Source organism: Cnephaeus nilssonii, assembly GCF_951640355.1.
Source record: "Cnephaeus nilssonii genome assembly, chromosome: Y".
Lineage (NCBI taxonomy): Eukaryota > Metazoa > Chordata > Mammalia > Chiroptera > Vespertilionidae > Cnephaeus > Cnephaeus nilssonii.
Genome location: NC_137096.1, coordinates 10,710,757 through 10,782,845, shown reverse-complemented (window position 1 = coordinate 10,782,845; position 72,089 = coordinate 10,710,757).

The window sequence follows — 72,089 nt, the reverse complement described above, 5'->3', positions numbered from 1 at the left end:
TCTGATTTTGTTTATTTGGGTCCCCTCTCTCTGCTTCTTGGTGAGCCTGGCCAAAGGTTCATCAATCTTGTTCAGTCCTCTCAAAGAACCAGCTCTTGGTTTCATTGATCTTTTGTATTGTTTGTGTTTGTTTGTTTGTTTGGCTCTCTGTAGTTTATTTCTGCTCTGATCTTTATTATATTCTTCCTTCTGGGTACTGTGAGCTTTTCTTGTTACTCTCTTTCTAATTTTTATGTTGCAAGGTTAGATAACTTATTACCACTTAGGATTGCTATTTCTTTGATGATTTTTTCTTTAGAGGATTTATCCAGTGGTGTCATGGGGTATTAAAAGCCCCTACTATGAATGTATTGCTAGCGATTTTTCCCTTGATATCTTCCAGAAATTGTTTTATGTATTTGGGTGCTCCTGTATTGGCTTCATATATGTTTACCAGAGTTATATCTTCTTGTTGAAATGCTCCCTTTAGTATTATAAACTGTCATTCCTTATTTCTTGTTATGGCCTTTACTTTGAGGTGTATTTTGTCAGATATAAGTATTACAACCCCAGTTTTTCTCTATTTCTGTTGCAGGAATTTTTTTCCATCCCTTCACTATCATTCTGTGTGAATCCTTTGTTCTGAGGTGGGTATCTTGCAGACAGCAACTATATGGTTCATGTTTTTTTTTTTTTTTTTCCATTCAGCTACCTTATGTCTTTTGAATGGAGCATTTAATGCATTTACATTTAATTTAAAATATAAATATATATATATATATATATATATATATATATATATATATATATATATGTAAATATATATTATATATATATATTTTTTTTTACAGAGGAAGGGAGAAGGATAGAGAGTTAGAAACATCGATGAGAGAGAAACATCGATCAGCTGCCTCCTTCACACGCCCCACTGGGGATGTGCCCACAACCAAGGTACATGCCCTGGAGTGGAATCAAACTTTCAGTCCGCAGGCCAACGCTCATCCACTGAGCCAAACTGGTTAGGGCAATGCATTTACATTTAATGTTATTATTGATAAGTACTTGTTTGCCATCATTTTTATTCTTAATGTTTGTGTTTCTTCTTGGATTTCTGTTTCTTTTTTTTTTACAGCACCCCTTTAGCATTTCTTGCACTGCTGACTTGGTGGTAATAAACTCTCTTAGCCATTTTTTGTCTGTGAATCTCCTGATTCCACCTTCAATTTTGAATGATAGCCTTGCTGGGTATAGAATTCTTGGATTCAGTCCCTTGCTTTGCATCACTTTGTATATTTCATTCCATTCCTTTCTGGCCTGGTGGGTTTCTGTTGAGAAATAAGTTGATATTATAATGTGATATCTCCTGTAGGTAACTTTCTGTCTCTTTCTGTGCCCTTGTTTGGATAAGAGCTTGCCCAGCGGAGGCTCACTTTAAGATTCATACTTTGTCGTTGATATTTGCCAATTTAATTATGATGTGTCTTGATGTTGGTGTTTTTGTGTTCATGGTGTTTGGCATTCTGTGTGCTTCTTGGAATTGCATAGTTGTTGTGGGTTTTTTAGTTTGTTTGTTTTGTTTTTCTTTTTATCTGGCCAATATCAAGTAAGTTTTCTATCATTATTTCTTCAAACAGGTTTTCTACTCTGTGCTTGGCTTCTTCTACTTCTAGTACCCCTATAATGCGAATGTTGTTTTGTTTTGTGTTGTCCTAAAGCTCCCTTAGGCTGTCCTCTTGCTTTTTAAGTTTTCTTTCCAGTTGCCACTGTGTTTGTGTGTTTTTTCCTACCTTGTCTTCTAATTTGCTGATGTGGTCCTCAGCCTCTTCTAGTCTACTATATAAACTTTTCAATGTGGTCATTTTTGCAGATATGTCATTCTTCATTTCATTTTGGTTCCTTTTCATGTAGATCACATTTTCATTCAGCTCCTTGTAATTCTCATCAGTTGTGTATTTAGCATCCAGCCATTTGAGCATCCTTATAACAATTAATCTGGATTCTTTATCTGACATTTTACTTGCCTCCATTGCATGTACCTCCTTTTCTGTTGATTTCTGTTTTTCTTTTCTTTGGAGATTGCTTTTTTGTCTCCCCATATTTTGTTGCAATATTTTAATTGTTTCTGTGCCCTAGATCCAACTGCTTTGCTCCCAGATTGTTTTGGGGTGTTCCTATGATGTGATCTCTCATGTCGCCTGGACTTGTTAATCTAGTGGAGCTCCCTACTTGAGCTATTTGTGTTCTCTTGAGGTAGTTGTGTCTTGGGTATTAGTTTCTTATTCATGGATGAAGTCTCGTCAGGGGTCAGCAATATGACTCTCCCCCATCTTCATTATGCAAACTATGTTGGCTGTGATTGTGGTTCCCGCTCTTGTGGAAAAGGTTGTCAGAGGTTTCACTGGTATATGCTCACTGTTGGTTCCCAGAGTCCACAGCCTGGGAGGAAGGAGTCTTAGGGCCTGAGGCTCAGGACTGTGAATTTGTCGTTGTGGTGTGACACTTGCTGGATTAGCATCACTCTGCAACTCACTACAAGGGGCCCAGAGCCCATGACAGTGGGGGTAGGGTGGGCGGGTGTCTCTTAGTCTGTGGTTGAGGCAGTGGGACTCTGGTCACATTGATTTCCCTCTCTGAATCATGCAGGGGTTCAGGATCCAGCAGCAGGCTGTCCAGATGTACTTGGCCAGGAGCGGGATGTTGTGGATCCTACCGAGGGAGCCATGCACCATTGGTTGGAGAGGTACATGCCCCGCGGCAGACACAGAGGTGCCGGGGCTCTCTGCAAGGGGTGTGTGCATGCGGGGCCCATACTCTTTATTGGAGTGATTGTGGTGTTCCACTGGGCCCATGGAGGGAGAATTCTCAGTTTTTGCTTTGAGGAATGTGTGCCCTTTGTTAGATATGGATGTCCAATGGCTGCTTACAGAGTTGTATAGGAGCTATCTGCTGGGGCAGTGGGCTCCAGGGGCCCTTGTGCTGGAGTGTCACTACCAGAGGTACTGGATGCCAGTGGCCATGGTTGTGCCTTGTGGCAGCTCAAAGAATCACCCAGGGCTTGCCGGCCGAGGTCGCAGGCTAATGGGGCTTGTGTGCTCGATCAGTGCAATGCAGTGACTGGAGGTCAGCAGCTGAGGAGGAGGAAGTCCAAGTTTCTGCTGCTGAGGCCTTGAGCCCTTGGTTGGGTACAAGTGTGCCTCAGGGCATCTCATAGTGGCACCAGGGAGTTGTGTGCTGGGGTGATGACCTCAGGGGTCTGTGTGCTGAAACCACACAACTGCAGTGTCTGTGGGTAGACAGCCAGGAAGGGGGAAATCCAAATTTCTACTCCTGGTGCCGTATGCCCTTGTTTGGATAGGAGCACACCCAACCAGGGCTCAGGAGGCACCCAGGAGCCGCTTATAGGGGCAGCGGGCTCCGTAGTCCTGCTTGCTGTAAAGGTGCAACTGCGGTGGTGAAGTCAGCAGCCGGGAGGGTGTGTGTCCCAATTGTTGCTGCCTTGTGCCCATGGTTGAAATAGCGTGTGCCCAGCTGGCGCTCACAGAGGTACCCAGGAGCTGTTTGTTGAGTGGTGGGACTCAAAGGGACTGCACACAGGAAAGGCACAATGGTGGTGTCCAGAGTTCTGCAGCTGTGGGGTGGGCAGACTCAGTGTTTGCTGATGCATCCATGGTTGGATACGCACATGCCCAGTGGTGGCTCACAGGGGACCCGCGGTGCGTGTGCCAGCGAGGCTCACTGATGCACTCTGAAGGGCCCCTGGTGCTGAAACCATGTGACAGAGGTGTCTGTGGGCACGTGTCCAGGAAGAGGGGATTCAAAATTTCTACAGCCAGGGCCCTGTGCCCTTGTTTGGATAAGAGCTTGTCCACCGGGGGCTCACAGCGGAACCCAAGAGCGGCCTGTGCAGCGGTGGGCTCAGGAGGCCTGCGATCTGGAAAAGTGTGACTGTGGTGTCTGGGTTTCTGCTGCTGGGGAGGGGGGAAGTCACAATTATTGCTGCAGGAGCCTTGTACCTCTGGAGGAGGAGGTCTTAGGGTCTGCAGGTCCGAGCTTGGGGTAGCAGGATTTTGGCTGGAGTGGCTGCTGGGTCGCAGGCAGTGTCCAAACCCTGTCTGTGCGGTGGTGTTGATGAGTTCCTAGAAGAGGCCGCTCTCCCCTTCAAGATGGCATGGGCTCCGTGCCTAAGACCTGCAGCCCAGGGAGTGTCCCCAGTGCGGGTAGGTGCTCCCTGTCCAGGAGAGCCTGTTCTGCCAGCTCCTGCTACTCCTGCCAGATTTAACTGTCCCTCACTCACTCACACAGACACACCACACACATCCACGTACTCTCCTTTCCCCCCTCACTCACGTCCTCTCCCTCACCTCTATCCTGCCAGCGGCCATCTTCTCAAGTAATCTTGGTATCTTTTCTTTCCATTGATTTGAAAGAGAGAGAGGAGTTGTGGGGCAAGAGAGAGAGGAGAGAAATACTGCTGACTCCTGTATGTGCCCTGACCATGTGACTTTCCATGGTCAGGAAGATGCCCAACCAGCCAGGGCGTGTCTCCAGTTTTCAGTTTCCTCCTCAGTGTTTTCAAAGATTTTCACAGGAGCCCAGGGCTTCCCGTATGCGTGCATTGACATTCTCTTTCCTTGTTTGGGGAGCATTTGGTTCTTACTCTCAGACCTGGGTGGACGCAGTTGACTTGAGACCATAGGACACCAGGGAAACCAAGTACTGGAGGGACTGAGGCCATTCTGAGCTGAACCAGTGTGAAAGGAAGACATCCTCAGGTGAGCTGGTTATGGGAGCCGCCTTGGGTCCTGGAGGAGCCCTGCACCTCTCCCATTCTCATCATCGGGAAATAGGTGGGATCTGCATCCTCAGGCCCCTCCTGGGGAGCAGAAACAGGAGCAGCCCTTGTATTCTCAGGTCATTCCCCCAGGAAATCATTTATTCTATTGCCTTTTCATGAGGTAATGGAGAGCGAGTGAGAGACAAGAAGCTGTAGTGTGTTAGGGACGCCATGTTCAGCAACTCTGCTCGGAGCAGGGCTGGCATGAGAGCCCACAGACTTACTTGACTGGTGTTTAGTGTCAAGTAGGTTTTGGTCTCTCTTCCCCTGAGCTTGCACCACTGTGGGTAAGGGATGCTTCTTGAAACAAAGTACCAATAGAGCACATCTTGTCCTCTGGCTACAGCCCAAGGAGGTCAGGGAGGCCTTGGAGCTGGGGTAGGGGGCTGGATAGACCAGGCCCTCATGCATTGGGAGTATCAGGCTGCACACAGATGCTGCTGGTACTAAGTCTACCTAGTCATAACCCCTCATGTTACCTGTGTCTCAGCCACACTGAGAGTGGCTATGAAACGACATATTGGGCCCAGGACCCTGAGAGGTGAGGTCAAGGCTATGACTCCAGAGTAGGTTAGGGCAGAGAGCAGGGTCAGCCCTGGGCTGCCAGAAGGTGCCATCCTTAGTATGACCCATCTGTGCAGAGGGTGAGGAGGAGGGGCAGAGCAGAGCCCAGGCCAAGGGGGAGACGACCTGGAGCTATGCCTCCTGTAGCCCGGTGCTGGGCTGGGCTCCCCACCTCTTTCATACCCTGTCCCTCAGATGTGGGAGGGGCCTCCAAGCTCATCTGCTGCCCAGGTCTTGAGGGTGACACCCAATTTGTGAGCTTGCGCATCGTTCCTGGTTCTCACTGTGAATATCCCACCATCCAGCCCCATTCTCCTGGAAGACCAGTCTGGGTCCATACACCAGGGCTGAGCACAGACCTGCCGAGCACCTGAATTGTGGTGGGTGATTGTCACCTAAATGGAGACTCCTGCTCTCTGCCCATGACCCTGATCTTGCCCACCGCTGCCACCCATAGAGTGGCATGTTCCCATTCTCTGGTGACTTCTCTAGGCACACCCCCATCAGGCTGGCACAGGTGATGGCCATGGGAGCCTTAGACCAGGAACCAGGGCCTTGTTCTGTGTCACCATCCCATGACCCACTCCGAGATATGAGTGCAGGTGACTCACTTGTTCAAGCCTCAGTTACTGCACATGGAAAATGAAGTCAATTTAAGGCCCCTGCCAAGGTCTCATGTCTTGAGAGATAAGAAATGGGACTAGGAAAGTGAAATGCGTCGGTAATTTCTTAAATTCTGCCAAACATGAGGCATTTATTTTACTCACCATAGTGACTCAGAATCCAGCTTCAAGTTTACAATGCCAGCTCTCAGAGAAGTGTAAATGAGGAACATGGTTGTGACCAAAAAAAGGATGGAGAGGTTCCCGAGGAAGCCATGAGGGCAGAAAGCTTCACACTAAAGGAACTCATCCAGAGACAGGTCCCCATGTAGGCAGCAGGAAGGATGGGACCTTGGAAGGTAATCCAAACATAGAAAGCAGTGTGACAGTTCACCAGTGCATGGAAAAGATTCTCACTCTGTATGTGAAGCATGGTGGTCCCTCCTTTGGAAAACTGCTGTTTAAAACTGCTGTTTGAACTACTCTGTTCTTTTTAGATAATCTCTTATTCTATAAAAAAATAACTTTGTTTTTAGCTTGAATAATAGCAAAGATAAACGTAACTGTCTGACCTTGCCAGCTAGCCATCTAAAAGGGCTGATACAGTGATACAGATATTAATTCTCATATTCTGCCAAGTGTTTGTTCATCCAAGGTTACAGATGTCTATATGGATATGATATGTACTCAAAGTTAGAAGTTGCCTGTATAGATATGACAGGTGTTTGATTAGACATGATACGTACTCAAGGTTATAAGCTGTCTTACACAAAGAACTCAATGGATACAAAAAGGAAATACCACCCCCCTGTGTTATTTCAGAATTTGACAGAGGTAATCAGCTCTGAAACTGCGCGTAAGATGACTCCTAACTAATTGGCTCATTAGGCGTCTTGTCCAGCTCGCTGATTTGTGATTCAACATATGGAAAACTGTATGACCAGAAGAACCGCAAGCCACCTTAAACTACTCTTGAAAATCTTTTACAAAGGCTCATTTCAGTTTTTAATTTTCAAACATTTCAAATCGCAAGCTACTTAGTAGTGAGTTTACTACTTTATTTACTTACATGTATGGTATATTTATCACAGAGTTTTTAATGTTGTGACAAAAATTTATAATGGCCATTGAAAAGTAACTTTTCCGATGGTTATTAAGATTGCTGGCACTGTATTAGCTGGAGGTACCATTCTTTGTGCCCTGCTCTACTGTGCAAAGCAACACCAGTCTGTGATTTACTCATTTTTCAGCTCACTTGTGTTTTTATTTCGTTTGTCTACCCAATAGAGTGAGGGTCCATGCCTCAGAGATGCTCTGAAGGAGACCATGACATTCTCATGAGGTGTCCCTGCCGATGACCCAGAGTAGCAGTGGATGTACCTTAGGCACTCAGTGAATCTTTGTGAGTAAATCAAGGATTGAAGGAGAAGAGAGGGGTCTGGCTATGGCCGGTGAGGATCCGCTGACCCGGGATGTCCCTGAGAACATGTCCACTCTGTGCCAGTGCCTCCTGCCAGCCCTCAACACAGGGCATAGCGGGTTTTCCTGTCCAGCATGGAGCCTGTCCTTCTGTGACCCTGAGGCTTATGGCACCCCTCCAGGGGAATGCACTGCAGTGGAACGGGCTGTACAACCTAGAGCATCTGGTTTTGCTCTCAGCCACAATGGGCTTCCTATGGCTTGGAGTTGGAGACTTAGGTCAGTGGATTCCAGGGATGCAGTAGCAGACGCCGTTCTCTCCTTCTCTGGTCAGAAGCAGAGACTAATGAGGCAGAAGTGCAAACATCACCAGGAGCATCCCTCTGCAGGCCTAAATGCCATGATTGGGCCATCCACCTCCCTCCAGACCTCTCCTCATCTTTGTGTCCAGGATCTGTGCTTGACACTCTCCCCGCCTGACTCTGCACTCTCCATTGGCATGACTCTGTGCCTTTGGGGTTGGGCGTCTGGGAGAGTCACTGGCACCTCATCTAGGCCAGGGCAAATAAACCCAGACACTCAGGACACTCCCAGCTTCTACGTCCTGACCCAAAATGCCACCCCTGCACCCCAAACCCATTCCCCAACTGCACAATCCAGTAGACAGGTCTCCAATATTTAAGGGATACGGCTCTGTCAGAGACAGGAAGACTGGCCCCTGCTCTGCAGCCATTTCCCTCCTGTCCCTCATTCTAAGGTTCCTCATGGGAGTCTCTGGGCCATTCTCTTCCCATTCCCTCCAGCCTGGAGGGAGTGATCGTCCCCACCCACCTCTCCTGTGCCTCTAGAAGCACCTCCCTTGGCATTAAATGGCTAGAGCCAGGCGTGCCCTGGACGTCAGGCATGCCCTCCTTGGGGAGGAAGAAAGACGGGCAGTCCATTGTTTAGTCTAGATGTCACTGGGTCTGAGGTGAAACCAGGCCTTTTGGGGCACAGGCAGAGCAGGTAGTGTGAGCAGAGACTTTTGAGTTTCTAAAAGGCACAGAGGACAATATACGTCAGGGTAAGAAGAGGTCTGACTTCAGAGGGAAAGACGCAAGGTGGAAGCTTGTCTGGTCAAAGGCTGGGTTAAGAGAGCTGAATGTGGGAAAGCCCATGCATGTGGACTGATCCCCAGGGCCTGTGAAGGTTCACAGAGGCAGGGCTTCCTCTGGAACCCAGGAAGGGCATCCTCCTGCATCCTCGGTGCCATTCTGAATCCAGGAAAGTAGCTGGGATGTTGTTTTTCCTTCTGCACATTGTAGCCTGTCATGTTCTCCAAAACAGCTCAGATGAATTGGGGGGAACTGCGGATTTCTGTCATCAGTGGGGGTGCCCAGCATCAGGATCATGAGAGGTTGCCTGACATCCCAGGGATGCATAAAGAGGGCTCCCAGCCTTGGGAGCACATTCTAAGGACCACCCTCCCACTCAAAAAAAAAAAAAAAAGTTCAGAAGGGCATATGCCTTGGTATCCCAGTAGGAATCATGTGCTCAAAGGCTGCTGTGGGCTGGACATAAGTGAGGGCCATGATGAGGGCAGGTGGTAGGTGACCAGAATGTGGTAGAAACATCCCCCAGATTCATGTATGGGTGCTGGGAGTTGGCGGGGCCTGTCAAATACTGGGCAGGAAGGACAGCCCTTGATGCAGATGTGCTCCTGCCTCCAGTGCCACAGCTCATGCCCTGGGAAAGCATGCTCTGCATGGGGGTGGGAAGAGGAGTGGTTCTTGCTCAGGAAGAAGGCATGTTCGGCTCAGACTTTGTTTCTAGGTCATTCTAAGTGGTCCCTCCGGTCTCCTTGTATCTCCTGGACACTGGGATCTCATAGAAGCTGCCTGAGCTTGGACTCCTACAATTTTCCATATTCTGCCTGGTGCATGCAATGTCAGTGTTAAAGAGAAATACAGCCCCCAGGTGGCACCACTTGTCCTGAAAGCGCAGGATACAAGTCTAGATTAACTTCTTAAACTCATTACAGTTTGAATCTCTTCCAGAAATCTAATCAACCAGTATGAAATTTTCTGGTGAACACCACTGTGGTATTCTGTCACATGGTCCCTCTCCGTGGAATATGAGAGTTGTTTGGGCATCACATTGGAGTGGGTAGAGAGGAGCCTGCAGAAAAGTTGTGCCTCTCTCTCTCTCTCTCTCTCTCTCTCTCTCTCTCTCTCTCTCTCTGTCTCTGTCTCTATTACAAAAGACAATTTGTGATTCAGTGCAGCATGGGATATCGCATAATATGGCAGATCCTTACATGCAAAATACTAGTACAGCTTCAGATCTTTGAAGGGGGAGGTGTATGTGGGCACTGTGCTTAATCCCGAGAGAGGACACGCTTCCCTCACAATCTGAGTGAGAGTTTTAGGCCCAGAAGGAGCTTTTTGAAGTCAATTTGCATGGTTTGTTCCCTGGTGTTGAGCAAACATTAGTTATCCATACAGACTTTGGCAGTCATGTTTAGGGCCAGGCCCCTGGAACTTGCCTGGGCCAAATCTGCTGCCTGTGGAAGGTCGGGATGTGAAAGAGGAAGCCTGAGCTAAAGAGAATGCCCTCTTGGAGCAGCTCCTTGATAAGGACACATAGGTCTTTTGGCCCACGTGTATTTTTCTCTGTGCCTCCAAGATCCCAAAGAGCCCTGCTTTCAGAATTTGATAAGTCACTTCCCAGGTTCCGCTGCCACACCTCTCCTCTGGCCTCTGCACAGCCCACATTTTTACATTTAATTTTCTCAAGCCAGATTGCTGAGCTCATCTGGTTCTTCTGGAGGAAATGCCCTTTACCTCCACAGAGGGAGGGTGATTCAAACTCCTGCCTATACTCCCCACCAGCTAGGGCTTAAGGGATCCACCATATTTTCTTCTTAACCACCAGCCTTTTAAGTTCTCAAGTTTATCCAGTCAGAGCCTTTGAGTTTCCCAAGTGTGCACCTTGTCTTGGGTGATTCCCTTGGTCCCATTACAAACTTGCAGCCCAACCCTTCTCCTGATCAATTCCTAGATGTGATTTTGGCCCTGCCTCCTTTGGGGAAGGCTTGATCCTCAAAATCTGGAATACCAACTGTCCCTCTGTTCCTCTTTGAATGGGCACGGATTTGCAATTGAGGTAACATCAAGTGTCAGGGACTATTTGGTACTCAATACTGTTGCATTGTATACCTTTTTCTCTTGAGAGGATACCCTGTCTGCCTAATGGTGTGTTAACATGAACATTAGGGAATTTAGATGTGGTACCAACAACCCATCAAGTTTACTTCCATGTTGGTTTCATTTTCTTTTCCTTTCATGAATGGACCTAGGATTCAGTTGGAGGTGTGCAGAGTGCAAAACCCAATCAGGTTAACTGCCTTGAGATCAAGCACTAAGGTTCAGCTTTCAGTTGGAAGTTGCCATTTCAGCTGGGACCTCAAAAGAAGGTGTGGCCAGATGGGGTATATAATGGTTTCTGAGGAGGCTCAGGAGGGATCAGAAGCTAGATGAGAGTCACTGCCCAGGTCTGAGCAGAGGGCTTCCTGCACCATGTCCACTCTGGTGAGTCAGGAGCCTGAGGTGGTCCTCAGGGACGTGCAGGCCAAGGTCCCACAGATAATTGGCATTTCTTTCCTTACAAATGAGCAGATTTTGCCTTTTCCTCCAGATGCAGGTTAGCCGTAATCCAAAACATTTTGATTTCTGTTTTGATATGTGCCATTAATAGAGGTTTACAGGCCAAGTTTCCCCTGCTTTCTACAAGTAGAATATTCCTATTGTAGGCCAAATTGGCAAAACCCATTTTGGATTTTTTAGTGGCCAGGCTGTGTGTCTGACAGTATATCTTAAGGGAGTTCTTTAATAAAAGCCAAGTGATGTTTAGAAAGAGAAGAAGGGAGAAAGAGACAGAGAAACATTGATGGGAGAAACATCCATCAGCGGGCTCCTCCCACCCCCCACTGGGGGTTGGGAATGGAGCCTGCAAGAGACCTTTGGGTGCAAGGGGGGATGCTCAACCAACTGAGCATCACTGACCAGGGCTTGCAGTCCCTTTTGAGAGGAGGCTTAGTTGTGATATGTGAGCCCTCTGTTGTCATGGATTAAGTTGTTATTCTAATATTCATAGAAGGGACACACAATAAAATGTACATCTCAGAATTAATGGTTATTTTTCTCACCTCTAGTTTCCCCATGCTTTAGAAATCTTTTGTGCTGCTTTTACTTTCTCATTTAAAATATCTCAAAGGCCAGAAGGTACGCATTGTGTGGGTGTTCCTTAATCTTCCCCATCTGTTTTATTTGTTGGAGCTTAGCAAGAGGCGTTGTTGGCCAGGCACTGCTGCCTACTCCAGGTGCTTTCAGTCCTTCAGTGATAATCAGAAATGTTTCCCTAAAAGGGTGGGACCATCTCTTTGGTTTCCCAGTACTCATTGCACAGCAGAATTACAGGTAGGCAGTGGGTAGATGTGGGAGGAGTCCAGTGGTCATCTCTTCACTCCTTGGTCCCTGGCAAGGTGCTTGTCCTGCCACAGTCAAGGAGAGGCAGGGCTGAGTGGCTTTTTGGCCCCTAAGCAGAAAAAGGGATTGGGGTAAATGGGGATGCTCCAGTTGTTGCCAGAGCAGTGCCTTTGGCCTTCAGCTGATTCCTCTGAAGGGAGAGGGAACGGGGTTGCTCATCCTCAGCCTGACATGATGCCTTCGTCCCTACCATCTCCCAGGATCTCTTTCAGAGCAACTTTATTTGGCTGAACCGCCAGGCTCCACGCAGATTCCTGGACCCGGCATGCCAGAGCCTGCTGAGGGATGAAGCCTCGGCTATCGCTGCGGTGGAGTGGCTGCCTATGGAGCTCTTCCCACCTCTGTTGACAGCAGCCTTGGCCAGGATGCACAGCAAAGTCCTGAAGGCCATGGTGCAGGCTTGGCCCTTCCCCTGCCTACCTCTGGGGGCCTTGATGAGTCATTGGGAGCCTTACCATGATATCTTCAGACTGTGCTTGATGGGCTCCATGCCCTGCTTGCCCAGGAGACTTGACCCAGGTGAGGGGGATTCAGTAGCCTGGTTGGGCCCTGGGGATCTGAGCAGTTACATCTGGGATATGGGAGCATACAGGGCCAAAGGGAGAGCTCAGGGAGGACTTGGAGCCACTGCTGGGGTCATTCTGGGAAAAGGCTGCAGATATATAGGGCTGATGAAGATGTAGAGGGTGACCAAAGCGACATGAGCCCACCCTTCCTGGTGGCACCCAAAGGTCCCAGAAATGGGGACAACGAGGGATCCCAGTAGTGCAAGGAACAACTAATTCCTGGGGTCTGGAGTAACAGGCACATCGGGTGTCTGGCCCAGGTGCCCAGATTCCCAGACTCATGGTCAGGGTCTCATTCCCTGTTATCTTAATGCACCCCAGTCTATTTCCTGTTTTCTCCACAGGAGGTGGAAAATGCAGATGCTGAATTTACAGAAGGGAGCTCATCAGGAGTTCTGGATCATGTGGGCTGGAACAAGAGCTCATGTTTGCTCACTGCTGGAGCCTGAGGTCCCACATCAATGAGGAAGAGGGGGAAAGTGGACAGCTTAAGGGCAGGGCCAAATCCATCCTTGGCCCCCATGGAGGTGTAAGTAGACCTTTGCCTTAAGAAAGTTGTTCTTGATGAGTCCCTCAGCTACCTTATTAAGAAAGTCAGCGAGACGAGAGGTTTGCTGCACCTTTGCTGTAAGAAGCTGACAGTTTATGCCGTGTTGAAGCAAAACATTAACATCCTGGATATGGTGCAGCTAGACTGTCCAGGATTTGGAGGTAAATTGTACCTGGAGTCTGTCCACTCTGAGGAAGTTCGCTCCTTACCTGGGCCTGAAGGTCAATCTGCGTCGGTTCCTCCTCTCCCATGTCTTTATGTCTTCTCACACCACCTTGGATCAAGAGGAGCAGTGTGTTAGCCTGGTCACTTCTCAGTTCCTCAGCCTGTCCCACCTCTAGGAGTTCTATTTGGATGATGTCTCCTTCTTCAAAGGCCGCCTGGACCAGATGCTCAGGTGAGGGGTGGCGAAGTTTCCCTGCAAACCAGAGGGAGCACCTTCTCATTTCATTCCACAGTGACGGGACCTCCTATGTGCTGTCCATCAGCAGTGCTAGAAAGCTTGAGGAGTCACTAGCGGGTCCACACAGTCAGCGTCTTGTTCACTGCTCTGTCCCCTTACATGTTGTCAAGAAACACCTCCCCCCCCACCAGACTAAGGTAGGATGTATGAAATAAGAAAGATGCTATTAAAGAGACTCCTTGCTAGGAATGGAAGCCATGGGGGCTTCGGGCCAGTGATGGTAGCTTGGGAATCTTCTAAGTGGTGTCTGAGGGAAGATTATGCAAAGGAACCAAGTGAGGATGGCAGTGAGGAGAGGAAAGCCCGTCAGAGGTAAGGTTTCAGGGGTTAAGGTCCACACTTAGCTATTTGGTGATGGCAGCCTTTCAATCCAAACCTGCCTGGAATCACCTGTCTGCCAAGGATTTCCAAAGTCTCCCGCTAAGGGAATGCGTGGTGAATGCAGGATTTTGGAGGGAGAAATCATGAAAAGGGATAGGTGGTTTATGGATAATACAGTGATCTAAGTTCCTGCAGGGTGGCAGCCACTGATGGATGCTACCTGACCTTGCCCAGGTTAGCCCTTTCTGCAGGTCTGCCAGTAGCCTCATTGGGCTAAGAGAGGAGGGTGACAGGGGTCCAGGCTGTGGCTGGAAGGAAGCCCGAGTTGAAGGCATTTTGGGTCATGTCTCCAATACTAAAATTTACTGGTTGCCTCCTGCTTGAGATATTGGGTCAGGCTCCCTTCTGAGTGTGGGTGGTAGATGCATGGATTACCTTTGCTTGAACGGTTGTGAATAAATGTCAGTAATGAAGGGAACTGAATGTGAACCCTCTGGTGTCCTCTATGACATGTTAACCCAATTCTCCCATCTGCCATTACTGGTTAAATAAGAGGGCATGAGCATCCATGATGCACAGACACTAGGTTGCTGAGGATGGTTCCAGGAGATCACATCACCATTTATCCTGTCCGGTTTGCTGGTACTTTCTGGGGCACTGGTACCTCCTCCCTTACCTCTGTGACTGTTCAGTGGGTCAGTCCACAGTAGGTGCATCCGCAGGGACTGGAACAAGTGGCCTCCCATGAGCACCACTGAAGTACAACTTCTCCGGGGCCATCACAGGTAACTAGTCCAGTCCCTGGACTCAAACACTCCTCCCCGCTTGGAGCCAGAGGCTGCTGCCCTGGCAGGCCTGAGTGGACAGGGTCCCACCATCTTTTGTCTGTGGGCACTGACATCTTTGAGGGTGGGGCAGTAATTTAGCATATTCCCTCCCATGGGCGCCATCGTTTTTGCAAAAGAAACAGGGTAAATTAGCATAATCCCTCTTTATTAGATTGGATAATAAGACAGGTGGGCAGTAGTGTTTTTGGATTTTTTTAATGAAAGTTCATTAACCATTGAGCCCAATTTGGACCTAAAGCAAATGTCCACTTTCTGTTCAAAATGGCCTTTGCTATGGTCCTGAGTCCTTGAAACTATTTCCTAGAGCATCCTGATAATACTTCACCCCATCAACTGCTGATTGTGGATTTGCAAAGCTATGCAACTGAGAATTTCACACTTCTGAGACCTCAGGGTACACTTGGATTTTGCGGGGAAGCTGGTAAGAGAGGGTAAACAGCCCACTCAACAGCATCAGGATGGCAGCCAGAACCGCCACGGGGATGGTGCTGCTGATGTCCTGTTGGTCGGGCCTGAAGGGGATGTGGAAGGATGGTGGGAAGCGTATGCCCTCTTCATTCATCACAGAGTGGTAGTTCCATATCACAGCAATGAAGATCAATGTGCCAGCTATGATGCTCAGGACTCCGGAAGCCAAGAAGAGATTGCAGGCGTTTTCCTTCTGAAGATGAGCCACGCACACTCTCTGCAGGCCCATGACCTTGAGCACTTTCCCCAAGAGAGCCAGGAGGTTGGCGGCCAGCAGCAGGTGCTGAGCGATGTGGATATTGAGCAGTAGGTAGTTGTCACTGTAAGTGTAGCGGTGACACGCTATGGCTTTGCTCTGGAGGCTGTTGGACTGGTAAGTGCAGACTTTCCACATCTCTATGCAGGCCAGCCCCGGGCAGGGGGCGGAGCTGATCTCCATGTACCAAACCTGCCACTCGGCCAGTCCCATGCAAGTCATGGAGAAGATCCATCCTATGGTGGTGACAATGAAACCGGCTACTGGGCAGTTGGCACTGAGTACCAGCAAGGTCATGGCCATGTGTCCCAGGGAACTGCAAACCAATGGAGAGGCTCATGAGGGTGGGACCCACCTGCCTAGAACTGCCCCCTTTTGATGAGCAGGACTATATTGGAGAGGGAAATTCCATATTCCAGAATGGAGATACTTGACCCCCATGCTCTGCTGGGGAAGGGTCCTTGGGAAATTTTTACTGAAAGCCTTAAAATATGCAGACTTTCACCGTGCAGGGTATGTAAGTGGTTAGAGCGTCTTCCCAACAGGCTAAAATTGCTAGTTCGATCCCTGGTCAGTGCACATACAATAAGCAACCAATGAATGCATCGGTAAGTGGAACACCAAGTAAATGTCCCTTCCTCCCTCACTTCCTCCCTCCCTTCCTCTCTCCATCCCTCTCTCCCTTCCTCTCTCCCTCTCTCCTTCCCTCCATGTCTTGAAATCAACAAAAATATAGCCAAGCTTTCAAACAGGCAGTTCCATTTTGGGCATTTGTTGAAAGACCCAATTAACATTGGCTACAAATATTTTACAATAGAGATGGGCATCACAGGAGACCAGGAGCTGTGGCGGGAGGGGCCAGGCGGGGGCACAGAAGACGGGCCCAGACCTGCCCCCGTGCCCACGAATCCCACACTTCCTTTCATGCACTGGGCACCTAGTGTTTATATATAAAACCCTAATATGCAAATCGACCAAACAGCAGTACATCTGGTCTCTATGATGCACACTGACCATCCTGGGAAAGAACCTCAATACAGAACCTGCTCCCTGGTGGTCAGTGCACTCCCAGAAGCCAGGCTCACAGCTGGCAAGTGCCGTGGAGGTGGCGGAAGCCTCCATGTCAGCGCGAAGGATCCCTCAGGGGATGTCTGACTGCTGCCTTAGGCCTGCTCCCAGAAGGTGAGAGGGCACAGGTTGGGTAAGGTACCCCTCAGTTGGTACCCTCCCCCCTCAGTGCATAAATGGCATGCCTCTAGTGTTTTCGTATATCTCTTGGCCTTCTATAGGTCCTGTTTGGAAAAGTGTCTATTTAAGCCCTTTGCCCTTTTTTTATTTGATTGTTTATCTTTGTTAAGTTTTATGAGTTCCCTGTAAATTTTGGAGATTCAACCCTTACTTTAGATAACATTGGCAAATATATTCCCCCATGCAGTGGGCATACTTGTTTTGTTGATGGATTCTTTTGCTAAGCAGAAGCTTTTTATTTTGATGTAACCTCTCCCCCGCCCCCTTTTTTTTATTTTCTCCTTATTTTCCTTTGCCTTAGCTGAATCAGTAAAAATATTGCTAAGACATATGTCTGATATTTTGCAGCCAATGGATTCTTCTAAGATTTTTATAGTTTCCCATCTTCCATTTACGTCCTTTATCCACTTTGAGTTTATATGTGTATATGACATAATTTGGGGTCTACTTTCATTATTTGCAAGTATCTGTCCAATTTTCCCAACACCATTTATTGAAGAGAGTATCTTGCTCCATTGTATGCTGTTTTATCCTTTTGCAAATATTAATTGAGCATAACACCTTGGGTGGATTTCTGGATTTTCTGTTCTTTTCCATTGACCTATATGTCTGTTCCAGTGCCAGTAACAGGCAGTTATGAGAATCAGTGGCTTTGTAATATAGCTCAGTATCTAATATTGTGATACATCCAACATTGTACTTCTTTCTCAGGCTATTCAAGGCCTTTTTTAATTCTATGCCAGAGGCCCAGTGCATGAAATTCATGCTGGGTAGGGACCCTAGGCCTGGCCGTCAATCAGGGCTGATCTGTGGGGTGACCAGCGGGGTGATCGGAGGCTCCCGCTGGCACTTGCCTTAGCTGGCCTGGGGCTTGTGGACTGGGGGCTGCTCCTGTGTTGAGCATCTGACCACTGGTGGTCAGTGCGCGTCATAGCGGCTAGTCATTCTACAGGTTGTTCTGCTATTTGGTCATTTTGTATATTAGGCTTTTATTATATAGGATGCATTTTTGGAGACTGTTCTAGGTGTGTGAAATATTCTGCTGGTATCTTAATGGGGAGTGCATTGAATCTACAAATTGTTTTGGACAATATGGCCATTTTAATGACATTTATTCTGCCAATCCATCAACACAGCATATTCGTTCATTTGTTTATGTCTTCCTCTACCTCTTTTTTCAATGTCCTCTCATTTTACAAGTACAGTTCTTTTACTTCCTAAAGTTTATTCTTAGGTATCTTAATTTTTTTGTTATAATGATATATTGGATTTTTTTTCTCTTTCTGTAACTTCATTATTGGTATATAAAAAAGCCATAGATATCTGGAAGTTAATTTTGTATCCTGCCACATTGCCGAATTTATTTTTTAATTCTATTAGTTGTTTTTTTTTTGTTTTTTTTTAATGGAGTTTTTGGGATTTTCTATGTACCATAAGTCATTTGCGAATAGTGACACTTTCACTTCTTCTTTTCCAGTTGGGATGCCTTTTATTTCTTCTTTTCTGATCGCTGTGGCTAGCATTCCCATACTATATCAAACAGTAATCATGAAAGTTGTCATCCCTGTCTTGTTCCTGTTCGTAGGGAAAATGGTTTTAGTTTTTGCCCATTGACTATGATGTTGCCTGTAGGTTTGTCAGATAGGGCATTTATCATGATGAGATATGCTCCCTCTATTACCACTTTGCTGAGAGTTTTTGTCAAAATTGGGTGTTGGATTTTGTACAGTGCCTTTTTTGTATGTATCAGTATGATAATGTGTTTTTTATCTTTCAATTTGTTTATATGACGTATCACATTTATTGATTTACAAATTTTGTACGAGCCGTGCATCCCTAAAATAAATCTCATTTGATTAAGGCATATGATCCTTTAAATATATTTCTGGATGAGATTTGCTAATACTTTGTTGAGTATTTTAGCATCTATGTTCATCAGGGATATTGGACTATAATTATCTTTCTTTGTTGTGTCCCCATCTGGTTTCAGAATTAGGATAATGTTGTTCTTATAAAAAGAGTTTGGAAGTGTTTCTTCCTTTGGATTTTCTGAAATAGTTTGAGGAGTATCGGTGTTAGTTCTTTTAATATTTGGTAGAACTCCCCCGTGAAACCATCTATACCTGGGCTTTTGTTTGGTGGGAGTTTTTTTATTACTACTTCTATTTCATTAGCCCATTTCATTAGTTGTTCTTAGCCTATTCATTTTTTTTTTTTATTCTTCCTGATTCAGTTTTGGAACTTTGCAATTTTCAAGGAACTTGTCTATTTCATCTCTACTCTCTAGCTTGTTGGCATATAGTTATTCATAATATTTTATTACATCCTTTGTATTCCTGTGCTGCCAGTGGTTAGTCTTCCACTTTTATTTCTGTTTTTATTTCTTTGGGTCTCTCTCTTTGTTCCTTGAAGATTCTGGCTAATTAATGGTTTATTGATTTTGTTAATCCATTCAAAGAACAAGCTTTCCTTTTCATTGTTTATTTGTGTTTTGTTTTGTTTTTTTGTATTTTTCAGTTATTTATTTCTACCCTAATATTTATTATGTTGTTCCTGATACTTAAACTGGGATTTTCTTGTTTTTCTCTTTCTAGTTATTTAAGTTGTAGTGTTAAATTGTTTATTGCTGATCTTTCTTACTTTCTTCTTTCTCTCTCTCTCTCTCTCTCTCTCTCTCTCTCTCTTTCTTTCTTCCTTCCTTCCTTCATTTCCTTCCTTCCTTCCTTCCTTCCTTCCTTCCTTCCTTCCTTCCTTCCTTCCTTCCTTCCTTCCTTCCTTTCTTTTTCTTTCTATATGCCTGTAGCCATGATTGTTTTGGTTCAGTGCATAGAGCGTGGGCCTGTGGACTGAAGTGTCCCAGGTTTGATTCCCGTCAAGGTATCTACCTTGGTTGTGGGCACATCTCCAATAGGGCATGTGCAGGAGACAGCTGATCAATGTTTCTCTCTCATCAATGTTCCTAACTCTCTATCTCTCTCCCTTCCTCTCTGTAAAAAATAAATAAAATAAAATAAAATAAAATAAAATAAAATAAAATAAAATAAAATAAAATAAAATAAAATAAAATAAAATAAAATAAATAAAATAAAATAAAATAAAATAAAATAAAATAAAATAAATAAAATAAAATAAAATAAAATAAAATAAAATAAAATAAAATAAAATAAAGGAGATATGCCTGTAGTGCTATGAACTTCCTTCGCAGGACTCCTTTTGCTGTGTCTCAGAAATTTGGAGTTGTTGTGCGCTCATTTTCATTTGTTTCCAGGAAGTTTTGTTTTATTTCTTTATCTCATTGGTAACTCAATCATTGTTTATTAACATGCTATTTATCCTCCATGCATTTGTATGTTTTCGGTTGTTTTTATTCTAGTTGATTTTTCCTTTAATTCCACTGTGATCTGAGAGATGCTTGATATGATTTCAGTTCTTGAACTAGTAGAGACTGCTTGTGTATCCTAACGTGTGGTTTCTCTTTGTGAATGATTTTGGGCGCTTGAGAAGAATGTATATTCTGCGTTGGCATGAATTGTTCTATAAATGTCAATTAAATCCATCATATCCTGTTTGTCCTTTAGAGTCTGTTTCCTTGTTATGTTTTTGTTCCTAGGCTCTATCCAGGGAAGGCAGATGGATGTTAAAGTCTCCTACTATGACTGTGTTGTTATCAATCACTGTTAAATTCCTCTAGAAAATTTTTATTATATATGAACTAGAGGCCTGGTGCACGAAATTCATGCACGGGGGGGGGGGGGGATATTCCTCAGCCCGGCCTGCAACCTCTCCAATCTGGGACCCCTCAAAGGGGGTTTACATGGATGGGGCCTAAACTGGTAGTCGGACATCCCTCTCACAATCTGGGACTGCTGGCTCCAACCGCTCACATGCCTGCCTGCCTGATTGCCCCTAACCACTCTGCCTGCCGGCCTGCTCACCCCCAACTGCCCCCCACTGATGGTGTGCTCACCTCCAAATTCCCCTCGCCAGCCTGATCACCCCAAACTGCCCCTCTGCTGTCCTGCTTGCCCCCAAATGCCCTCCTGCTGGACTTCTCGCCACCTTCTTCCCTCCCCACTGGCCTGCTCACCCCCAACTGCCCCCCTGCAGGCCTGCTCACTCCTAACTCCTCCCCGCTGTCCTGATCACCTCCAACCTACCCCCACTGATGACCTGCTCAACCCCAACTGGCCTCCCTGCTAGTCTGCTTACCCCCAACAACCCCTGCCATCCATCCTGGCCTGATCACCCCCCTGAAGACCCAAGGTCCTAGGCCCTCATTTTTTTCTTTTTCTTTTCAGCACCTCCTCGAGTGGAGGCCAGGGCCAGCTGGGTGCAAGTATCTAGGATTTCTTTATGTTCTGTAATTGAAACTTTGTAGCCTTCAGCAGATGACAGGGCCAGCCAGGGCAGGTGGGAAGCTTGGCTTACTCCATCGCCGAGGGCAACCCAAGCCTCCTGCTTCCTCCAGCTCCATGGCCGCCACCAACTTGTTTGGGTTAATTTGCACACTTGCTCCTGATTGGCTGGTGAGTGTGGGTTGGCATAGCGGAGTGATGGCTAATTTGCAGGTTCTCTTTTATTAGCGTAGATACTAGAGGCCCAATGCATGAAACAAATTAAGTATTCTCCTTGGAAAACCTAAATGAAAAAAAGTGTCGAGGAACCTCCAACAAGTCTGCAAAACAATTATTCACCTCCTTCCTATGGCATTATGTATGTCCTCAACCTTTAAAGGAATAGTATAAGTAGGAAGAAAAATTACATATGGAATGATATCAATGTTTGGAGAAATCTAAATGTAAGCATCCTTTTGCTTATTGAAATGGCATCAGCACCTGTCTGATATGGGGATAATAAGATTGAAACAGAGATTGCACTTAAACTGAACCAGTTATCTTTCCTGACTATACCTCTGAATGAAATGAACAAAAGTGCCCCTTGATAGTGATATGTATTTTACTGTGGAACTACTCATGCACTTTCTCTTCAACTATTTGGCATTTAATGTACCATAAAGGGTATGCTTGCCCAAACATCGAGTTATCATGAGGCCTCAGTGTTTTTATCATTGAATGTAAACAAAAACCATGAACAGGAAAGGTTTTCAAAAACTCATCTCTTGGCTCGATGAGTGTATAGTTATCAAGAAAATGTCCAACGTGAATTTTAAAAATTACCACAAAAATGTGTGGTTTCTTAAAATTAATTTTATTAGAATAGCGTATGTGAAGTTCATTGAAAAATTTGGAAGCTGGAACCTCATTTTTTAAAGGACTTTAAAGTCTAGCATGTCACATTGGGGGGGCAGTGAGGGAATAAGCCCTGTTCAGATTGGCTCAGTGAGACCCTTTTTCATTGCCACCTGGTATGCTGCTGGATTGGTGAAACACTTAATAAAGCCACTTGCACATCAAATTTTCTCAGCTAAATTTTACCAATGTAGGTTTGAATTGATAACATATTTTAGTGCAGAGAAAAACAAGAAGGCAAACAATACAAAACTTCTCAGTATAGAATAAAACACGTTATATACAATCCTCTGGGGAAGTGGACTAGAAAGGAAAATTAAAGGAGAAGAAGGAACAGCATAAAAATTCTGACTATGACAAAAGGCTCCTTCTTGTATTTCTTAAATGGATATTATGGGTATCAAACCCTAAGTTCTTTTATATTTTTAGATATATTTATTCTTATTGTTTTCAGAGAGGAAGGAAAGAGTTAGAGGAAAGTGAGAGTTAGAACCATCAATAGAGAGATCATTGATTGGCTGCTTCCTACAAGACATCTACTGGGCTTGGAGCACACAACCCAGGCATGTCCCGGACTGGGAATTGAACCCTGAGCTACTGATTCAAAGGTCGAAACTCAACCCCTGAGCCAAGCAGGCCAGGCTTTGGCTCTTCTCTAATCAGAGTATTCCCTTTGACATCCCTGTACACGAGCTGTCCTAAATCCAACCTGCCTGACTGCTGTGCAGATTGGTGGAATCTGGGATACATTCAATAGTAAGCAATCAACTATGTGTGCCTTACTCTCCCTGCTTGCTTTCTGATGGTCTGGAGACCACCATCCATGGGGCCTTCATGTATAGGATCCCTGTGCACCAGCAGTCACCAACTACCCAGTGCCCCTGTATGCCCATCTTCACAGATGATGTCTCTATCTAAACATGCACTTTCTAATCCTCATTCTCTTGGTACTGTGCTTTTTGAACATTTTGATGGAAAAATCCAGATTCTAATGAAGAATTTTGCTGGATTTCTGAGTTGTGGTCTCCAGAAGAAGGAAAGTATCAAGGGCAGGACACCCTGTTGAGAGACAATATGCAGCAATGAGTTTTCTTTTGTTTTGTCTTGTTTTAATGTGTTGGGTTTTTAAATTGATTCTTTAGAGAGAGATGAACGTAGAGAGAAAGACAAGCATACATTGAGCTAGAAATATTAATGGTTGCCTGAGGACCGGATCTGCCACCTGGACATGTTCCCTGACCAGGAATCAAACTGGTGACCTTTGTAATGCACAGAACAATGCCTAGCCACACTGGCCAGGGTGCACTGACTTTCACTTTTCTTCCTTAACTTGCATCTGGTGGCCAATAATCACTATTAATGCTAATAACAATGGGCAATTCCAGAACAGGACATGCTGACAAGTGCTTTACATAAGTTAGCTCCACAAGTGAATCTCAACACAACGTAATGGGACACGGTCACTATATGTGGTGAGGAACCAACACCCAGATCATGTGATGTTTAGCCCATGCCCTTCCTCCCCCAGAACCTGCCCATTTTTATACTTTTCCTCAAATTCCAGAGGTTCTGACTCCCATCATGGACACTGTTCCCTGTCAAGGTGGAGATGGGAAGACAAGGTGCAAGTGAGAGACAGAGAGAGAGAGAGAGAGAGGAAAGAGAGAGAGAGAGAGAGAGAGAGAGAGAGAGAGAGAGAGAGAGAGAGAGAAAGAGAGAGAGAGAGAGAGAGAGAGAGAGATGAGAGAGAGAGAGAGAGAGAGAGAGAGAGAAAGAGGTAAGAGAGAAGCATTTTCTTGTTCTCTGATCCTCTTTCTTGGGGTTTGGCGGGCTCACTCTCTGTTATAGATATTTCAGCATTTTCTCTCCCCAATAGAAGTAGCAGAGTGTGCCTGGCCAGTGTGACTCAGTAGACCTATAATCCAAGAGGACATAATTGAATTCTCAGTTGGGACTAATGCTTGAGTTCAGGACTGACTCCCCAGGGGGCATGTGCAGGAGACAGCCAACCAATGATTTTGTCTCATTATTGCGGTTTTTATCCTTCTCTCCCTCTCCCTTTCTCTCTGAAATTAATAGGAAATGTACTTAAGAAATGATAAACTATGCTCCCAATTTGATGGGCCCAAACTAGAAGAGGAAGAGGAAGAAGAAAATAAAGTAACGGCAATTAAAAGTATGAAGGGCCAGGTGCTTTGTGTAGCAAGCTAGGAAGCTGCTTACACCCAGCAGAGAGCAGCAAGCACATGGGTGGCTGGCACTGCATGAGAGGCAGTAGAAGGAGAAAAAGCAGGACTGACTCCCTCACATTAAGGGAGATGAGAGGCACACAAGGAGCCCTGCCTCTGGGCCTGGGTGTGTGGCCTTCTTCCCAGGTGTTCCTCTGACAGGCCACTTAGTGAGCCAAATGAGACAGCCCAGGGCCAGAATGCACTGGCATGTGGACAGGGAGCCTGTTTCTTGCTGGAGAGCTGACTGTCCGTTGACTATGAGATCCAACCGCACAGAATGACATCTCCCTTTCACTTGGTTTTATTGCCCGTCAGGGTGGCCCTCCATACTCTCAACTCCCCAGAGTGACCTTCACCTGTGTCCACGTAAGTGCTCTCCTGGAACTGGCTTGGTGTTGTCCACTCTTCAGATACAAAACCCAGGGCAAGTCTGTGGCTAATAGATGGTTTACAACCTCCTTGATTGACGGGAAGGAGGGACATGTGGGGAGAGTCTTCTCACATTATGACCTAGCCTCCACAAAGGGTTTCTTATTCTTAGTACAGGACACGGATACTAAGCAAAGGTTTATGCCAGCTTAGCATTTTGCTGAAAGGAATGTAACTGTGTTTACTGGCCACAATTAATTGAATTCAAGCAGGTGCTGGATCCAGGGGGATGACAGGCCTGGATTTGTGAGTTCAAGCCTCTGAATACCTGGCACTATGATGTCCCTTTCAGTACTGGGGGCCTGGCTTGTGGATAGGGAATCCCTACCATGGAGCATTCAAAGGCCTCCAGAGTCCCCCAATCCCCTCAGCCCCCTTGCTGCCCAGGGCAGGCCGGAGGTACAGGCTGCCCAACCTCCCAGGGCCACCCAAGGCTCAGGAAACCAGGGCCGGCCGAGGCTTGAGATTCCGGCAGTGTCAGCAGCAGAGGTATGATGGGGGGTTGCCTTCCCCTGATTGCCAGGCTGCCTGTTGCCCCTCAGGGCTCCTGGCCTATGAGGGGGGGTGGCGGGACTAAGGGACCTCCCATCCAGTGCATTTTTTTTCATGCACTGGGCTTCTTGTTGGGTAAATAACTAATGTTATACAACTACTGTGCAGAAATGACAGTTGCTGGAATTCTCAAAACTCCCTCTCAAACTCCCACTACACACAACCGACCTGACCTTCTATGTCATGGCCCTAACATCTCTCTACCTGTATATGCAATTTCCCCAAATGTGCAAAAGCAGAATAGTGGAAGGAAACCCCCCTTCCATTACCAGACTCAGCAAGTATCATGATTCTGCCATATTCATTTTCTCTCTCCTTTCTTCCCTTCTGTTCACCTATTTTTCTTTCTCTGTAGAACTTTAAAGCAAACCCCAGAAATCACATTTCTTCATCCTTATACACTTCAAAACTAGTCTCCAAAAAAAGGACTTTTCCTTGCATAACCATAGTATACCTTTAAAGTTAACAACTTTTTATTATTATCATCAAATACCAGAATTTTTAAATGCTTCAAAAATAATTGTATAGTCCAAGCTGGTTTGGCTCAGTGGATAGAGAATTGGCCTGCGGACTGAAAGGTCCCAGGTTCGATTCTGGTCAAAGGCACATGCCCAGGTTTGTGAATTCAATCGCCACTAGGGAGCATGCAGGAGACAGCCTATCAATGATTCTCTCTCATCATCGATGTTTCTATCTCTCTTTCCCTCTCTGAAATAATAAATAAATAAATAAATAAATAAATAAATAAATAAGTGTACAATTTTATTTATTTTATTGCATAAGATGTTCACTCAGCCTCTCAAGTCTCAATTTAAAGCACTCCCCCTTCCACAACTTCTTTGCTATTTTTGTAAAAAGATTTCGGTTTGCTGAAGAAAAAGGAGCCAATTGTCCTGTTTTTGAAATTACTACCTACCGCTTAAAGCTTAATTAGATTTCCAGTTGGCATAGGTCTTGTTTCTACAAATCTAGGTAACTGCTATCAGAACCACATCCAATAGATATACCCTATGTGAAAAATTTTTTCTCTCCCATGCTTCATTTGTGGTCAAACTCACTCCCTAGGTAAGGTGTAATTTCTCCCTCCCCTACTAACATCCTCATCTCATTACATTCCAAAATTATGTATATAGGCATGTCAGGAGAGACAACTTCAGCTCACCCACTGACTGGTGGCTTCTTTCAGCTAATATTAACTAGATGTTTTTCAGGCGAGAAGTGCCTCTAAAACATCTAGTCAAGAACTTTGGGGAAATAACATACACCTGACCCACACCCTCTGTTCCATTGCTCACAACTCTGCAGAAGTTTCAAGGAACTCAATTAAAACTCAACCATTAACTCGGGGAGGTCTTTAATAGGTTTAAATTCAGACAGACTCACTTCAATTTGAGAGCTACAGGAGAGAAATCCAAGGGCTGTCATAAAATGACTTTGTTCTCAAAGAGTACTTAAGTCTCTGAGAGCAGAGTGTCTGACAAAATTTCCCCCTGCGACATAAGTCTGTCAGCTATTTAAACATGTGTTCCAAAGACATTGCCAGTGGACTATAGAATATTCAATGAATCCTTTGGCTGTGGGCAAGGGATGCTTCCCTCTTCCTTCTGATAGAGCAAGTGTAAAGTGCTAGAAGCCCCTTCTCTGCCTGCTGTGATTTGCACAATGTCCTTAGAACTGGGAGGAAGTCACAGCCTCTGCATTGAGTGAGAGTCCCTAGCCCCCATCCTAGGGATTTGAAAGGCACCTCTGGGTGCAATGGGACATTCAGGGCTGGCCTTGGGCCAAGTCTTACCCATTCTCCTTGCCGCTGTGGAATAGCTGGGGTATGGTTCCAAGGTAAACACCATGTTTCCCCCCATGAAATCTGTCCCCGAAGTAGGACTTGTTAACAGACTGACAGGACATATAAGTTTGAAACAGGACGTGTGTTATTTAAGTGAGTCAAACGTCTGTTTATTTGAAAAAGGAAGCTCTTGGGAGACATGCTTCTGATAAGGACCAGATTCCGGAACCTGATATCCTGTGCATGGCAGTGCGCCTGCCCCCAGCTGGTCGGGCAGAGAATGCCAGTACCTCTGGGGCTGTGGAATGCTGTCTCTTCACCCTTCTTTGCCTTCAGTGTCAACAGAGAGTAAGTGGACAGGTCATAAGGGTTCAGATGCAGCAGGTGAGGCGGCCACCATGTCAGGTTCTGCTCTGGGGAAGCAGGGAAAAGAGTTCCAAGCCCTTGTCAAGGGCTCTTTGGGAATGACTGTTTAAGATTCTCACTTTATTATTTTTTTCACAGGAATAAGGAAAGAGAATGTGTCCTGCACCTTTCCCATTAGGGCAGCACGAAGCGAGGGCACCTGAGGGAGGTGGCATTTCTCTCATTCTTTCTCCTCCCTAGGAATCCTTCCAAAGTGCCCAGGAGCTAGAGGCTGCCATGTGGCCTTTGGGCTGGGGGTCAGCATGGGACAGTGCCTGGCCTCTGCTGGGGGTGCCAGGCAGGGAGGGTCCCTGTGAGAGCACTTGAGGAGGGAGACCCAGCAGAGGCAGCACCTGGGTTTCAGGACACCAGCAGGTGACTGTCACAGTGCCCGCCCCGTGAGCTGAGTGTTTCCTGACTCAGGAGTCACTTTGCCCTTTTGCTTCCTTGTTCTCCCTGTTTGCCACCCCCTTTGGCCCTTTCTTCTCCTCCCTGCCCACCTCCATCCCTAGCTCACGTGTCCCGTGTGAGTTCCTAGCAGGAACTCTTCCAGGGAGACAGTAAGGTCCAACTGGAAGCAGAGTCCGGTGACAGCCAGGGCCCAAGTCAGTTTCGCCTTAAGGTCCTGGTTCTATGACTGATCAGGGAGGCCACCCTGTGGCCTGGAACTAGTTCCCTATCATGAGACTTGCACCCCATCACCATGGCTGTAGTTCCCGGTTTTCTACTTAACACCCTGACGGATTACAGTGACTATTTGGTCTAAGACCTCAAAAGGGACATTTCTACAATAGAAAGACTTCAACTCTTGAAGAACTGTTCTGTGGCTCTGGCCCTTTAAGGTGGGCCTGCAGGCCAGCCCTGGGAGCCATGGAAACATAAGAATGTTTTGTTTCTTCATCTCTGTTACAGGCTGGCAGTTGCTACCATTTGTACCTCTGAGATGTCCTCCTCCCGACTTCTGTATTGGCCGGGTAACCATTGCGCTTTATTTTTTACCCTAGTTAAGAGAGCCCTGAGATTTCTTGGGGTGGCGGGGTATCTATGTAATCCCTTTATTTGCTCTATGAACAGTTTAACTGTCATCAGCAGTCCTGCAGAGAGGTGAACGTAGGCCACCTTTATTTGTTTATCATTTATGTTAAAACTTGTATTTTGTAAAAACATGTTTTTATTGCTTTTAGAGAGAGAGGAAGGGAGAGGGAGAGAGAGATAGAAACACCAATGATGAGAGAGATGCATGCCCTCTACTTGGGATCCATCTCACAAACTGGGCATGTACCCTGGACAGGAATCAAACCATGAATTCCTGGTTGATAGGACAATGCTCTACCACTGAGTCACACCAGCCGGGACTGGCTACCTTAATTAGACAGAAATGAGCACCATCACATTTGCAGGCTGGTCTACAAGCCTCTTCGCTGATAGCTTTGTCAAATCACAGAGCCTTGCTCCTTTCATAAATCAAACACATATTTCTCTTTATAAATGATTAGCTTTCTTATGTCCTTTCATGTTATAACTAGAGGCCCTGTGCACAAGATTCATATACTGGGGAGAGGGGAAGGGTCCCTCAGCCTGGATGTGCCCTCCTGCAGTCCTGGAACCCTTGGGGACTTCCACCTGCTCCCCAGAGGCAGGAGAGGCTCCCCCCACAGCTGCTGCCCTCACTGTGAACCTAGATTCTGTGTGAGTGGTGCTCCCCCTGTTGGAGCGCATTGACCACCAGGGGGAAGCTCCTGAATGGAGTGTCTGCCCCCTGGTGGTCAGTGCACATCATAGTGACCAGTCATTCCGCCATTTAGTCAATTTGCATATTAGGGTTATATTATTATAGAACTAAGGCCCAGTGCATGAAATTCATGCACTCCTAGGGAAGGGGGGCGTCAGCCTGTCCTACACCTTCTTGAAGTCTGGAAGCCCTTGAGGGATATCCGACTGATGGCTTAGGCTTGCTTCCCATGAGAGTGCACTGACCAGCAGGGGGCAGCTCCTGCATCGAGTGTCTGCTCCCTGGTGGTCAATGTGCATCATAGCTACTGGTTGCTCCACTGTTTGGTCAATTTGCATATTTGCCTTTTATTATATAGCATAAGACTACAGGCCTGGTGCATGAATCTGTGGATATTGAAAGGAAATTAATTACAAGGTGGCCAACGGGGTGGGACTGGGCAAGATGTGCCAGAAATGCCCTGGAGCCAATCTCCCATGGTCCCTTCCCAGCCACACCTGGGGCAGCACCGGGGTTCAAAGGGCATCTGCAGAGTCAGCCGGATCACTCTGGGAGGTGGTGTCCCTTGGACTGGCCTGCGGGCATCAGGCTGAAACTGGCAGCCCGACTTCCCCCAAGGGGTCCCAGAGTGCAAGAGGGCACTCTGCAAAGTTGCTATCACTCGGCAGCCCCTGCGTTGAGCATTTGCCCCCTGGTGATCAGTATGGGTCGTACCTACCAGGTGGCTGGTCAGCCAGTAAGTTGCCTAGCCTTTTATATATATAGAGCGAGGCCCGGTGCACAAAATTCGTGCAAGGGGGAGTGGACAAAATTCGTCCAAGGGGGAGTGGGGTGTCCCTCAGCCCAGCCTGCACCCTCTCCAATCTGCTACCCCTCGAGGGATGTCTGACTGCCCTTTTAGGCCCGATCCCACTGCTGGCTCCCAACCACTTGCCTGCCTACTTTCCTGATTGCTCCTAACCACTTCGGCCTGCCAGCCTGAAGACCCTATAACCCCTGTCAGGCTGTTTGATGTCTAACTGCTCCCCTGCCAGCCTGTTTGATCCCAACTTCCCTCCTCTGCCAGCCAGGTAATCCCTTAACTGCCCTCCCCTGCAGGCTTGATTGTCGCAACTGCTCTTCCTTGAAGGCCTGGTCCCTCCCAACTGCCCTCCCCTGCTGGCCATTTTGTGAATGCCATTTTGTGTCCATATGGGGGCAGGATCTTTGACCACATGGGGGAAGCCATCTTGTGTGTTGGAGTGATGGTCAATCTACATATTACTCTTTTATTAGATAGGATAGAGGCCTGGTGCATGGGTGGAGGCCAGCTGGTTTTCCCTGAAGGGTGTCCTGGGTCAGGGTTCCCTTGGGGCGTGGGGTGGCCTGGAAGAGTGGCTTGTGGTGGTTTGCAGGCCGGCCATGCCCCCTGGCGACCCAACTAGAGGTCCTGATATCTGGGGATTATTTATCTTCTACAATTGAAACTTGGTAGCCTGTAATGGAGCCAAGCCTCCTGCTTGCTCTGTGATGGCAGCCATTTCTGTTGGGATTTATGTATCTTCTATAATTGAAACTTTGTAGCCTGTAGCGAAGGCCTGGGCCGGCCAGGGCTGCAGAAGCTTGGCTTCCTCCAATGCTGGGGGCAACCCTAGGCTCCTGCTCTCTCCAGCTCCATGGCCACAGCCATTTCTGTTGGGATTTATCTATCTTCTGTAATTGAAACTTTGTAACCTTAAGTAGAGGCCTTGGCCAGACAGGGTGTGTGGAAAGCTTGGCTTCCTCCATTGCTGGGGAAACCCAAGCCTCTCTCCTGCTCTCTCTATGGCCCTAGCCATCTTGGTTGGGTTAATTTGCATACTCGATCCTGATTGGATTGTGGCCATGGCTTGTGGGCATGGCTTGTGGGTATAGCAGAGTGATGGTTAATGTGTATATTACTCTTTTATTAGATGGGATATATATATATATATATATATATATATATATATATATATATATATATATATATACACACACACATACATATACATCCTAGAGGCCCAGTGTACAAATTTGTCAAATTTGTGCATGGGTGGTGTCCAGCTGGTCTGCCACAATGGGGGCCAATCAAGCTGGGCTGGAGGAAGGGAGGGGCCGTGAGCAATTGGCCAGCCAGCCCCACTCCCAATCAGGGTGTTGGAGGCCAATTGGGGGCTGGGATGGCCAGAGGGCAGGTCCTATTTGGGGCCCAGATCAGTGTGGTTGGCTGTCGCAGTGCACGTCATACACACCAGTCATTCCGGTCATTGTGGTCACTGGGCTTTATATATATAGATAACACAATATAAAATTGACCATTTTAACCAGTTTTAAATGCACAGTTTAGCCACATTTAGGACATTAACATTGCTGTGTTATCATCACCACCATCATCTCAACAACTTTTTCACCTCCCCAAACTGAAACTGTCTTCAATGAACCCTCCTCTCCCTAGGCCCTGGCACCCACAGTTGTTTTCTGTCACTCTGAGTTTCACTGCTCTAGGGACCTCATATACATGAAATGATACAGTACTTATGTCTGTGTTACTGACTTATTTCACTGGCAGAATATCTTCATAGTTCATCCATGTTGTAGCATGTGTCCAAATTTCCTTCGTTTTCTTCTTAATATATTTTTATTGATGTCATAGAGGAAGGGAGAGGGACAGATAGAAACATCAGTGATAATAGAGAGTCATTAATCGGTTCCCTCTTGCAACCCCCTCTAGCGAGTATCGAGCAAGCAACCCAGGCATGTGTCCTGACGGCAATCGAACCACCGACCTTTTGGTACATGAGACAATTTTCAATCAACTGAGCCACACCAGCCAGGGCCACTTTCATTTTTATGGGGCATAGAGGAGCCTATATATGCTCATTATTAAAATTATCATGGGATTTTCTTTTCATTTATACTATTTTTTGTTGTTAATCCTTACCTGAGGATATTCTACCCCTTGGTTTTTAGAACAAGTGTAAGCGAGGGGAGGACAGGGAATGATGTAGGCATAGAGAAAGAGAAAGTGACAGAGAGAAACCTTAGTGTGATAGATACATCAATTGGGTGCCTCCTACATGTACCCTAACTGGGGCTAGGGATTGAACCTGAAACTCAGGCATGTGCCCATTACCAAATTGAACCTGAGACCCTACAGTGGGCTAATGTTCTACCCACTTAGCAACACAGGCCAGGTCTAGTATTTACTCTTTTGATATAAATAAATGTCAACCCATATTAGGACAGCCAGGAAGTACCGTGTCAACAGTAAGGGCTTTGGAGCCTGGGTGTGCTATTTATATCTCTGTGACCTTGAGTAGGTTGGTTAACCTCTCTGTGCTCAGGATCCTCGTCTATGAAATGGGATCATAGCCATATATGTATTAGTGGGTCATATTAACTGAATGCATTAATATTCATGTGTTTGAAGTAGGGCATGGCCCATACAGAGAACAATATACACATGTAAGAAATCTTTGAAGCGGTACAAAGATTGGCTGGCATGGTTCTGAGCCCCACACTCTACCTGACCACAGCTCTTGCACTTTAGGGGTTCTTTCTCCTGGTGGACCATTTCCTGTTGGCTGGACATTCCTCACCCATCCCCATTCCCTGCAGCTCCCAAGTATACCTGCCATCTCCGATCTTCTGAACGCTCAGGCCCTTCCACATGGACTGCTGGTAAAATGTCTAAATAAGATATAAGGAGACTTTCTAATTTGGTCTTCAGAAAAGACATATCTCCATCCCCCCAGGTGCGGACACAGACTCACCCAAATGTCCCCAACCTGGCATGTTTTCCTGCAAAGGCAGCCTTCTCTTCCCTGACACCCTCACTCCATCAAAACTCACTGGGCCTGAAATCCATTCTTCATCCCTCTGTTGGCGAGGAGGTCATCAGACTGTCTGTCAACCCATCCCATCTCATGAGGGAACTTTCCAATGGGTAACATCTAGAGGGCATGTTCCCCTGGGGAGTTGATACTCTACTGGGCATATCAGGCTTCCCAGCAAGGAGCTAAGGTTTGGAGGAGCCAAATAGCTTCTTCCTGGGGAGCTCCCTATGGAATTCACTCTGAGTGGGCCTCATTCCCTCATGTTAATCAGCAGAGAGAAGCCCTGGGAACCCCATTTTCTGGTTAGTCCAGCAACTGCTCCCATGGGTTCAAATGAAAAAGAGATCCAAATAAGATGGCTCACAATCTAGATGTTGCTTCACAGGATATACTTGCTTCATGCAAAACACATCAGGATATTTTTAACTTGCACCCGAAAGAAGCCAACATGTAAAGGTGGGATTTTGAGCGAGGGATGAGTAAAAAAGTAAATATGCATGACTGATTTTAGGCAACATATAAATCTTCAAGGTCATGTTTATTTTTAACTACAAAAGTAAGTATGTTTTCCATTATAACCCATACAAATTACAGAAAAATACATAAATAGGAATGACAATCTTCCCCTCTCAACAGATCTGTGTACTTCCTTCTAGTTTTTTTTTTAAAGTATGTATATATCTATTTGTAAATGTAAATAAAATTACATCTTTATGTATTTCTTTTGACAAAATGGTCATACCATATGTATTATTATTCACTTTTTTTTGTTATGATACAGAAATTTCTTCAGACAGTTCAGTCTTGGTAATGGTCATGTAATAATGCACTTTAATCCTGAATGTAACATAATTGACTTAAACACTCTTCTATTAATAGACATTTAAGTCATTCCAGTTTTTCTCTCTGATAAATGATGATGAAACTAACATCTCATAAATTTTCACAACTCTGACAAATGCCTCCAAATGGTCCTTGGTTTCAAAGCTGTTGGTACAAACATTTCAAATTGTTAGATATATTTTTGTTTTTTCTTAATCCTCACCCAAGAATATGTTTTCCATTGACTTTTTGAGAGACGGGGAGGGAAGAAAGGAAGGAGGGAGAGAGGGAGGGAGAGAAAGAGAGACAGAAAGAGTCAATGGGAAAGAGAGTCCATAGTATGGGATTGAAGGTGAAACCAAGGATTTGCCCTTGAATCAAATCTTAATGCCCTTTTTGCTTGGTCTATTCATCTAACCACTTAGGAACACTGGCCAGAGCAATCATTTTAACATTTTAAACTATATATTTTTATTGATTTCAAAGTGGAAGGGAGAGGGATAGAGAGATAGAAATATCAGTGATGAGAGAGAATCAGTGGTTGGCTGAATCCTGCACGCCCCCTATTGGGGATCAAGGCCAAAACCTGGATATGTGGCCTGTTGGGAAATCGAACCATGACCTCCTGATTCATAGGTTGATGCTCAACCACTGAGCTACCAACATTCCAACTTTTGAAAGATGTTGTCAAATTGTGTTTCAAAAATGCCTTGCAAATTAAAACTCTCACCACGGTCTTGGATTTCTTCGCATCTTTTGCTCTTACATAAAATATTTAGAACACTAATTGAAGGCCAATATGTATGTAGACCTCTTTAATATATGGCTTGGACAATAAGAACAAGGGGACATGGCGAGCATTGCTACCCATGGCTCAAGGTGTCTGTTTTCTTCTCTTTGCTGCTGCCTCGCCTTCAGGTGGCCTGGGGCGAAGCCCTTGCTCTTCAAAATCCTGGCCTTCCTCCTGGGTTATCTGTCCTGGGCCTTCAGCCTGGGCATAGCCAGAAGCCGATCCTGGCACATGTGAGAGTTCAACAGCACAACCATCGCCGTCATGTACTTTGGACTTTGGGAAACTTCCTATGTCGAAACCCTTAACGTGTCCGGCATGAAGCTGGAGGTGTCCGTGTTCTCCAGGCTCAACAAGAGCTGGGGCATTCCGGATGAGATATACTATGGCCAGGACCTGATGCTGCTGGCCAACTTCCTGGCGCCGGTGTCCCTGGTGTTCAGCACTCTGGCGGTCTGGGCCAGCTGGATCCGCGCCCCCTTCCCACACTTCTTCCGCAACTGCTACAACACTGCCGCCCTTCATCTCTCCCTCAGCTGCTTCTGCCTCACGCTAACGGTGGCCTGGAACATTATCACAGACCTTTCCGGCCAAACCACCCTAGAGTCTCCACCTAAGTTACCTGTTAACAAAGACATGGTCCACTGTAAGTGCATCTCCTACATGCTGCCGCTGGGTGTCCTGCCTCCATCTTCTCCCTCATAAGCCTCATGATTTTCTCCATGGATAGCTGTTCCATGGAGCAGGAGAAAGCCAAACTGTCAAGGCCCAAGTTCTGAATGAGGGCCCGCCCTCTGCAATGGCTGGCAGGAGCTTTCCTGAAGAAATGTCCTGTGTACACTTCATAGTGTTGTAACCATCCAGGCGTTCCAAATAAAACAAGCTTGGCTTTCCAGATTGTGTCTGAAGCTCCTATTCCCTCTGCTGCTCTCTTCTTCAAGAGGTTTTTTTTCTTTGACACTGCTTGCATGCAGAAATCTGTAGGCAAACATATTCTGTATATACTGTCACAACTCAAAGGCCCTGCCTCCGTGGTTGAGCATCAGGGCACATGCCCCTGTTGCAGGCTCAATACCCAGTCAGGGGATGTTTCTCTGTCTCTCTCACACTTCCTTTCTCTGAAATCAATAAAAACATATATTTTTAAAGACAATAAGGACAAAGTGAACACATTTTCAGATAAAGAACCTACAATCAGAGACACTTTCACAAGAAAGTTATTGGACACAGAATGAAGGAACTGGATGCAGAAGCAGTGGTGAACACAAAATTAGTGAGAATGTGGGTTTAGCTAAACCAGGAATGCTGATAAGTTTTAAATGCCTGTATTATGGAGTTCACATCAGTATATATATATATGTATAATGGAGGGATACACAGATTTGTCCGGGACGCCGTCACATCATGACCTTTCACAGGGTGGGCAGGGTTGTGGGGCCCCAGGGTGGCACTCCAGGTCTAAGCGGGATTTTGTTCCACCCAGGCAGACTAGCCTGGGGCCTGCAGCCCAATCCCAATGCTGACCAGTGGTTTACTAAACTTTATTGGAGCTGCTCTCCCCACTCCCTGCCCCAGGACCCCACTGCCCTCAGAAGGTTGCCCCATCAGCATCCTGACAGGTGGGCAGCCTGGGAGAGCTGAGTGAGGTGCTGACTACAGGGAGCCACGGAGGGGTGGGGCTGCTGGAGCCAAGCTACAGGGAGTCTGAGGAGATTGCCTGAAGGAAGATGTAGCTTCAGCAAAGCATCCAGCTCAGAGCCACAGCCGAGGGGTCCGCAGGCAAGCAGACAAACCTCTGCCTGAGGATCGACTCCAGGACGAGCGCTGCAGCATTGGCGAAGCTGCTGGCCAGGAGGCAGGTAGCCCAAGGGGCACAGAGCTGTGCCATGGCTAGGTGCACTGCAGGGGCCTTGTGCAGGCAGGGGCAGGGGTGGGCAGGTGGGGATCTGTCTTGCCAGCGGAGAGTGAGGTTCTGCAGTGGCCCCATGACTCAGGTTGGTCCGGTGTGAAATGCTGATATGGAAGGATGCTGGGGCGGAGGTGCGCAGGCCCTCAGCCATGAGGTGGGGTTTGAGGGGAGGCGCCACCTCAGCAGAGGGCACCTCATTGCTGGGTACCCCAATGTGGTGGTTCGGCAAAGCTCCTAATGCTAATTGGCATGACTGTGGCCTGCACACTTGAGAGGCTGTGACCCCTGCTCCTGCGTTGGCACAAAAGCAAGCCTATTCCTGCCCCCAGTTCCCATGTGCCTGCATAGAGAGTGCAAAGTCTACCACCTGCTCTACAGAAGTGTGGGCCATAAAGAATGGGAGCGGGGGGCAGGTAGAGGAAAGAATGTGGAGCATCCACGATGAAGAGGTGCTTGAGAACAAGGCTCAGAAGCCTTCTGGGGATGTGAGTTCTGTTTGCCTCATGGCTGTCCCTTAGGAAAGGTGGAGAGTGCAGTTGTGAGGGCTCCCTGCATCCTGAGTCCAGTTGCACAGGCAACTGGAATTGGCCTCAATTTCCTGGTCTGTAAAAAGGATTAAGCATGTCCCAGGGCCTTCACTGAGCTTTCAGGGACATTTGAAATTCTATATAAAGTAAGTGAGGGAAGAAGTGAGAAAGAAAAGGAAGGGTGAACAATACAAGTGACCTCTAGGCCTATGGTCACTTAAATTGGGAGTATAGTCAATAGTGTTGTAATGATGGTATGATTCCAGGTGGGTACTGGAAATATCAGAGAACACAGTGTAAAGAATATGATTGTCTGACCACTATTCTGTTGAGAAGCCAAAACCCTATTTTGTAAAAACTGCTGTTTGGAATTTTCTGCTTGTTTTTCTTAGACGGCCTCTTATTCTAAAAAAATAACTTTGCTTTCTAGCCTGCTTTAGCCTGCTTGAATAATGAGGACAATAAACTTAGCTGTCTGACCTTGTAGGCCAGAGACTAGATATGCCTATAAATTTAGCTGCCTGACCTTGTAGGTCAAGACTAGTTATGCCCATAATTTTTAGAACTGTGCTTGTTTTCAAAGACAGCAGTGAGATAACCACTAATTGCACAGAGGGCTGGTTCTTTAATAAAAAGGGAAGTTCTGCTTGTAGCTTTGCTTAGAATTTGAATTCATTTTCTCTAAGCCCACCACAGTGAATAAAGTGTAACTCCAAACTTTCCTGCATTGTTTGATTATTCCGGTCCTCTGTAACACTGTAACTAATATAAAACCTGAAACTAATCCTATATAATAGAAAGGTAATATGCAAGTTGACCCTCACACCCTTGCATCACCAGATGGCCACCCTCACATTATCACCCAATGGCCGCCCCCATGTCATCACATGATGGCCACGACAAAATAGCCAGCCACACTTCACCACAATGTGACCACCACATGTCATCACAAGGTGGATGCCACAAGATGGCCGCCACCACATCATCACAAGATGGCCACCCTAATGTTGTCACAAGATGGCTGCCCCACATCATCACAACATGGCCACATCTATGTTGTCACAAGATGGCTGCCACAGGATGGCCACTCCCACATCCTCATATTATGGGCACCAGACGTCATCATAAGATGGCCACCCCATGTCGTGACAACATTGTCAAACTCTTTTGTCACAAGATGGTCACTGTCACATCATCACAAAATGTCCACACCCACGTTGTCACAATATGGCTGCCGCATGTCATCACATGCGGATTCTAAGGGCAGGGTAGTTGGGGGTGAACAGGTCTTCAGGGAAGGGCAGTTAGGGGCAATCAGGCTGGTAGGGGAGGGCATTTGGGGTGAGTAGGCCTGCAGGGGAAGGCAGTTGGAGGCAACCATGCTGGCAAGTGAGGGTAGTTAGGAGTGACTGGGCCAGCAGGGGAGGTCAGTTGGGGGAGACCAGGCTGGTAGTGGAGGGCAGTTGGGGGACACGTAAGCCTGCAGGGGAGGGCAGTTGTGGGGTACCAGGCCAGCAGGGGAGGGCAGTTGATGGGACCATGCCTGAAGGGGAGGGTAGTTTTGGGCGATCAGGCCTGCAAGGGAGGGGAGTTGAGGGGGATAAGGCCTGCAGGGGAGGGCAGTTGGGGGAGACCAGACCAGCATGAGAGAGCAGTTAGGGGCAATCAGCCTTACAGGGGAGGGCAATTAGGGGTGACTGGGCTGGCAGGTGAAAGCAGTTAGGGGCAACTAGGCCTGCAGGGAGAGCAGTTAGGGACAATTGGGCTGGCAGGGGAAGGCTGTTGAGGGGGGATAGGGATATAGGGGAGGGCAGTTGGGAGGGACAATGCCTGCAGGGGAGAGCAGTTGAAGGGGACGAGGCCTGCAGGGGGCGGCTACAATGCTATCAGGGGATGGCAGTTAGGGGTGACTGGACCAGCAGGGGATATCAGTTGGGGGAGATCAGGCAAGAAGTATTGGGCAGTTGGGGAGGACCAACCCTGCAGGGGAGGGGTGTTGGGGGGGACCAGGCCTCCAGTGGAGGGGAGTTGGGGGGACCAGGCCTGCAGGGGAGGGCAGTTGAAGCAGACCTGCCAGCAGTGGAGGGCAGTTGGGGAAACCCAGGCCTGCAGGGGAGGGCAGTTAGGGGCCATCAGTCCAGCAGGGAGAGTAGCTGAGGGTGACATTGCTGGCAAGGGAGAGTAGTTAGGGTTGACTGGGCTAGCAAAAGAGGGCATTTGGGGTAGACCAGGCCTGCAGGGGAGGGCAGTTGAAGGAGACTTGCCGGCAGTGGAGGACAGTTCGTGGGGGACACAGGCCTCCAGGGGAGGGTGGTTGGGAATTCAAGGCCAGCCAGGGAGGGCAGTTGCGGGGTATCAGGCCAGTCACGGAGGGCAGATGGGGAAACCCAGGACTGCAGCAGAGGGTCATTGCGGGGGACGATGCCTGCAGGGCAAGGGAGTTGGGGGGGACCAGACCAGCAGGGGAGTGCAGTTGGTAGGACCCAGGCCTGCATGTTTGGTAATCACGGGGAGACCAGGCAGCCAGGGGAGGGCAGTTGGGGGCAATAAGGATTGGAGGGAAGCGCAGTTAGGGGTGACTGGACCAGCAGGGGAGGTTAGTTGATGGAGAACAGACAAGATTGTGGAGACAGCTTAGTACTTTGTTCAAACTTAAACACACATACAGTTACAGCATGACCCACGCACAGGTCTCACTCCTACTTAACACTCCAGAAATGAGAACATACACCATGCAAAGGTTTAGACACAAATGTTCTCAGAGATGGAAGGTGTAAGAGCCAAAACTTAAAATGGATCTAAATGTTCCCAAACTGATGAAGGGATAAACAAAATGTGGTATATCCATACAATGGAAGATGGCTCTGCCATTGAAAGGAATGGTCTGCTTCCAGGAGCTACAATACAGATGAACCTTGAAAACATTATGCAAAGTAAGAAGGGCAGACACCAAACGTCACACCAAGTGCAACTTGGCTGCACTTGTAAGGTTGGTATGGAGCTCCATTGTATGGATGTAGCATACATTATTTCACCAAACCCTACTGTTGGGTTTGCCATGGTTTCCCATTGTTTAATGTAACATAGCACTGTGATGCCCATCTCTATCTTAAAGTATTTGTAACCAATCTTAATTGGGTCTTTCAAAAAAATGTCCATAGTGGAACTGCCTGTTTGAAAGTTTGAACATATTTTTGCTGAATTTTGAGACAGAGAGCGGTGAAGGGAGAGAGGAAAAGAAAGGAGGAAGGAGGCAGAGAGAGAGGGAGGAAGGGAGGGAGGAAGGGGATAGGGAAAGAAGGTGGGAGGGAAAGAGGGAGGCAGGGAGGAAGGAACATTCACTTGGTGTTCCACTTACCGATGCATTCATTGGTTGCTTATTTTATGTGCACTGACCAGGGATTGAACTTGCAATTTTGGCCTGTTGGGAAGATGCTCTAACCACTTAGGAACCCTGCAGGGTGAAAGTCTGCGTACTTTAAGGCTTTCAGTAAAAATTGCCCAAGGACCCTTCCCCAATAGAGCATGGGGGTCAAGTATCTCCATTCTGGAATATGGAATTTCCCTCTCCAATATAGCCCTCCTCATCTCCAGGGGGTGGTTACAGGACTGTTTGTCCCACCCTCATGACGCTCTCTATTGGTTTGCAGTTTCCCGGGACACATGGCCATGAACATGCTAGTCCACAGTGCCAACTGCCAAGTAGCGGGTTTCATTGTCACCACCACAAGATGGATCTTCTCCGTGACTTGCATGGGACTGGCCGAGTGGCAGGTTTGGTACATGGAGAACAGCTTCGCCCCCTCCCCGGGGCTGGCCTGTGTAGGGATGTGGAAGGTCTGCTCTTACCAGTCAAACAGCCTCCAGAGCAGAGCCATAGCATGTCACTGCTACCCCTACAGTGACACCTACCTACTGCTCAATATCCGCATCTCTCAGCACATGCTGCTGGCCGCCAGCCTCCTCAATCTCCAGGGTAAAGTGCTCAAGGTCATGGGCCTGCAGAGAGTGTGTGTGTCTCATCTTCAGAAGGAGAACACCTGCAATCTCTTCTTGGCTTCCAGTGTCCTGAGCATCATAGCTGGTGCATTTATCTTCATTGCTATGATATGGACTACCACTCTGTGATGAATGAAGAGGGCATATGCTTCCGGACATCCTTCCACATCCCCTTCAGGCCCGACCAGCAGGAGATCGGCAGCACCTTCCCTGTGGCGGTTCTGTCTGCCATCCTGATGCTGCTGAGTGGGCTGTTAAACCTCTCTTACCAGCTTCCCCCCAACAACCAAGTGTACCCCAAGTTCTCAGAAGTGTGAAAATCCCACTTGCATAGCTTTGCAAATCCACAATGAGCAGTTTATTGGGGTGAAGTATTATCAGGATGCTCTAGGAAATAGTTCCAAGGACTCACGACAATAGAAAAGGCCATTTTCAGTTCCAAGCCCTTGTCAAGGGCTCTTTGGGAATGACTGTTTAAGGTTCTCACTTTACTCATTTTTCACAGGAATAAGGCAAGAGATTGTGTCCTGCACCTTTCCCATCAGCACAGCACACAGCGAGGGCTCCTGAGGGAGGTGGCATTTCTCTCATTCTTTCTCCTCCATGGGCTCCTCACAAAGTACCCAGGAGCAAGAGGCTGCCTTGTGGCCTTTGGGCTTGGGGCCAGCGTGGGACAGTGCCTGGCCTCTGCTGGGGGTGCCAGGCAGGGAGGGGTCCCTGTGAGAGTACTCAAGAAGGAAGACCCAGCAGCGGCAGCACCTGGGCTTCAGAAAACCAGCAGGTGCCTGTCACAGTGCCGGCCCCGTGAGCTGAGTGTTTCCTGACTCAGGAGTCACTTTGCCCTTTCGATTCCTTGTTCTCCCTGTTTGCCAGCCCCTTTGGCCCTATCTTCTCCTCCCTACCCACCTCCATTCCCAGATGATATGTTCCTTGTGAGTTCCTAGCAGGAATTCTTCCAGGGAGACAGTAAGGTCCAACTGAAAGCAGAGTCCGGTGACAGCCACGGCACAAGTAAGTTTTGCCCCAAGGTCCTGGTCCAAGGACTGTTCAGGGAGGCCTCCCCCTGGCCTGGAATAGCTCCCTATCATGAGACTTGATCCCCATCACCGTGCTTTCTCTTCCAGTTGTTCTACTTAACACTCAGATGAATTAGAGTAAGTATTTGGTCTAAGACCTTAAAAAGGACATTTCTACAGTAGAAAGACTTCAACTCTTGAAGACCTGTTCAGTGACTCTGGACCTTTAAGGAGCCTATTGTCATAGGCCTGCAGGCCAGCCCTGGGAGCCATGGAAACATAAGAATGTTTGGTTTCCTCATTTCTGTTATAGCCTGGCAGTTGCTACCATTTGTACCTCTGAGATGTCCTCCTCCTGCCTTATGTATTGGCTGGGTAACCATTGTGCTTTATTTTTTACCCTAGTTAAGAGAGCCCTGAGATTTCATGGGGTGGCGGGTGTCTTTGTAATCCATTTATTTGCTCTGTGAACAGGTTAAGAGTCATCAGCAGTCCTGCAGAGAGGTGAATGTAGGCCACCTTTAATTTTTTATTCATTATGTAAGACTTGTCTAGTTTAAAAACATGTTTTTATTGATTTCAGAGGGAGATAGGAAGGGACAGGGTGAGGGAGAAGAAACATCAATGATGAAAAACACTCATTGGCTGCCTACTGCACCACTCCTACTGAGAATAGAGTATCCAACTGAACAGGAATTGAACCTTGACCTCCTGGTTCAGAGGTTGACTATCAACAACTGAGACATACCAACCAGGCCCACAATGCCATTTCAAGTGTTCCTTCCACATAAGTTGTTCAGGGTTATCTGGCCCGAAAAAATGATCTTTATAAATAAGGCATCTTCCATGAATATCTGGCCATGAGAAGGAATTTCTGGTATCAGCCTGGGAGTTCTCTCATCCTGTCCCTCCCACTGGGAGCCTCTCAGAATAAAGCCCGAATCCCTCAAAGCTCTCCATGCACTGGCTTAGATGCTCACTCCTGTTCACCCTTTGTTCATTTCTATTCTTGTATTGCTCTACATGCCCCCATTTATCTCCAACTTAAAATGTAGAAATATCCCTGGTAATCCCAGCAGATGCCATCTTGTTTTATCTTCCCAGTGTATTTCAGAATGGGCAAAAATAAGATCCTGCTACATACTTATAATTTTCTTTTCCTCATTTTATTTATTTTTAATTTTGTATTATGAATTTTAACTGATTTTTAGAGAGAGAAGAAGGGAGAGGGAGAATAGAAACATCTGTCAGATGCTTCCTACATGCCTCCTAAAAGGGACCATGATGGCACCTCAGATATGTGTCATGACCATAAATCAAGCCAGCAACTTTTTGGTGCACAGGACAATGCCCTCCCAGCTAAGCCACCTCAATCAGGGATCTTATTTTCATTTTAAATTCAACCCACCATGACCTTTTTCCATGATACTGAATTTTCTTCTCCTCTCATGTCTTCTGGGTACTACAGAGAATGAATTACTTTAGTACTAACTATTGCAAGATATTTGTGTGCCAGAATTAATCCTCCATTGCTTCCTAAGTATTTTTTTATTGTTTTTATTTCAAAAAATTATGCATATGATAAATAACTGAAAGTTTTGAACAGCCACAGATTATTTAAACAATCAGCCTGGTCAGTGTGCCTCAGTGGCTGAGCATCAACCTATGAACCAGGAGGTCATGGTTCAAATCCCCCTCAGGGCACATGCCCGGCTTGAGGGCTTGATCCCCAGTAGGGGATGTTCAGAAGGCAGCAGATCCATAATTTTCTGTCTTCATTAATGCATCTATCTCTCTTTCTCCCTCTCCCTTTCTCTCTGAAATCATAGCCTCAGGTCATGGAGCAAAGGAAGCCATTTACACAGGAATGCCCTGGGCACAATTCCTATCTTGAAAAACAAGCAGAAGGCACCAAGGTGTTTGGGGATTCCTGCTGAGGTGGGAAACTAAAGACAAGCAAGAAACCAGAGATATTACCTCTTTTAAGCTGAGGGGTGGCAACAGGTGTATTTACCCCTTGACAGGTCATTGAGCTGTACACTTAGATTTGGTGCACTTTTCTATATGAATGTGATTCTGCACAATATTAATAGCTTTAAAACTCACCGTCCCTCTGATCCCATTGTCTGTATGAGTTTGTAACATGCTGCTTGCACTTGGTATATTGTGGACATCTTCCCTTTGGGCACATTACATTTTATTTTCTACTTTATTTTATTTTTAAATTTCTCTTTGTGGTTGACAATATTACAGATGTCCTTTTTCCCTGTCCCATTAACTCCCTCCAACCTACACCCACCCCAGGCATTCACTGAACCATTGCCTATATTCATGTGTTATGCATATACATTCTATGGTTAATCTCATCCCATCGACCCACACCCCTCTACACACATACACACACACATACACACACACACATACACACACACCATCCCTTGGAGATTTGGCATTCTGTTCTATAACTCCATGTCTCTGGATCTATTTTGTTCATCAGTGTGTTTATTTAATCTTCATTTTTGAAAGATTACATATGTCCCCCTTTTCACCCATCAACCCCCTCCAGCACATCCTGTCCCACACCCCAGGAATTCAGGACCCTATTGTGTGTGTTCATGCATTCTGCATATGCAAACAAGTTCCTGAGTTAAATACCTCCCACCCAATCACTTCCCCTTGCCTTTCTTCCAAGACTCTTCCCTATGTTCCATGCTTATATGTCTCTGGATCCACTCCATTCATCAGTTTTTTTTACTCATTAGATTCCACATTAGAGGAGATCATGGGGTACTTGTCTTTCTCTGACTGACTTCTTTTGCTTAGCATGATACTTTCCAAGTCCCTTCGTCCTGTCTCAAAGGGCAAGAGATCCTTCTTTTTGATAGGTGCCTAGTATTCCATTGTGTAATCAAAAACTGTTAAAAGTTGGAGAAGGTGCGGAGAAATTAGAACCTGAATGTATAGCTGGTGAGAATGTAAAACACTCACAACAGGCAGTTCCTACATTCACTGCAAAAGTGCAGCCGCTTGGGGAGACAGCTTAGTACTTGGTTCAAAGTTAAACACATACAGTTACAGCATGACCCATGCACGGGTCTCACTCCTATCTATCTACACTCCAGAAATGAGAACATACACCATGCACATTTTAGGCTCAAATGTTCACAGCAATGGAATTTGTAAGAGCCAAAATTTAAATTAATCTAAATGTCCACAAACTGACGAAGGGATAAACAAACTGTCGTACATCCATACAATGGAAGACGGCTCTGCCGTTGAAAGGAATGATCTCCAGGAGCTACAATACAGATGAATCTTGAAAACATTATGTGAGGTGAGAAGGGCCAGACAACAAACATCACACCAAGTGCGACTTGGTATGGAGCTCCATTGTATGGTTGTAGCATACATTATTCCTCAATCCCAGAGTTTCTGTCTGTCTTTGCAATCATATGAGGGGATTGTCTGAGACCCCAACCCAGTTTGGTTTGGTGTTCACAGCTTAATAGAGGTCTTTTTTTTTTTTTGATCCATTGGTGGAGATTTCCTATCAGTGGCAGGATATCTTTCCTTTAATATTTCCTCAACACTGTGACTTTACTTACGTCTCTCACCTTTGATTTCCCTCCATCCCCTATCCTCAACAGTAACTTGCTCTAGGCTCACTTTGCTCTAGTGTTTTGGAGATCCCACAATGCATCTGCCATCAGAACTATGATTCCCAGAATCCCTGGTGCTCCCCACGCTCTTGGTTTCCACTTCTCGTCCATGGGCTACAAAAACCAAAGGACTGTGAATGCCAGCCACCCCCAGGCAGGGCTGACACGACCAGACAATGCAGTGGTCTCTGGTACTTCGGCCGCTTGGCATCTTAGCTCGACCCCGGCTGTTCTGGGTCTGCATGTTTAAGTCCGGAGATCCTGGGGAACTGGAAAATACACTGTGTCACAACAATCACGCAACGGGCGTCCTGCGCTGCTCACAGCTGCTTGTTGCCTGTGTGTGTGCCCTCTGCCCACAGACATGCCATCTTCGTTGGGTGAATTTGCATATTCACCCCTGATTGCCTGTGGGTTTCGCAGAGGTACGGTCAATTTACACATTTTTCTAATATCCTATCTAATAATACAGTAATATGAAAATTAATCGTCCCTCTGCGACAAAATGGCGGCCCCCATAGCCACAAGATGGCGGCGCCCAGTCCCCTCAGCTCAGATGCTGGAGTGTCCAGCCTGTCCGCAGGAGCAGCGAGGCTGGATCTACCTCTGGAGGTTTTTTATCCGCCCCCAGACACGGCAGTCACAGCCTGGATAGCAGGGAATGGAGGCTTCCTTAGCACAGTGGCAGCGGGGAAGGCCCAGGCCCTGCAAACAGAGCCCAGAAAGCAGGGCATGGAGGCTTCCACGCCAGCGGGGAAGCCCCAGGCACAGCAAACAGAGCCTGACAGCAGGGCATGGAGGCTTCCTTAGCATGGCGGCAGCGGGGAAGACCCAGGCCCGGCTAACAGAGCCAGGACAGCAGGGCTTGGGGACTTCCTTAGCGCAGCGGCGACAGGAGCACCCACAGGCCAGGCAGTCAGAGCCCAGACAGCAGGGCATGGAGGCTTCGGCAGCAGCAGGGAAGCCCCAGACCCAGCAAACAGAGCTGGACATCAGGGCTTCCCTGCTGCTACTGAAGGAAGCCTCCATGCCCTGCTGTCCTGGCTCTGTCTGCTGGGCCTGGGGCTTCTCCCGCCATCACCCTGGGAACAAAGCCTCCATGCCCTGCTGTCCTGGCTCTGTCTGCTGGGCCTGGGGCTTCCCCCACCATAACACTGGGAACAAAGCCTCCATGCCCTGCTGTCCTGGCTCTGTCTGCTGGGCCTGGGGCTTCCCCCACCATCACCCTGGGAACAAAGCCTCCATGCCCTGCTGTCCTGGCTCTGTTTGACTGGCCTGGTTCTTCCCCGCTGCCGCTGCACTAAGGAAGCCCCTAAGCCCTGCTGTCCTGGCTCTGTCTTCTGGTCCTGGTGGTGTTCCCACTGCCTCTGTGCTAAGGATGCCCCAAGGCCCTGCTGACTGGGCTCTGTCTGCTGGTCCTGGGGGTGTTCCCACTGACTCTGTGCTAAGGAAGTCCCAGGCCCAGCAAACAGAGCCCAGACAGCAGGGCTTGGGGGCTTCCTTAGCACGGCTGCGAAGGAGCACCCTCAGGCCCAGCAGACAGAGCCAGGACAGCAGGCTTGGGGGCTTCCTTAGGGTGGCAGTGGCGGTGAAGTTTCCAGACATGGCAGACAGAGCCCAGACAGCAGGGCTTGGGGGCTTACTTAGAGCAGAGGCAGCGGGAACACCCCCAGGCCCAGAACACAACCCAGACAGCAGGGCTTGGGAGATTCCTTAGTGCTGCAGTGGTGGGGAAGTCCCCAGACATGGCAGACAGAGCCCAGACAGCAGGGCATTGGGGCTTCCTTCACATGGTGCATGGCGGAGGCAGGCAGAGAGTGGAGAGCAGGGCATGGTGGCTTCATCTCCATGGCTTCACCTCCTGGCCTGCAGAGAGCAGAGAACCATGGGGAGTGGGCCTAAGCCATCAGTAGGACATCCCCTGAGAGATCCTGGATTGTAGAGGGTGCAGGTTGGGCTGAGGAACCCCCGTGCACGAATTTTGTGCACCGGGCCTCTAGTTATTATAGATAATCGATGTTATAAGCCTACTGTGTGAAAATGAGAATTGCTGGGATTCTCAAAGCTCACTCTCAAACTCCCACTAGAAACAACAAACCTGACTTTCTTTGTCATGGCCCTAACACCTCTCCACCTGTACATGAAATTTCCACTTTTGGCAAAAGCAGAATAGTGGAAGGAATCCCCCTTTCATTACCAGACTCAGCCATTATCATGATTCTGCCATATTCATTTTCTCTCTCCTTTTTTCCCTTCTTTTCATATATTTCCCTTTCTTGGAACATTTCTGAAGCAAACCGCAGACATCACATTTCTTCATCCTTATACACTTCAAAACTAGTCTCTAAAAATAGGACATTACCTTGCATAAATATAGTATGCCTTTAAAGTTAACAACTTTTTGTTGTTATTATCAAACTAGAGGCCCAGTGAACGAAATTCATGCACGGAGGGGGGTTGGCCCTCAGCCCAGCCTGTACCCTCTCCAATATGGGACATCCCTCTCACAATCCAGGACTGCTGGCTCCCAACTGCTTGCCTGCCTGCCTTCCTGATTGTCCCTAACCGCTTCTGCCTGCCAGCCTGATTACCCCCTAACCACTCCGCTGCCAGCCTGTTTGCCCCCAACTTCCCTCCTCTGCGGGCCTGTTCACCCCTAACTGCCCTCTCCTGCAGGGTTGATCACCTCCAACTGCCCTCCCTTGCAGGCCTGGTCCTTCTCAACTGCCCTCCCTTGCAGGCCGGGTGCCTCCCAACTGCCCTCTCCTGCTGGCCATCTTGTGGTGGCCATCTTGTGTCCACATGGGGGCAGGATCTTTGACCACATGGGGGCAGCTATATTGTGTGTTGCAGTGATGATCAATCTGCATAGTACTCTTTTATTAGATAGGATGACATTTCTTTTTTTTTTCTTTTTTTTTTTTTTTTTTATCCTCACCTGAGTATATGTTTCCATTGACTTTTAGAGAATGTGAAAGAGAAAGGGAAAGACAGAGAGAAACATCAAAGTGAGAGGAATACTTAGATTGCTTGCCTCCTTCCTGAGCCCTGACCTGGGCCCCAGCCAGGGAGGAGCCTACAACTTAGGTACATGCCCTTGATCAGAATCTAACCTGGACTCTGCGGTTGGCAAACCTAGACATTATCCACTGAGCCAAACCGTGTAGGGCTGGTTATGACATTTCTTAGCCCTCCAGCAGTGGACCTTCATTTTTTTCTCCAGGAGTGTGGTGGAAAAGCCCTAGATCACTTTTTTGGATTCTTATACCCAAGTTACTAAGAATATTACCAGTGGCATACAGGGAGCTTAGCCAATGAGTGGTCAGAAAAGGTATTTCCTCTGTAGTTCACACCTATCTCCTGTGATCTCCGGCTCCACCCCTGCCAAGGCCTAAAGCCTCCAGCCCTGGGCAGGGACCCCCAGTTGGCTCTGATCGCCCTGCTCTACCCCTAGCCAAGGCCGCAAGCCTCTGTTTGAGGCTCGGGCCCTGGGCAGGGACCCCCAGCTGGTTCCAATTGCCCACAGACACCCACAGCTGGCTCTATCGCCCGACTCCACCCACGGCCAAGGCTGCAATCCTCTAGGCTTGGGCTCTAGGCAGGGACCCCCAACTGGCTCCGATCGCCCACAGGGGACCCCAGCTTGCTCTGATTGCCAGGCTCCGCCCCAGCGGCCAAGGCCGCAAGCCTCTGACAGAGGCTTGGGCTCTGGGCAGGGACCCCCAGCTGGCTCGGATCACCTGCAAGGGACCCCCAGCTGGCTCCGCTCGTGGGCTCCACCCCCAGCCAAGGCCTAAAGCCTGTGGCAGAGGCTTGGGCTCTGGGCAGGGACCCCCAGCTGGCTCCGAACCCCCTCAGGGGACCCCAGCTGGCTCTGATCACCAGGCTCCCATCACCAGGCTCCGCCCCAACGGCCAAGGCTGCAAGCCTCTGGCCAAGGCTTGGGCTCTGGGCAGGACCCCCAGCTGGCTCTGATCTCCCTGCTCCGCCCCCATCCAATGCCGCAAGCCTCTGTTTGAGGCTCGGCCCCTGGGCAGGGACCCCCAGATGGCTCTATCCCCCGCTCCATCCAAGGCCAAGGCCTCAAGCTTCTGTTTGAGGCTTGGGCCCTGGTCAGGGACCCCCAGCTGGCTCCAATCACCGCAGGGGACCCCAGCTGGTTCCAGTGGCCCAGCTCCACCCCCAGCCAATGCCACAAGCCTCTGGCTGAGGCTCGGGCCCTGGACAGGGACCCCAGCTGGCTCTGATCACCTGTGGGGGACCCCTGCTGGCTCTGATATTCCCCTCTGATCTTTGGCTCCAATATCCCAGTTCCAACAACTGCTCTCCAAGGCTGCAGCCATCTTGGTTAGGTATATTTGCATATTCCCTTTCTGATTGGCCAGTGGGCGTGGCTGGTGGGCATGGCTTGTGAGTGTAGCGGAGTGATGATTTGCATATTACTGTTTTATAGATAGGATGGTTTACTGCTGTGTTTTAGAGAATTCACAATGATATCCAACACAGTTATCTTATGCTTACTGGTTGATTTCATAAATATCATCTCCTTTTACAAACTCCTTTCTACATTATTTCCTCACAAAGAGAAGTGAGATTTGCTTTTTTTCCTTTGGTATCAGTTACTGCTGATTTCCTATTTATTACTGGTATTTTTTATCACTGTCCTACAGTGTGCTTTCCGCTCTTTACATAGGATTTTCCCGCATTGGACTAAATTCTATCTTCCCTCTGTGCTCACACTGAGAAATGATTACACTTGTTTTCCAATGCTTTTGTATTGTTTACTGTTGCTTTTTAGGGAGTACTCAGGGCTTTCTAACACTTCTATACCCTGCTTCCTGCTCTCTTCCATGGATATCACCACATTTTACAAACACCTTTCTACATTCTATCCCCACAGGACCAAGTGATTTTTATTCGTTTTCTGAAGCATTTTGTATAAGTTACTGGTGTTTTTCATTCAGTTACTAGTGGTTTGTAACACTGTGCTATGTTGTTCTTCTATCCCTTAGCGCTCAGATGCCTACATTTTTAAAAGTTTTGTGCAGTTTTTCCTCATGTTCATAAGTGAATTCCACCTGTTTCCATCTGAATTGTAGAGATTACAGCTGTTGTTCACTGATTTCACAGTGCTTTCAAAAGTGTTCTCTAATGTGTGTATTGCTCTTCATCACTGATTTCTCCTTGTGCTCACAGTTCTACACTCTTTCCTCACATTCCAAATGCTTTTCAATTGTGTTCAAACCGTTTTGTCATTTACTGCTGCTTTTCAGTGAATTCTCATTGGTTTCTCTGTGCCATGGTGTACGTATTGCTCTTTTTCTTTGATTCAATCACCTTGTACAAACACCTTTCTAGACTCTTTCCTCACATTCTTAAGTGACTTTCACTTGTCTTCTCGCTATTAGGTATATGTCACTGCTGATTTTTAGAGAATTCCTAGGGCTTCTAACACTATGCTCTAGTGTGTTTACAGATTCACTTGATTCTCCCGCATTGTACAAATACCTTTATTCACACTTTCCTAAAGGTGAGGAAGGTGTACGTTTGTCTTCCAAACATTTAGTATCATTTACTTCTATGTTTGTCAATACAGAGTGGTTTCTATCACAGTTATGGTATGCTATGTTCTATCTCTTGGACATCCCCCCATTTTACAAACTCCTTTCTATATTTTTTCCTCATATAGAGAATTTAGTTTTGTTTTCTAACCATTGCTATCAATGATATTCACTTGTTTTCTAAGTATTTCCTACAGTTTACTGCAGCTTTTCATGATTCTCGGTGATTTCTTGTAGAGATTACAGGTGCTGTTCACTGATTTCAAAATACTTTCAAAAGTGTTCTCTAATGTGTGTATTGCTCTTCAGCACTGATTTCTCCTCATGCTCAAAAACTGTTCTGGAGTTTTTTCTCATTTTCAAAAGAGATTCTCACTTGTTTATAACTATTTTGTCGTTTACTGCTGCTTTTCAGTGAATTCTCATTGGTTTCTAGCACTGTGCTATATTGTGCATATTCCTCTTTTTCATTATTTCACGGACTTTTATATTCAACTTTCTGGACTCTTTCCTCTCATTCAAAGTGACTTTCACTTGTCTTCTCTCTATTTGGTGTACATCAGTGCTGATTTTCATCGAATTCCTAGTGCTTCAAACATTGTGTTCCAGTGTGGTTACAGCTGTCTTTAAGCGATTTTCTCGTATTGTACAAAAACTCTTTTTCACTCTTTCCTCACAGTGTGAAATGAGGTACATGTATTTCCAACAATTTTGTATCACTTACTGATGAGTTTAAGTGAATTCACAGTGGTTTTCTCGATTAGTTTGACAAACCTTACTGCTCTATTTCATGTACATCACCGCATTTCACAGACTCCTTTTAATGTTTTTTCCTCACATAGAGAAGTGAGTTTTACTTGTTTTGAAACCATTTGCATCAGTTACTGCTCCTTTTCAGTGAATTACATCGGGTTTTTAACACTGTGCTTCATATAGTGTGCTTACTGCTCTACTTAAGGGATTGCCACACATTGTAAAAACATTCTATCCCCATGGGACATAGAATGTTTTTTTCTACACGATTTCCACACATTGAGAAATGATTTACTCTTCTCTTCGAAGTATTTCCTATAGTTTACTGCTGCTTTTCTATAATTTTCCAGTGATTTCTTTGTCTGTGGTATATTGTGCTTTCTGCTCTTTACCTGGGATTTTCCCAAATTGTACCATCTTCTTTCTTCCCTCTGTGCTCTCAATGGGAAATGATTTACTCTTGTTTTCCAACCCTTTTATATAGTCTATTGTTGCTTTTCAGTGGGTACCCAGAGGTTTCCAACACTGCTATACGTTGCATCCTGCTCTTTTTCATGGATATCACCTCATTTTACAAACACCTTTCTTATTTCTATCCTCACAGAGCGATGTGATTTTCACTTTTCTTAAGCATTTTGTATAAGTTACTGGTGTTTTTCATTCAGTTACTAGTGGTTTGTAACACTGTGCTATGGTGCATTTCTGCTCTTTAGCACTGAAATACCCACATTGTCAAACACTTTTGTACAGTCTTTCCTCAAGTTCATAAGTGATTTCCACCTGTTTTCTGTCTGTATTGTAGAGATTACAGCTGCTGTTCACTGATTTTAAAGTGCTTTCAAAAGTGTGCTCTAACATATGTATTGCTCTTCAGCACATATCTTCTAGTGCTCAAACAGCGTTCTACACTCTCCTCAAATTCCGAAGTGATTTTTCACTTGTTTTCTAGCTATTTTGTCGATTACTGCTGCTTTTTAGTGAATTCTCATTGGTTTCTAATATTGTACTATGTTGTGCATAATTCTCTCTTTTATTGATTCATAAAAGATTCATTAAAATGAATCAATAAAAGAGAGCATTGTACAAACACCTTTCTAGACTCTTTCCTCACATTCCTAAGTGACTTTCACTTGTCTTCTCTTTATTTGGTGTTCCTCACTGATGATTTTCAGTGAAGTCCTAGGGCTTCTAAGACTGTGCTCTAGTGTGGTTACATCTTTCTTTATGTGATTTTCCCACATTGTACAAACACCTTTCTTCAACACTCCTCACATTGAGAAATGCATTACAATTCTTTTCCAAATATTTCCTGCAGTTTACTGCAGCGTTTCTTAAATTCTCAGTGATTTCTTATATTGGGTATAGTGTGTTTTCTGCTCTTTACACGAGATTTTACCACACTGTATCAACTTCTTTCTTCCCTGTGTGCTCACATTGAGAAATCATTTACTTTTGTTTTCCAGCTCTTTTCTATAGTTTACTGTTCCTTTTCCGTGAGTACCCAGAGTTTTCTAACACTGCTATACTCTGCTTCCTGCTCTCTTTCATGGATATCACCACATTGTACAAACACCTTTTTAGACAATTTCCTCATGTTCCAAAGTGATTTTCACTTGTCTTCTCTCTATTCGGTGTATGTCACTGCTGATTTTCAGTGAATTCCTAGGGCTTCTAAGAATGGGCTCTATTGTGGTTACAGCTGTCTTTATGTGATTTTTCCCACATTGTACAGAAATTTAGCTTCCCTCTTTCCTCACAGTGAGAAATGCTGTAGACTTATTTTCCACTGATATTGTATCCTTTACTGCTGCGTTTCAGTGAATACAGAGTGGTATCTAACACAGTTATAGTATGCTAACTGCTCTATTTCATGCATATCCCCACATTTTTCAAACTTCTTTCTACATTCTTTTCTCACATAAGGGTGACTTTTACCTGTTTTCTAAGCAGTTGCGATCAGTTATTGCTGCTTTCCAATTAATTACTGGTGGTTTTTAACACTGTGCTGTAATGTGCTTCCTGCTCTATTTGAAGGGATTTTCATGCATTGTATAAACACCTTTCTTCAACATTGCCTCACATTGAGAAATGCTTTACACTTTTTTTTAATGAATTTCCTACAGTTTACTGCAGCATTTTGTAATTTCTTAGTGATTTCTTAGATTGATGTAGAGTGTTCTTTCTGCTCTTTACATGGTATTTTCTCACATTGTACCAACTTCTTTCTTCCCTCTGTGCTCACATTGAGAAATGATTTACTCTTTTTTTTCCATTTTTTTATTAAGGTATTATATGTGTACATATTTTGATTTTGCCCGCCACACCCCACTCCCATGCATGCCCTCACCCCCCCTCCCCCAGGTTTTGCGCCCATTGCTAGTGCTTATATTCATGCATACAAATCCTTCGGTTGATCTCTTATCTCCCCACCTGTCCCTAACCTTCCCACTGTAATTTGACAGTCTATATGATATTTTTCTGCCTCTGTATCTATCTTTTTGTTCATCAGTTTATAATGTTCTTTATTATCCACAAATGAGTGAGATCATGTGGTATTTTTCTTTCATTGACCAGCGTATTTCACTTAGCATAACGTTCTCCAGTTTCATCTAGGTTGCTGCAAATGGTAAGAATTCCTTCTATTTTGTGTCTGCATAGTATTCCATTGTATTGATGTACCATAATTTTCTCATCCAGTCATCTGTTGACGGGCACCTAGGCTGTTGCCAAATCTTAGCTATTGTAAATTATGCTGCTATGAACATAGGGGTGCATATATCCTTTCTGATTGGTGTTTCTATTTTCTTAGGATATATTCCTTGAAGTGGGATTCCTGGTTCAAATGGCAGTTCCATTTTTAGTTGTTTGAGGAAACTCCATACTATTCTCCACAGTGGCTGCACCAGTCTGCATTCCCACCAGCAGTGCCCGAGGGTTCCTTTTTCTCTGCATCCTCGCCAAAACTTGTCCTTTGTTGATTTGTTGATGATAGCCATTCTTACAGGTGTGAGATGATACTTTATTGTCGTTTTGATTTGCATCTCTCGGATAATTAGTGACCTTAAGCATATTTTCATGTGTCTCTTGGCCTTCCTTCTGTCTTCTTTTGAAAAGATTCTACTTACGTCCATTGCCCATTTTTTATTGGATCATTTATCTCCCTTTTACTAAGTTGTATAAGTTGCCTATAGATGTTGGAGATTATAACTTTATCAGTGATAACATTTGCAAATATGTTCTCCCATAGAGTGGGCTTTCTTGTTGTTTTGTTGATTGTTCCTTTTGCTGTGCAAAAGCTTTTATTTTGATGTAGTCCCATTTGTTTATTTTCTCTTTAGCTTCCTTTACCCTAGGAGCAGGATCAGTGAAGATGTTCTTTCAGCATATGTCTGAGATTTTGCTGCCTGTGGATTCCTCTAGTATTTTTATGGTTTCCCTTCTTATGTTCAGGTCCTTTTCCATTTTCAGTTTTTTTTGTGTGTGTGTATGGTGTAAGTTGGCGATCTAGTTTCATTTTTTGCATGTATCTGTCCAATTTTCCCAACACCATTTATTGAAGAGACTGTCTTGACTCCATTGTATGTTCATGCCTCCTTTGTCAAATATTAATTAATATAAATATTAATAGTGGTTTGGGTCAATATATGGATTCTATATTCTATTCCATTGGTCTATATGTCTGTTCTTGTGCCAGTACCACGCTGTTTTGAGAACAATGGCTTTGTAATACAGATTGAAATCTGGTATTGAGATACCTCCTACTTTATTCTTCTTTCTCAGGATTGCTGTGGCTATTCGGAGTCTTTTTTTTATTCCAGATGAATTTTTGCAGAGTTCTTTCTAGGTCTGTGAAATATGCCATTGGTATTTTAATGGGGTGTGCATTGAATCTATATAGCTTTGGGTAGTATGGGCATTTTATTGATGTTGATTCTACCAATCCATGAACATGATATGTTCTTCCATTTGTCTATGTCTTCCTCTATCTCTTTTTTCAGTGTCCTGTAGTTTTCCACGTATAGTTCTTTTACCTCCTTAGTTAAGTTTATTCCTAGGTATCTTAATTTTTTGGTACGATGGTAAATGGGATTGCTTTTTAGTCTCTCTTTCTCTAAGTTAACTATTGGTGTATAGAAATGCCATAGGTTTCTTGGCATTAATTTTGTATCCTGCAACATTGCTCAATGCATTTATTAGGTCTATTAGTTTTTTGTTGGAGTCTTTTGGGGTTTTTTTATGTACAATATCATGTCATCTGCAAATAAGGACACCTTTACTTCTTTTTGTCCAATTTGGATTCCTTTTATTTCTTCTTCTTGTCTAATTGCTGTGGCTAATACTTCCAGTACTTTGTCAAACAGGAGTGGTGAGAGTGGGCATCCCTGTCTTGTTCCTGTTCATAGGGGAAATGGTTTTAGTGTTTGCCCATTGAGTATGATGTTAGCTGTGGGTTTATCATATATAGTTTTTATTATGTTGAGGTGTTATCCTTCTATTCCCAACTTGTTGAGAGATTTTTATCAAGAAAGGGTGTTGACTTTTGTCAAATGCATTTTCTGCATCAATTGATAAAACTATGTGATTTTTTTCTCTCAATTTGTTTATGTGATATCTCATGTTTATTGATTTGAGGATATTTTACCATCCTTGCATTCCCGGGATAAATCCTACTTGGTCATGGTGTATGATCTTTACGATGTTATACTGGATCCAGTATGCTAGAATTTTGTTGAAAATTTTGGCATCTATGTTCATGAGGAATGTTGGCCTGTAATTCTCTTTCATTGTGTTGTCTTTATCTGGTTTTGGTATTAGGGTGATGCTGGCTTCATAGAAAAAGATTGGAAGTGTTCCCTCCCCTTGAATATTTTGGAATAGTCTGAGGAGGATAGGTTTTAATTCTTCCTTGAATGTTTGGTAAATCTCCCCTGTGAAGCCATCTGGCCCGGGGCTATGGTTTGCCAGAAGCTTTTTTATGACTGCTTCAAATTCTTCCATAGTAATTGGCCTATTGAGCTGTTTAGATTCTTTTTGATTGAGTTTTGGAAGGTTGTATTTTTCTAGGAATATGTCCATTTCCTCCAGCTTTTCCAGTTTTTTGAAATAGAGTTTTTCGTAGTATTTTTTAACAATCCTTGTATTTCGGTGGCGTCTGTTGTTATTTCTCCTCTTTCATTTCTGATGTTGTTTATTTGGGTCCTCTCTCTTTGCTTCTTGATGAGCCTGGCTAGAGGTGCATCAATCTTGTTTATCCTTTCAAGAACCAGCTCTTGTTAGTTGATCTTTTGCATTTTTTTTTGTCTTTATGTCTTTTATCTTCGCTCTGATCTTTATTTCCTTCCTTCTGCTTACACTGAGCTTTTCCTGTTGCTCTCTTTCTAACTCTTTGAGATATAAGGTTAGGTGATTTATTAACATTATTTCTTGTGTTTTGCAGTAGGCTTGTAGAGCTATGAACTACCCTTCAAGACTGCTTTAGCTGTGTCCCATAGATTTGAGACTGTTGTGTTATCATGGTAGTTTGTTGTCATGATGGTTTTTATTTCTTCTTTGATCTCTCTGATAACCCAGTCATTGTTTAATTGCATGCTGTTGACTCTCCATGTGTTTGATTTTTTTGGATTGTTTTTATTGTAATTGATTTCCAGTTTTATGCTAATGTGGTCTGAGAAGATGCTTGATATGATTTATATCTTCTTGAATTTGAAGAGACTTTGCCTGTGACCCAATTGTTGGTCTATCTTTGAAAATGACTCATGTGCACTTGAGAAGAATGTATATTCTGTGGCTTTGGGGTGAAATGTTCTGAAGATGTCAATTAATTTCATCTGGTCTAATGAGTCATTTAGGATTAATGGTTCTTTGCTGATTTTTTGTTTAGAGGATTTGCCCAATGGTGATAGTGGAGTATTAAAGTCTCCTAGTATGATTGTATAGCTGTCAATCTCCCATTGATATCCTCCAGGAGTCTTTTTATGTATTTGCATGCTTATGTATTGGGTGCGTATATGGTTACCAGAGTTATTTCTTCTTGTCTGATTGCTCCGTTTAGTATTATGAAGTGGCCTTCCTTATCTCTTTTTATGTCCTTCACTTTGAAATCTAATTTGTTAGATATAAGTATTGCTACCCCAGCTTTTTTTTTTTAAATTTCCATTTACATGAAAAACCTTTTTCTATCCATTTACCCTCAGTCTGTGCATCTTTTTTTCTGAGGTGGGTTTCTTGTAGACAGCAGATATATGAGTCATGTTTCTTATCCAATCTGTTACTCTATGTCTTTTTATTGTGGCATTTAATCCATTTACATTTATAGTTATTATTGATAGGTTCTTGTTAGTTACCATTTTTATTCTTTACCCCTGTGTTTCTTTTTTTTTTTGTTCCTATTTCTTTTTTTGTTTTTCTGCAGACCCTTTAGCATTTCTTCCATTACTGGTTTGATGGTAATAAACTCCCTTATTCGTTTTTTGTCTGTGAAGCTCCAGATTTCACCTTCAATTTTAATTGATAGCCTTGTTGAGTACAGTATTCTTGGATTCAGTTCCTTCCTTTGCATGACTTTGTATATTACATTCCATTCCCTTCTGTCCTAATGTGTTTCTGTTGAGTAATCACTTGCTTTTCTGATGGGGGATCCTTTGTATGTAACTTTCTGTCTCTCTCTGGCTGCTTTTAAGATTCTTACTTTGTCGTTGGTGTTAGCCAGTTTAATTATAATGAGCCTTGGGGTCATTCTTTGGGGGTTCATTTTGCTTGGGACTCTGTGAGCTTCTTGGATTTGTGTGGGTTTTTTCTTCCCTATATCAGGGAAGTTTTCCATCATTATTTCTTCAAACAGGTTTTCCATTCCTTGCTCAGTTTCCTCTTCTACCGGCACCCCTATTATGGGATGTTATTTTGTTTTGTGCTGTCCCAAATTTCCCTTAGGCCTTCCTCCTGCTTTTAATATTTTTTTTTCTAGAAGCTTCTCTACTTGGGTATTTTTTCCTACCTTGTCTTCTAGCTCACTGATGTGGTTTTCTGCTTCTTATAGTCTACCCTTGATACTTTCTATTGAGTTCTCTACAGCAGCAATGTCATTTTCCATTTCTTCTTGGTTCTTCTTCATTTCCTCTTGTTTCTTACACATATTGTCAAATTTGTCTTCCATTCCTTTCAGCCACCTTATGACCATTTCTCTGATTTTTTTCTCCTACAAGTTGCTTTCCTCTATATCATTTATTTCCTTTCTGGTGATGCCTGTTTTTTTTTTTTTTTTTCTTTCATATGTGGGCTATTTCTTTGGCTCCCTATGATTTCACTTCTCCAGGTGTTTGGTTATGTAGTTCTCTCTCTCCTGCATTCATTTTAATCCACATAATACAACACAACCAGGTACAATGCACAAGGCACTGAACAGAAATGTATTCATGATATTAATAACCCCAAATAAAGGTGACAAACAGGGAAAGGTGAATTGCAGGATAGGAGAGAAAGAAGAAGAGAGAAAAGAAAAGGAATGCAAAAATTAAATTGGGAAAAGGATAAAAAAAGTAACAGAGAAAACAATGAGAATGAGAAAGAAGATGGGAATAAACTATATATATGGGGAGAAAACTTGAATAGAACAGACACTAATGCCAAAAAAAGCCAGCAACAAGTACTTGGAGATGAATGCACACTACAAACAAGAACTAATATTAAGGGTAGGCATGGAAAACAGAAGCAAAAAAAAAAAAAAGAAAAAAAGGAATAAGCAAAACAATCTCACAAACAAGCATAAAAATTGATATAATCAACAATCAAGCCAACAACAAAGAGAGAAATAATATTGGATAGTGAAGAAAGAGAAGCCAGAGGTGTGTATGGACTTGGAGCAGGGGATTGGAATATAAGTCGGGTGAAATTTTAACAGGGGTAAAATGAAGTGATAGGGAAAATCTAAAACAGGAATAGGGTAAGAGAAACAGGACAGCGAGAGGGGAAAGTGAGGAAGAGAGTGATGGCATAAAGGTAAAGTTGAGATAGAGTAAAATGATGCTAAAGGAAAGAAGAAAATAGAATGTAGAACACTAACCCCAAAGTAAAATGAAGAGAAAATAAAAAGACACTTAAAAAAAAAGAAAAATAGTAGTAGTTATAACACTGATGGAAAATAAAAATGTAATAATTCAAAAGGTAAAATCAAGTGAATACAAAAGAAAAAAAATACTTTCTTAAGTAAAAGATGAAAAAAAAAAATGTGAAGTAGTGAAGGTCATTCACTTCCTCTACTGTTCTGTTTGGCACGCATGTTTCCTAGTCAGGACAGTGTTGAAGTTCCCTGAGTTCCACTGCTCCTCTGTGTTGTAAGCCAGTCCTGAGTTTTAAGCAGGCAGTACATCTCTATTTCTTGTATTCCTTTATTTGTGTTTACACAAGAGTCCATTTGTGATTCAACCCCTGGGTGTCAGTGTTTCTAGATTGACCTCCAAGACTATAGGTTCTCTCTAGCTGGTGTTTAGATTTTGTTTTCCTGTGGCACTTAATACTTGTTTGTGGGAGTGGGTTGCCCCAGAGCTGTTTCTCTGATGGTTATTCCTGGCTCTGATCCCCAGGTTCCATAAAAACAACTTTCCCCTACAGTCTCTTTAGGTATTCCCAGTTGGCTGATCCTATGTATTGGGCTTAGTAATCAGAAGCAAGGACTTAAAGAGAAAAAAAAAAAAAAAAAACACATACACAAAACAACAACAACAACAACAAAACACACAAAACAGAGCCAGAGTAAGTGTGCGAACTCCAGGGCTGCGCGCAAGTCTGTGCAGCCTTTTTTCCTCTTGGGTCTAAGCAGCTGGCACACTTTTGAAAATTTTAGGCTGTCCTTTTGAGTAGAGATCAAAATGGTTGCTTTTTAGAGTTCTCTTCTGTTAGCAGCTCTGAGGACCCCCTTCCACATTCAGGGATCATGCCAGCCCCAAGGGCCACGAATTTTTCTAGGCACAGATTTCCCCAGGTTCTCCAGCTCCCACTGTGCACGAGGTTCTATCTCCTGCCAGGACAATGAACCTCACCTTATCCCAGGCAAAATCTGACCTTTGTGTGAGGGAGTGTAGAGCTCCTCTGAATCCATTTGCTTGCGCTAATTGGGGACCTGTATTCTCAGGTTCACAGCTGTTAGGTGGGTGCCATAGTTGTAGAATCCCCAGGCTTTCATGCTTCCATTAACATCCACTTTCCCCTTCAAGATGGCATGGTCTCCGCATCTGAGCTGGTCACTCTGGGAGGGAACCCAGCAGCAGAGGGGACTGCCCATTCAGGGAAGCCCTGTCCAGCAGTCCCCCACAGTCTCCTGAAGTATAGCTGTCTCTCAACTCACCAACAAACACTCCCCGTGGGACCACACACTCTCCCTTTGTTTTCTCACTCACATACTATCTTGCAGTCTGTCTTTCTGTCAGCAGCCATCTTCTGTCTCTCCTTCAGCATCTTGTAGTTTTCTGAGTAGCGGTCTTTTACCTCCCTAGTTAAGTTTATTTCTAGGTGTCTTAATTATTTGATGGAATGGTAAATGGGATTTTTTTTTTAAATTTTCTCTTCTGTAAGTTTACTATTGGTGTATAATTTTGCCATTAATTTTGTATCCTGCTACTTTGCCAAATTCATTTATTAAGTCTAATAGTTATTGATGGATTCTTCAGGGTTTTCTATGTACAGTATCATGTCATCTGCAAATAACGACAATTTTACTTACTTTCTTTCCAATTTGGGTGCCATTTATTTCTTCTTCTTGTCTGATCACTGTGGCTAGCACTTCTAGTTCTGTGTGGAACAGGAGTGATGAAAGCAGCATCCCTGTTTTGTTCCTATTCTTAAGGGAAATGTTTTTAGTTATTAGAATTGAATAAGATGTTGGCCATAGATTTGTCATATAAGGCTGTTATTATGATCCTTCTATTCCCACTTTGCTGAGCGTGTTAATCAGGAAAGGGTGTTGGCCTTTGTCAAATGCATTTTCTGCATCCCTGTAATAAATCCCACTTGTTCATGGTGTATGATCTTTCTGATGTAATGATGGATCGGGTTTGCTGGAATTGTGTTGTGGATTTTAGCATCTATGTTCATCCGGGATATAGGCCTGTAATTCTTTTTCTTTGTGGTGTCTTTAGGTAGTTTTGGTATTTTGGTAATGCTGGCTTTATAGAAAGACCTTAGAAGTATGCCTCTCTCTTGAATTTTTTGGAATAGTCTGATTAGCATTGATTTTACTTCTTCTTGTATGTTTGGTAAAACTCCACTGTGAAGCCATCTGGTCCGGGGCTTTTGTTTGCTGGAAGCTTTTTGATTACTGTTTCAATTTCATCAGTAGTTATTGGCCTATTTATGAATTTGTTTTTATTCTTCCTGATTGAGTTTTGGAAGCTTGTATTTTCTAGGAATATGTCCATTCTGTCAAGGATGTCCACTTTGGTGGATGCATGTCTGCTCAAAGGCTGGCTTAAGAGAGCTGAATGTGGGAAAGCCAATGCATGGGGACTGATATCCATGGCCTGTGAAGGTTCACAGAGGTAGGGCTTGCTCTGGAACCCAGGAAGGGAATCCTCCAGCCTCCTCGGTACCTCTCTGGATCCAGAAAAGCAGCTGGGATGTTGTTTTTCCTTCTGCACATTGTAGCATGCCATGTTCTCCAAAACAGCTCAGATGAATTGGAGAGAATTCCTGATTTCTGTCAACAGTGGGTGTCCCCAGCATCAGGATCATGAGATGTTGACTGACATTCCAGGAATGCATAAAGAGGGTTCCCAGCCTTGGGAGCACATTCTAAGGACCACCCTCCCACAAAAAAAAAATAAAAAAATAAAAAAATAAAAGTCAGAAGGGCATATATCTTAGGATCCCAGTAGGAATCATGTGCTCAAAGGCTGCTCTGGGTTGATCATAAGTGAGGGCCATGATGAGGGCAGGTGGCAGGTGACCAGGATGTGGTAAAAACATCCCCCAGATTCATGTATGGGTGCTGGGAGTCAGCGGGGCCTGTCCAATACAGAACAGAAAGGACAGCCCTTGATGCAGATGTGCTCCTGCCTCCAGTGCCACAGCTCATGCCCTGGGAAAGCATGCTCTGCATCGGGGTGGGAAGAGGAGTGGTTCTTGATCAGGAAGAAGGCATGTTCTGCTGAGACTTTGTTTCTAGGACATTCTAAGAGGTCCCTCCTACCTCCTTGTATCTCCTGGGCACTGGGATCTCATAGAAGCTGCCTGAACTTGAACCCCTACACTTTTTCAGATTCTGCCTGGTGCATGCAATGTCAGATTTAAAATGAAATATAGCCCCGAGGTGGCACCACTCGTTCTGAAAGCCCAGGATACAATTCCAGATTAACTTCCTAAACTCATTACAGTTTGAACCTCTTCCAGAAATCTAATCAACCAGTCTAAAATTTTCTGGTGAAACCGCTGTGGGAATTGTTCACATGGTTCCTCTCCGTGGAATATGAGAGTTGTTTGGGCATCACATTGCAGGGGGTAGAAGAAAGCCTGCAGAAAAGCGCTGTCTCTCTCTCTCTCTCTCTCTCTCTCTCTCTCTCTCTCTCTCTCTCTCTCTCTCTCTCTCTCTCTCTCTGTGTGTGTGTGTGTGTTTGTCTGCCTCTCTCAATTTCCAACGATCCAATGTGTGACTCAGTGCAGCATGGGATATCCCAAAAATTTGGCAGATCCTTACATGTCCAATACAAGTACAGCTTAAAAACATTTGAATGCGAAGATGTATCTGTGCACTGTGCTTAATCCTGAGAGAGAACACACTTCCCTCACAATCTGACTGAGAGTTTTAGTCCTGGGCCCAGAAGTACCTTTTTGAAGCCAATTTGCATGGGTTGTTTTATAGGGTTTAGCAACCATTAGTTATCCATACAGACTTTGGCAGTCATGTTTAGGGCCAGGCCCCTGGAACTTGCCTGGGCCAAATATGCTGCCTGTGGAAGGTCGGGATGTGAAAAAGGAGGCCTGAACCAAAGAAAATGCCCCCTGGGAGCAGCTCCTTGATAAGGATACATAGGTGTTTTGGCCCACGTTTATTTTTCTATGTGCCTCTAAGATTCCAAAGAACCCACAACTCTCTCCCTCAGTGGCTTTCAGAATTGGATATGTCACTTCCTAGGTTCCGCTGCCACACCTCTCCTCTGGCCTCTTCACAGCCCATATTTTTACATTTAATTTTCTCAAGCCAGTTTGCTGAGCTCATCTGGCTCTTCTGGAGGAAATGCCCTTTACCTCCACAGAGGGAGGGTGATCAAACCTCCTGCCTGTATTCCCCACCAGCTTGGGTATAAGGGTTGTACCATATTTTCTTCTTAACCACCAGCCTTTTAAGTTCTCAAGTTTACCTAGTCAGAGTCTTTGAGTTTCCCAAGTGTGCACCTTGTCTTGGAATATTCCCTTGGTCCCATTACAAAGTTGTAGCCCCTCCCTTCTACTAATCAATCCCTAGATGTGATTTTGGTCCTACCTCCTTTGGGAAAGACTTGATTCTTAAAATCTGGTAGACCAACTGTCCCTCTGTTTCTCTTTGAATAGGCACTGATTTGCAATTGAGGTAACATCAATTGTCAAGGACTATTTGGTACTCAATACTGTAGCATTGTATTCATTTTTCTCTTGAGAGGATACCTTGTCTGCCTAATGGTGTGTTAACATGAACATTAGGGAATTTAGATGTGGTACCAACAACCCATCAAGTCTACTTCCATGTTGGTTTAATTTTCTTTTCCTTTCATGAATGGACCTAGGATTCAGTTGGAGGTATGAAGAGTGCAAAACCCAATCAGGTTAACTGCCTTGAGATCAAGTACTAAGGTTCAGCTTTCAGTTGGAAGTTGCCATTTCAGCTAGGACCTCAAAAGAAGGTGTGGCCAGATGGGGTATAATGGTTTCTGAGGAGGCTGAGAAGGGATCAGAAGCTAGAGCTTGAGAGTCACTGCCCAGGTCTGAGCAGTGGGCTCCCTGCACCATGTCCACTCTGGTGAGTCAGGAGTGTAAGGTGGTCCTCAAGGACGTGCAGGCCAAGGTCCCACAGAGAATTGGCATTTCTTTCCTTACAAATGAGCAGATTTTGCCTTTGCATCTAGATGCAGATTAGCCGTGATCCAAAACGTTTTGATTTCTGTTTTGATGTGTGCCATTCATAGAGGTTTACAGAGCAAGTTTCCCTCCTATCTGAAAGTTGAATATTCCTAAGGAATCTATTGTAAGCCAAATTGGCAAAATTCTTTTTGTAATTTTATTGGCCAGGCTGTGTTTCTGACAGTAGGTCTTAAGGGAGTTCTTTAATAAAAGCCAAGTGATGTTTAGAAAGAAAGGAAGGGAGAAAGAGAGAGAGAGAAACATTAATGTGAGAAACATCCTTCAGCGGGCTCCTCCAACCCCCTAATGGGTGTTGGGAATGGAGCCTGAAAGCGACTTTGTGTGCAAGGGGGGATGCTCAACCAACTGAGCAACATTGACCAGGGCTTGCATTCCCTTTTGAAATGAGGCTTAGTTGTGACATGTGAGCCCTCTGTTGTCATGGATTAAGTGGTCATTCTAATATTTATAGAAGGGACACTGAATAAACTGAACATCTCGAAATTGATGGTTATTTTTCTCATCTCTATCTACCGCATGCTTTAGAAATCTTTTGTGCTGCTTTTACTCTTTCTAATTTACAATGTCTCCAATTCCAGAAGGTAAGCATTGTGTGGGTGTTCCTTAATCTTCCCCATCTATTTTATTGGTTGGAGCTTAGCAAGAGGTGGTGCTTGGCCAGGCACTGCTGCCTACTCCAGGTGCTCTCAGTTCTTCAGTGATAATCAGAAAGGTTTTCCCTGAAAAGGGTGGGACCATCTCTTTGGTTTCTCAGTACTCATTGCACAGCAGAATTACAGGTAGGCAGTGGGTAGATGTGGGAGGGGTCCAGTGGTCATCTCACCATTCCTTGGTGTCTGGCAAGGTGCTTGTCTTGCCACCAGTCAAGGAGAGGCAGGGCTGAGTGCCTTTGTAGCCCCTAAGCAGAAAACGGGATTGGGGTTCATTGGGATGCTCCAATTGTTGTCAGAGCAGTGCCTTTTGCCTTCAGCTGGTTCCTCTGAAGGGAGAAGGACCAGGTTGCTCATGCTCAGCCTGAGAAGATGCCTTGCTCCCGCCCATTTCCCAGGATGTCTTTAAGAGCCACTTCATCAGGATGAACTTCCAGGCTCTATGCAGACTTCCTGAACTGGCATGCAAGAGCCTGCTGAGGGATGAAGCCTTAGCTATTGATGCTGTGGAGTGACGACTGCCTATGGAACTCTTCCCACCTTGGTTCACAGCAGCCTTGGCAGGGAAGCACAGTGAAGTCCTGAAGGTCATGGTGCAGGATTGACCCTTCCCCCGCCTCCCTTGGGGGCTCTGATGAATCATTGGCAGCCTTACCATGATATCTTTCAGGCTGTGTTCGATGGGCTCCATGCCCTGCTTGCCCAGGAGACTTGACCCAGGTGAGGGGGATTCAGTAGCCTGGTTGGGCCTTGGGGATCTGAGCAGTTACAGTTGGGATATGGGAGCATACAGGGCCAAAGGGAGAGCTCAGGGAGGACTTGGAGCCACTGCGGGGGTCATTCTGGGAAAAGGCTGCAGATATATAGGGCTGATGAAGATGTAGAGGGTGACCGAAGGGACATGAGCCCACCCATCCTTGTGGCACCCAAAGGTACCAGAAATGGGGACAACGAAGGATCCCAGTAGTGTAAGGAGCAACTAATTCCTGGGGTATGGAGGAACAGGCACATTTGGTGTCTGTCCTAGGTGCCCAGATTCCCAGACTCATGGTCAGGGTCTCATTCCCTGTTATCTTAATGCACCCCAGTCTATTTCCTGTTTTCTCCACAGGAGGTGGGAAATGCAGATGCTGAATTTACAGAAGGGAGCTCATCAGGAGTTCTGGATCATGTGGGCTGGAACCAGAGCTCATGTTTGCTCACTGCTGGAGCCTGAGGTCCCACATCAATGAGGAAGAGGGGGAAAGTGGACAGCTTAAGGGCAGGGCCAAATCCACTCTTGGCCCCCATGGAGGTGTAAGTAGACCTTTGCCTTAAGAAAGTTGTTCTTGATGAGTCCCTCAGCTACCTTATTAAGAAAGTCAGCGAGACGAGAGGTTTGCTGCACCTTTGCTGTAAGAAGCTGACAGTTTATGCCGTGTTGAAGCAAAACATTAACATCCTGGATATGGTGCAGCTAGACTCTGTCCAGGATTTGGAGGTAAATTGTACCTGGAAGCTGTCCACTCTGAGGAAGTTCGCTCCTTACCTGGGCCTGAAGGTCAATCTGCGTCGGTTCCTCCTCTCCCACGTCTTTACATCTTCTCACACCACCTTGGAGCAGGAGGAGCAGTGTGTTATCCTGGTCACCTCTCAGTTCCTCAGCCAGTTCTACCTCCAGGAGCTCTATTTGGATATTGTCTCCTTCCTCAAAGGCCGCCTAGACCAGAACCTCAGGAGAAGTTTGGTGAGGTTTCTCTGCAGACCAGTGTGAGCCACTTCTCATTTCATTCCACAGTGACGGGACCTCCTATGTGCTGTCCAGCAGCAGTGCTAGAGAGCCTGAGACACTAGATGGTCCACACAGTCAATGTCTTGTTCACTGCTCTGTCCCCTTGCATGTTGTCAGGAAACACCCACCCACCCCCACAGACTAAGGTAGGAAGTATGAAGTAAGAAAGATGCTATTAAAGAGACACCTTGCTAGGAATGGAAGTAATGGGGGCTTCGGGCAGTGATGGTAGCTTGGGAAGCTTCTAAGTGGTGTCTAAGGGAAGATTATGCAATGGAACCAAGTGAGGATGGCAGTGAGGAGAGGAAAGACCATCAGAGGTGAGGTTTCAGGGGTTAAGGTCCACACTTAGCAATTTGGTGATGGCAGCCTTTCAATCCAAACCTACCGCGAATCACCATCTGCCAAGGCTTGCCAAAGGCTCCTGCTAAGGGAATGCCTGGTAAATGCAGGATTCTGGAGGGAGGAATCATGAAAAGGGATAGATAGTTTGTAGACTATGCAGTAATCTAAGTTCCTGCAGGATGGCAGCCACCGCTGGATGTTGCTCGACCTTGTCCAGATTTGCTCTTTTGGCAACTATGCCAGTAGCCTCATGGGCTAAGAGATGAGGATGACAGGAGTCGAAGCTGTGGCTGGAAGGGAGCCCAAATTGAAGGCATTTCGGGTCATGTCTCCAATACTAAAATTCACTGGTTGACCCCTGCTTGAGACATTGGGTCAGGCTCCTTTCTGTGCTCCTCCCACCTTTACCTCCCATCATTCATGCTCACAACACCTGTGTGTATGAGGGTGGGGTGTATGATGTGCTCCACATAACAGATGAACAAATGGAGTGTGTGAGGTCTCATCCAGTTGAATCCATCTCAGAGCAGATAAGAGATGGAGAAAGGATTCCACTCAAATTTGCACTGACTTGAATGACACTTTTCACTGGGCAACATCCTGGGTTTGATCATTATCTGGAAAACTTTAGGCTTTGGTGAAATGGGCCTCTTTGCCTTAAGGCCTGGCTCGTCTCACCACGCTCTGCCCCCCAGGTCCATCCCCCTCACCTAACTGTTCTATGTCTCCCAGCTGCCTGAAGACCCCTTTGGAGACTCTGTACATCACTAAATGTCTGCTTTTAGAATGTGACTTGAGACATCTCTCCCAGCACCTGAATGTCAGCCAGCTGAAAGTCCTGAATTTCAGGAGGCTCAACTTGACCAACCTCAGTTCTGGGCTCCTTCTATTTCTGTTTTAGAGAGCCTCCCGCACCCTGCAGGACCTGAACATGGATGAGTGTGGGATCATGGACCCCAAGTTCATGAACCTCCTGCCTGCCCTGAGCCACTGCTCTCAGCTCATGACCCTAAGCTTCTGTGAAAATGCCATCTCCATGACCATCCTGGAGGACCTGCTTCGCTACACCATCGCGCTGAGCAAGCTGAATTGTGTGCTGTATGCAGCCCCCCCTGGAGAGTTATGAGGAAAGGAGCAGCACCATCCACCTGGGCCGAATTGCTCAGGTGCATGCCTAGCTGAAGCATATGCTTCAGGAGTTGGGCGGTCCAGCATGGTCTGGTTCTGTGCTTACCCCTGTCCTCACTGTGGCTGTACAACTTTCTATAACACAAACCCCATTCTGTGACCCTGATACATTTCTGTCTAGCTGGGTACACGTCTCATAGGCTTTACTCTGGGCACTTGGACACTTAAAGGATCACAGCAGCCAGTTTCAGACAACTACTCAGTGATGTGGGGAAATGCTGACAGGGGGACAGATGGTTTCTTTGGGGAGATGGGTCCTAAGGAGTTAGAGATATGCACCTGAATCTCTAGGGGGGAGGGATTCTGGCTTGGGAGGTAGATGCGGGGATTACCTTTGCTTGAATGGTTGTGAATAAATGTCAGTAATAAAGGGAACTGAATGTTAACAATCTGGTGACCTCTATGACATGTTAACCTGATTCTCCCATCTGCAGTTACTGGTTAAATAAGAGGGCATGAGCATCTGTGATACACAGACACTAGGCTGGGTGAGTTTGGCTCCAGTAGATCACATCACCATTTATCTATTCTGGTTTGGTGGTTCTTTCTGGGGCACCAGTACCTCCTACCTTACCTCTGTTACTCTTCAGTGGTTATGCCCACAGAAGGTGCATCCACAGGGACTGTAACAAGTGGCTTCCCGTGATCACCACTGAACTACAACTTCTAGCAGCCATGGACTCAAACACTCCTCCCCACTGGGAGCCTACATCACTGGCCTTTGGCCGCTCCATGGTAGAGCTTCCCTGTGCACAAGTCAGACCCCAGTACTGAAAGGGACATCATCCTGCCAGCTAGTCAGAGGCCTGAACTCACAGATCTATACCTGCCATCCCGTTGGATCCAGTCCCTGCTTGCAGTCCAATACTTGTGGCCAGTAAAAACAGTTACATTCCTTTCAGCACAATATTAAGCTGGCATAAACCTTTACTTAGTATCCGTGTCCTGTACTAAGAATATGAAACCCTTTGTGGAGGCTAGATCATAATGTGAGAAGACTCTCCCCACATGACCCTCCTTCCCATCAATCAAGGAGGTGGTAAACCAACTCTGAGCCAGTGACAGTCACTGGGTTTTGGGTCTGAAGAGTGGCCAACCCCAAGCCAGTTCCGGGAGAGCACTTAGGTGGACACAGGTGAAGGTCACTCTGGGGAGTTGGAGGTATGGAGGACCACCCTGAGGGGCAATACAGCCAAGTGAAAGGGAGATGTCCTACTGTGTGGTTGGATCCCATAATCAACGGACAGTCAGCTGCCCAGTAAGAAACAGGCTCTCTGCCCACATGCCACTGCATTCTGGCCCAGGGCTGTCTCCTTTGGCTCACTGAGTGGCCTGCCAGAGGAACACCAGGGGAGAAGATTACACACCCAGGCCCAGGGGCAGGGCTCCATTTGTGCTTCTAGTCTCCCTGTAGATGAGGGATTTGGTCATGCTTTTTCTCCTTCTACTGCCTCTCATTCAGTGCCAGACCCTCACGTGCTTGCTGCTCTCTGCTGGGTGTAAGCAGCTTCCTAGCTTGCCACACACAGCACCTGGCCCTTCTTTCTTTTTATTGCTGTTACTTTATTTTCTCTTCCTTCCCCCTTTCTAGTTTGGGACCATCAGCTTGGGAGCATATATTACCATTTCTTAAGTACATTTATTATTAATTTCAGAGAAAGGGAGAGGGAGAGATGGATAGAAGCCTCAATAATGAGACAAAATCATTGGTTGGCAGTCTCCTGTATGCCCCCACACCCCTGGGATCCAGGCCTAAACTCAGGAGCCTGCCCCAACTTGGAATTGAACTACGTCCTCTTGGATCATAGGTCTACTGACCTGCATCAGCCACGCACACTCTGCTACTTCTTGTGGAGAGAGAAAATGCTGTAATATCTATAACAGACAGTGAGCCCCCCAATCCCCAAGAAAGAGGATCAGAGATCAAGGATCAGAAAATGCTTCTCTCTTATATCAGACACTCTCTTTCTCTCTCTGAATTGCATCTTGTCATCCCATTCCCGCTTGACAGGGAATAGTGTCCATAATGGGAATCAGAACCTCTGAAATGTGAGGGAAAGTATAAAAATGGGCAGGTTATGGGGGAGGAAGGGCATGGGCTAAATATCGCACGATCTGGGTGTTGGTTCCTCACCACACATAGAGACTGTGTCCCATTACGTTGTTGTGAGATTCATCTGGGTGTCTAACTTATGTAAAGCCCTTGTCCACATGTCCTGCTATGGAATTGCCTACTGTTATTAGCATTAATAGTAATTATTAGCTACCAGATGTAAGTTAAGGAAGAAAAGTGAAAATCACTGCACCCTGGCCTGTGTGGCTAGGCATTGTCTTGTGCATCACAAAGGTCACCTGTTTGATTCATGGTCAGGGAACATGTCCAGGTGGCAGGTCTGGTCCCCAGACAACCATTAATATTTCTGGCACACATGAATGCTTCTCTGTCTGTCTGTATCTCTCCATTCATCTCTCTCTAAAGAATAAATTTTAAAGCCTACCACATTAAAACAACACAAAACAAAAGAAAACTCATTGCTGCATGTTGTCTCTCAACAAGGAGTCCTGCACTAGACACTTCATTTGTTCTGGAGACCACAACTGAGAAATCCAGCAAAATTCTTTATTGGAATATGGACTTTTCCATCAAAATATTCAAAATGCACAGTACCAAGGCAATGAGGCTTAGAAAGTGCATGTTTAGATTGAGACATCATCTGTGAAGATGGGTATACAAGGGCCCTGGGTAGTTGGTGACTGGTGGTGCACAGGGATCCTGTACATGAAGGCCCTATGGATGGGGGTCTCCAGGCCATCAGAAAGCAAGCGGGGAGAGTAAGGCACACATAGTAGATTTCTTACAATTGAATGTATCCAGAGTCCACCCATCTGCACAGAAGTCAGGCAGGTTGGATTTAGGAAAACTGGGGGAAACAGATGTCAAAAGGAATACTATGAATAGAGAAGAGCCAAAGCCTGGCCTGGTTGGCTCAGGGGTTGAGTTTTGACCTGTGAACCAGGAGGTTACGGTGCAATTCCCAGTCCTGGACATGCCCGGGTTATGGGCTCCAAGCCAGTAAGTGTCTTGGAGGAGGCAGCTAATCCATGATTCTCTCTCACCATTGGCGGTTCTCTTT